General features: G+C 39.7%; 4 protein-coding genes across 4 annotated transcripts; all 4 read left to right on the forward strand.

Annotated features, from left to right (window-relative positions):
* The first annotated feature begins 9,416 nt into the window (after positions 1 to 9,416).
* LOC115012506 (homeobox protein MSH-C-like) lies at positions 9,417 to 10,882 on the forward strand. Its single transcript, XM_029438157.1, has 2 exons — positions 9,417 to 9,837; positions 10,470 to 10,882. The coding sequence occupies exons 1-2, from the start codon at positions 9,417 to 9,419 to the stop codon at positions 10,880 to 10,882; spliced, it is 834 nt and encodes a 277-aa protein (XP_029294017.1).
* A 1,934-nt stretch (positions 10,883 to 12,816) lies between these two features.
* Positions 12,817 to 17,429, forward strand: atp5pd (ATP synthase peripheral stalk subunit d). The gene is made up of 6 exons (XM_029443036.1): positions 12,817 to 12,921; positions 14,257 to 14,387; positions 16,126 to 16,222; positions 16,709 to 16,780; positions 17,065 to 17,127; positions 17,247 to 17,429. Exons 2-6 carry the CDS (start codon positions 14,266 to 14,268, stop codon positions 17,376 to 17,378), a joined length of 486 nt encoding a protein of 161 aa, XP_029298896.1. The 5' UTR covers positions 12,817 to 12,921; positions 14,257 to 14,265; the 3' UTR covers positions 17,379 to 17,429.
* A 725-nt stretch (positions 17,430 to 18,154) lies between these two features.
* Positions 18,155 to 49,812, forward strand: pnpla6 (patatin-like phospholipase domain containing 6). Its single transcript, XM_029431241.1, is given in 37 exon segments — positions 18,155 to 18,208; positions 21,855 to 21,943; positions 24,767 to 24,820; positions 25,038 to 25,125; positions 25,225 to 25,307; positions 25,408 to 25,499; positions 25,627 to 25,767; positions 26,589 to 26,748; positions 27,042 to 27,122; positions 27,555 to 27,650; positions 27,652 to 27,684; positions 27,771 to 27,851; positions 28,074 to 28,209; positions 28,389 to 28,463; positions 29,327 to 29,427; positions 29,864 to 30,043; positions 31,208 to 31,285; positions 31,880 to 32,085; positions 32,373 to 32,504; positions 32,650 to 32,773; positions 33,417 to 33,530; positions 33,606 to 33,681; positions 33,797 to 33,946; positions 34,128 to 34,191; positions 34,764 to 34,932; positions 35,070 to 35,252; positions 35,441 to 35,559; positions 36,599 to 36,755; positions 36,897 to 37,013; positions 37,167 to 37,236; positions 43,095 to 43,211; positions 45,106 to 45,254; positions 45,419 to 45,571; positions 46,062 to 46,178; positions 46,321 to 46,408; positions 46,703 to 46,866; positions 47,913 to 49,812. Coding segments are annotated over 36 exon segments (4,071 nt in total). The 5' UTR covers positions 18,155 to 18,208; positions 21,855 to 21,895; the 3' UTR covers positions 47,988 to 49,812.
* Positions 49,813 to 55,424: 5,612 nt separating this feature from the next.
* Positions 55,425 to 60,551, forward strand: LOC115014495 (ependymin-like). Its single transcript, XM_029441400.1, has 6 exons — positions 55,425 to 55,527; positions 57,043 to 57,077; positions 57,195 to 57,329; positions 58,288 to 58,471; positions 59,380 to 59,467; positions 60,123 to 60,551. The coding sequence occupies exons 1-6, from the start codon at positions 55,452 to 55,454 to the stop codon at positions 60,271 to 60,273; spliced, it is 669 nt and encodes a 222-aa protein (XP_029297260.1). The 5' UTR covers positions 55,425 to 55,451; the 3' UTR covers positions 60,274 to 60,551.
* The last annotated feature ends 11,538 nt before the right edge of the window (positions 60,552 to 72,089 follow it).

The following is a 72,089-nucleotide window of genomic DNA, read 5'->3' on the forward strand; positions in this document are numbered from 1 at the left end:
GAATTCTTGTCCTGTTTTAAACTTTGTCTTATATAAGCGTAGCTGGGACTGGGGTGATATCTGATAAAATAGATCAAAATTACATTATTGGCTTTTATAGCCCACTGAAAACATAGCCCAAAGGTATGCTATTTGGCAGAAAGCAGCTCGTAATATGTCTAAGAATTGTTACCATCTGGCTTGACTGCAGGGAATGCTTCTCTCTTAAAAACCTCAAAGTCAAAATGATACAAGTAAAACGCAGCATTCATAACCAGGTTTGCTTTTTATGGACGCCTGTCCACATCAATTTGGCTCCACAGTGTCTTGAAGATAACTCGTGCTCTATAGAAGCAATCATTTTGTTCCTTCTAAAAGTGGGTTCACCTTTTCTCTCTGACGGTACGACATCTGAACACAGTATTACATTTAAATCCTGATGTTTCCTGTCTTTGTCCTAAAAAGCAATGTTTTTTACTTACAGCATGACGTAGAGATAAGGACGAAAAGACGTATCAGTTTTAAGTTTGGTTCCATCAATACAACACAAAAACACAAACATACAATATGCAACCCCTCTGTCTGGACAAGAAAATGGTATCCCCTGACAATTTAACCCCTTTTTTTTCTGAGTTACACCCTTCTAATCGCACTCCTGTACACAGTTTCAGCCCCCATTATGTTATTATGAGATTACAATGTCAATGTGCTCAGAATTGTGACAATTACAGTAAGTGGTGGAGTAATTTTCAGCATTAAATGGGTTCTTTGTGTGCTATGTTGCTCTATATTTCCGCGGCCTTCATAGGTTGAAAGAGGGCATTCTGGCGTCGAGTCACATACATTCTCATATGTTCGATAAGGTGAGCAGGTATGAAGATGCGTTTTAATGTGGGAGCATTATGGCCGTATAAATGCAGAGTTACATATTCATATTAGCAAACACACTCAGAGTCCCACTGACAAGCTGCCATTGAGCAGGAATGTGTGTGTGTGTGTGTGTGTGTGTGTGTGTGTGTGTGTGTGTGTGTGCGTGTGCGCGCGCGTGCGTGTGTGTGTGTGTGTGTGTGTGTGTGTGAGCGCTGAGGCCTGTGGCATATGAAACATGAGTCCCTGTTTAGCAGTGTGAACCGTGGGGGAGAGGGAAGGGGGGAGGCTGTTTTCTCAATGCCTCCTTGACCTGTCACTATTGATGATGTGTGTATGTGCGTGGATCTGTGTGTGTGTATGGGTGTGCACGGGAGTGTGTGAGAATCCAGCAGACATCTACAGGGGGACAGCCACCCCCTCGCCCTCCACCCCCGCTGTCGATATCCTCTCATGCCACCACCCCACCCCCCTCTTCCCTCCCTCCCCACCTCTCTGCCTCCTCTCCTCCCCTCTCCTGGCGCCCCGGTATGAGAGAGAAAGCTGTTGTTAATAAAAAGTTTTCAAAGAATGGGATGAAAAGGGAGGTGAAATTGAGCGGCCCTGGCCGTATTATTTCTTCTCCGTATGGGAGCTGGCCTCTCGCGGTCTCTCCGACGCTCTCGGACCGGGAGGGGGTCGCTGGCTCGGTGACCATTACTGCCCCGGGGCCAAAGCAAATGATTTGCCTCTCTGAGGCTTCAAAGAGGAGCAATTACACTTAAGTAACCAAATGAAAAGATAGCCCAGCTTGGCAGCAGTTTGGGGGAAACAGTGGAGGCCTTTGAGGGAAGAGGCACCACACCTCAGGAGTAATATGTAACAGCTCGCATCACAGAGAGAGAAAAAAAGAGAAGAAGAAAATAAACAACAGAATATTCTGCCACTGAATTCAGAAGAAAAAGGGTGCTGAAACATGCCCAAACCAAAACAACAACATAATTTAGAGCGGTTTACCAATCCAGCCGATAGCTTTTAAAGTAATTGTGGCCATATAGATACACAGACCCGACCGCTGGCCACTTTGACACAGCATATCACATAAATACACGCTGTATGCAACATAACATCGTGGCAAATTTGAAAGGAATTAAATATGAAATTGTTTTGTTTTTAATTGTTCTGCACTACATTTTCACTGCTGTGTTTGTGTTTGTTGATCACTTGAGATAAAAGAAAAGGAAAAAGTCCAATCTCTCTGCCACAAACAGAAACACAGTTTGTTCCTGTGATGCTGTGTTTGTTTCTTTGTGGATAGTGTAACGAATGTATACACAAACTCCAAAAAGATATGTGAACGTCTTGCATCCCATTGAGTTTGAGAAGACGATGCTAAAACAAGATATAAATCATCCCCGTGCTGATTTAAACTGCATGCGTAACACAATGAATAACATTAATTGCAATCTTGAGAGCCATGAGCTGCGGTTCTGTGAGTGGCACACATAAAGTCAACCTCTCCCCACTGATAAAAGACTTGAAAAAAAGGCCCTATTGAGTGAAGTGGAGACTGGAAGTTTGGTAGGGGAGCTCACCTGTGGAGAGGAGTCTATAGCTGCATAGAAGGCCCAACAGCTGCCAGGGTTGTAAGTCTAGGCACCTAGCAGAGCTGCAGAATGGGAAATGCAAGGCACTCTTTCAATGCAGTGCCACTTAGTAACAGAAGGCATGTGCCAAACTTGCAGAATGAGAATAAAAAACTCCCCCTTCGGAGTTCACTAAATATCAGCAGCGACTCTCTTTTTACCCCCCCCCCCCCCCTCCTCTCCCCCTCAGCTCTTTCTCTTTTCTCCCTTTCCTTTAGTCTATTATAATTCCTCCATAAAAGAACAATGGTTGACTGAAAGACCCCCAAACCACAGAGATATACCAACAATCGGCAGGGAGAAGAAAAAAGGGGGGACTCAGCTGAAGTGTGGAAGCCATCAATTACTGAAGGCCTAAAGTTAACATCCCAGCAGGACATGTGCATTAGAATGCAGATATGGGCAGGCTATGGGCAGCAGATGCCTAGCGGAGCGGTCAAAAGAGCACCCTGAGCTCATGAGGACATATGCAATGTGGGAGACTCTCGCCTCTCGCCTCTCGCCTTGGAATCTACAGAAGAATAGAAAATTAAATTGAATGATGATTGTAGTAGCGGCTCAAAAGAGCCCATTGTGTGGAACAAACTGGAATTATGGGTTTTAAATGGGAGAAACAACGGACATCGCACATAATGAATGCCAATACACATGGCTGTGGCGCAGCCTCAATAAATCTCACACATCAGCAGTGAGATTGCCATGGATCTGGGGTTATTTTCTTCAACAAGTGGCCCTATCGTCTCCAGGCGGGTCTAAAACGCACCGTGATTCCTCCACATGCACTGCCCTAACAGGATTTTCTCCTCTCACCACATCTCTCTATTTTGGCCGCACAGCAAGACTCAGCCTCTGGGCTTCCTCTCGCTGCTAATTTACACTAGCCTGCAGGCTACCTTCACAGTCAGAACAGTGCAATTGTATTTTCAGGCTCATTAAGCAATAGCACAAAAAAAGGGGAGCTCTTACCCCCCATGTACTTTCCCGTCCACGCTCTGTTCAGTGGGAGAGAAAGGGGGAGTACAGAAGAGAAAAAAAAAGTGGGATAAAGAAATGGAGCAAAGTGCTAAGTTATAGTTGTGAGGCTCTATCAGGTTGTTTGTGTTTACTACATCAGTTGGTTTAGGAGCCGGGGAGGAGGAGGAGGAGGAGGAGGAAGAGGAGGAGGAAGAGAGCCTGCACAGTCGCTGCTCTCGATCTTCTGAGAACCAATCCGGCTGCTCGGTAGTAGCCCTATTCAGGATCAACCCATGCTTGTTTATTTGAAAGAGACCCCGCTTTTTAAACTTCCCACCCTCTCCATTGTTCGACTTCTCATGGGGAGGACTTTGAAATTGTAATCTCAGGATATTCAAACACACACATTTGTTCTGACCTTTGGTGACTGCAATAACATTATTACTATCAGACAGGCATTGCCAATTTGGATCTACGCTGCATTCAACCACTTCACTTCAATGCTTTTGACGACTTGTAAAAGGTTTATATGGCGAGTTAGATTAAGAAATGAAGGCTGAAACAAGTGATTTCTTTTGTCATTAAAACTCAATTAAAGGGAGTTATGGTCTGAGCAAATGTTAATGTACCTGTGTGTTCTCAAAATGTAGGAGACCAAAGCAACATGTGGAGAAACATCAATTTAACCCAAAAAATATCAGAAACTGCTCGTTGAGATTTCAATGTAACCAATTATTTAAGAGTTTTTCAGTATTAAATTTAATGAAGCACTGATATAAAATGCCTGGTAACTGGAACCACTTGTCAAAAGAAAGACTTTTAACAATTACAAATTTTACTTTACATTTACAAACATTTTACCTCAAGGAAAAACAAATCTCTCACTTGAACTGTTTTGACATCCCCTTGTGACAAGTGCTTCTGGCAGCTTCTGCCTTTATTGGTGTGAGGATTATTTATTTATTTAATCTAGAAATAAAATTATACATCTGCAAATGATCAATGTAATCTGTCTTTTTTTAGTGGAATTTGACTGTGTGAGTCTGCTTTCAACTGCAAAGAGAAACATTATCAGTTATTACATTTAATAAACAAAAAGAAAATTGGTTGCAACAAATTTCCCATGTTCAGTCTAAATACCAGGTAACACCTTTTTATGACGTGCAAAAGAAACTATTTCATGTAATATATATCAAATTGTTGACCTTTATACAATAGTTGCTGTTTTTGACCTCGCTGGGATTTTCTCTCTTTTAAAAGAGAAAATTGATGCTGCTGTCTTGAGATTTTTTCTTTTCAAATCGACTGCATCACAGCTTTGGCTGCTACGAGCGTATGAGATTGTGGCGAAATTCTTCGGTTTGTGAATGAGACCACAGAGCAGCCACACAAAGTTCCTCGTCCCCAGTGCTCAACCTAACTCGCCCACTCGCATTGTCTCTAGACTTTCCTCAAGAATGTGGATTTCTATGGCCGACGGCAAGCCAGACAAAATTCCCAATTGCATTGTCACCTCTTGTGGTTTTTCTCCTCAACAATCTCTATTGGCAGTGGAGTTCAGGGAGGAATCCTCTCAACGAAAAAAAAAAACATCTGTTTTTCAAGATGCTCGAGTTGGAAACAGTGTTCAAGATGTTACTTAAATATGTGGCCATCAGTATATGAGCAAACATTAATTTCAGCTTGAGTTGAAAATTCCATTTCCACCACCAGAGTGGAAATAAATAAACTCTGTTGTGTTTAGCTTTGAGTTAAAAACAGCAGCTATAACACCGCAGGATACTCCATCCCCTGATTGCTTTTTTACAGTCCAAAAAACGAAGTCATGATGAAGGCAGCTCGCTTCCTTCACTTTAGCACGGCAAGACTATTTTCCTTATTACCCTGCACTCAAACACAGGGCGCTCTGATGCCACAAGAGGAAGTGGCTTTGGCAGAAAATGTCAAACCAGCGTTTAACTGCAGGAATGAAGCTGGTCTGATGTGGATTGGATCAACTTGTTAAGTCAAATGAAAGGTCAAGACATTTTTCCACCGCTGAGCAACCCTAAGAACAGCTATTTAAGCTGCTGTTAAATGGAGAGCACCATGTAGGTCACCTTATGTGAGGAAGGCACATGTGTTGACAGAGGCAGGACATTTAAACAATACATGGAAAGATAAATAGTTACCTCTCGCTTTCACGCAGAAATGAAGACTAAACTTCCCGACAGAAGTGTTCCTTTTCTTACAGACAAGGGAGAGCAATGAGCAAAGTGACGTGTCGGGATGACGCTGAGAGCAGCACGCTCACTTGCCCTTGTCTACTCCGCGCAGTCATGTCAGCAAAGTGTCCATCTCGTCAAGGCCTGTAGCTACAGCTCTTTGTGCCACTGTCGACGCATCTCACAGGGATAGGGTTCCACAGCTCGCTCACTCCTCTAAATGATCTGTTTGTTTGTCAGAGGGCCTCGCTACAGCAGGGAATTCACACATTGTTGATGGAGGACAGACACCAGCTCACCTGTGGACTCCCACAAAGTCTGAGTTCATCAGCTGGTGAACCTGAAGTCTTGACTGCATCATCATCTTTTCAAGGAAAACTCATTTAGGATACGAGGATCACGTTATAAGCATATCAAATTGTTTCCTCACATAGGTTATCGTGCCGCCACTTGGCCCCTTGCTCTTTACGAACTGGCTAAGTGTTTTTAGCATCGAGTATGGAGCCCCCGCGCATCCAGCAAAAAAAGTTTAAATTTCTGGTGCCAGCCGAAGGGAAAGTGCTTTCCATCGAGCTTGCACCGACCTTGAAGGACAGATCTGCTTTCAAACTCACTAACACCTTTTGACACAGTTCACTCGCCTGCATGCTGTTACAGAAATGTATTTTGAGGTAGGGGAGAGGGGGCCCGAAGCTAAACACACTGGACCAAACACCAGGGGAGGAGAGGTAAGTGTACTGCTTGTGTAGATTTATCTCCGGGTGAACCTGTATCGGATGAATCTCTGTATGAGTCCGTGTGCTCCGCGGGCCGACTCTCATCCCCTTCTTGCACAACTCTACGGAGATGAGATAGAGGGAAGGGTACACGGTCACTGGGATTTAAACCCAAACCAGCTGGGTGACGAGAGGCCCCGGTGTGTGAGGAGACAGAGGGCCGGCTTTGTCAGACAAAAATGAAGAAGTAAACTCAACATCAGGATTTACTCAAGCCGAATCATCAACCAGAGTCGTGCCTCTTACCTGATGTGGGCTCAACTGTTCTTTGCACCTGAGGGCTTTCACGAGGCCGACCATTAGTGATCTCAATAAAGAATTTTGTCGATCAAACAAAAATGTTTTGTTGTTTTTTTGAGAAACAGCAGCAACTTTCAACAATTCAAGTTGCATGACAGTCATGTGCTGATATGGCAAAACCAGCCGAGTCTCCTAAAAATGACCTTCCCATACAACGAAACTGCATTGAACTATGTTCCTTTGTTTTTTACTTCACAAATACGTTTCCAATCAAAGTCCCTGTACGGGTGAGGGCGGAGTGGATGGGTCAAATAAACACAAGACTTTCGCCCAGGAGCCTGCTTTGTGACTTGTTTAAACTTGCGTACCTGGCGTAAGTTACCTAACAAACGTACTAAATGTAAACCATGATCTGTTACTAAACCTACCCAAGTAGTTTTGTTGCCTTTTGGTTTTGTTTCAATTAACAACGTTAACCACGTGTCTAAGACTGAAACCGTAATCAAGGAGAAAATATGTTTCCCTCGAAACGTAATTGAGGACGCAGGTTAGTATTATGGGAACGTTAATTTAGGAGACAGGTTGGAAAAACACAACTGGTTGTGGTTTCTATACATGGAGAATGTAATTACTTAATTATTAATTGTTTCATCCAATTAAGCAATTAAGCGTAAAGAGGACTAATTAATTAATTTGGTGGAGTGAAAGAGGGCCAAAAAGAGAAGTTCTCGGATTAACCACTGGCACAGATCAACACATCTTCTCAGTTAACCACTTCCTAATCGTATATTTGATAGTGTTGATGATTGTGGAGCTCTCGGTGGGGTCTCGTGTTGGGTTAGACTGATGATGTCTAGGAGGCCGCAGTGTGCCGCTGACACATTTAATGTCATATCAGCTTGGACATGTTGAAAGGGAAATAATTGAAATAATAGACATCACAAAGTATAAGGGAGTCTCATTTTGCAAAACAAGGAGCTTGTTGAGGGGAAACAATGATGATGTGATAAGAAAGAACTAAATAGAACAACTTTATGCATCTACTTCACTGACAGATATTGTACTTTTTAGTCAACTACATGCATCTTAGTTGCTTTGAAGATTAAATCTTTATTTCCAAAAGATATGATCAGCCTCTCAAATACATGATTCAACTGTCAAAGAGTAGATGAAGTAGCTAGAATAAGCTAATTACAACAGTTAGAAATACAGCAAACGTGCCAATCAATCAATCATCAATTGTATTTGTCGCATGAAATTGTACAAGGTACAACTACTTGTTCATGCAACTGTGTTATTATCCAATAATGTCATAATAATGACACATTTAGAGTGGGACTATTCAGCTTGTTATACTTTAAGTACACTTGGCTGACCAACTTTGGTACTTTCAAGTTACATTTTGAATGCAGGACTTTTACTTGTAATGTTTACACTGTTGTTTTGATACTTAAACTTCAGCAGAGTATCTGAGTAATGCCTTCATGAACTTATCATCACCAGTAAAGTGACATGTAGCCATTACAGAAGATCTTATTCTGCAAATACTGATTGATGAGCACAATAATGGAACTTCTGAAAAAAAAAAAAACAACACGATTCTTTGGAATAAATTCACATTAAAATTCACTCGGTTCAATTAATTTAGAGACTAAACAAAACATATTTTTCACCTGTTCTGAAGTCCATGATGATGTAGTGACGATTTTGACAACGTTGATGATTTTGCATTAGTGCTGTGAACATCTTTATAAAACACGTCAAAATGAATTAAATCCCACCCTCTTCAGTTTCAGACTAGACGTGAAACAGTTAACTGTCAGCGCCTGCTTCCTCACAGCAGCTCCATGCAGTGGACTATGAAATATTTGGAGGACAATTGGTTAAGTGGAGTTAACCGTTGCCTTTTCTCCCCGAGGTATCTTCCTTTTTGATCCTGCCGAGCCTGGCGCCTTGCAAAACACAACTTGTCTGGCTTATTAAATAGTATGACCTGCAGAAAGAAAACGCCTGTTGCTTCTCAACTGAGGCCATTGTGCCGCGAGAAGAGCTCATGACAGGCCTTAAATTGCTGTAATGCTGTGTGACCGATAGTCATACCTAATCAATTTCGATCGTGGTTGTGCACCTTTTCTTACTTCATTTGATTCTCCTATTAATTGTTTTACTCGGGGTTTTTTCTCCAGTTATTTGATTGCTTTATTCAGCCTATTTGATTATGTACAAATGTAATTCTGTGTGATTATATTTTAGTCTGTTGATTTAAGATAATTTACAGATGTTTCTTCTTCTTCTTTGATAAAAGTATGACTTTGATGAACATTGTAACTCTTTAGATCCTGCTCAGATTTACAGTAGGAGAATAATTCAACGAATAGTACCGATGGAGTGCCCGGCTAATGGATGTAAATGGTCAAGAGAGTCCTCCCCACTGGTTAATTGCGCTAAAATTGGTCTAAGCTACTTTGTGAGGGCCATCAATAGCCCCGCGCCGCATGGGGTCTGTATGATTAACTTCTCCTTCCTTTCAAAGGCCTCTTGATGTTCCCTTGGAAGGCAGCGGACCAATCAAACCCGCACTTGTAGACGTCACGACTCCACCGTGACATGCTGATTGGTGGGAGCGGGCAGGGGGAACAGCCCCTGTCCTTTTATAGAGGACCCCGTACAGCGCGTAAAAGCTACTGGGCACCGCTGACAGCGCGGAGACGCATATTGGACACTGTACACCTCGGCGACTCCATTCCTCAGAACGGGCCACACGGAGGTGCATGGCCCCATCCCCTTGTGTCACGATGAATCCTGTGCAGGGGTCGCCGTCCCAGGACGCCAAACAGCTTCATCAGAAAGAGGAGACGGATACTGAGGGCGAGGAGCTCCAGCCTAAAGACATGACCACCGAGAAAGGATACAAACTCCAGCGGAGCAGCCTCCCGTTTAGCGTCGAGTCGTTGATTTCCAAGAAGACCACCTGTCGGACTTCTTATTCCCCCTCAGATTTAGCTCGGGCCCTGCCGAAGCCCTTGGTCGGGCAAGGCGTGCAGTTCTCTCCAAGGAATCTTTACGCAGAGAGCAAGGTTTCCGCAGAGAGCTCGCAGGGTGTTTCCACTAGTTCCAGCGAGGACAGCCCGCAGTTCTGTGAGAAAGATCAGAGCACTTGGTTCCAGACGTCCTCCTTTTCTACTCCGCCTCGTAAGTCCGTCCCGCTGCTGCAATGAGAGTTTTGCAAACTCGAGGATACTTTTTCCACATGTATCCATCTTCCACTGTCGATATTTAAGGCTGCAAAGAAAAAAAGAATTATTAGACAACAGATACACAAAAGTGAAACGTCCTTATTGTGTGACAGTCATATTAATATTAGCACTATAGCTCCAGAGACTCTGCGTAAATGTATTTCTTTCATTGTACCTTTTGTCCTACAAACTGCAAAAAAAAAAAATATATATGGTAAAGTGTACCACTGAGCATGTGAAGGCCACATTTGGTTCTTTGTCAGATTCTTCTCTCTTATATCTTTACATCATTCTTAATATATTTTATATTTACCTCCAGGTGCAGGTTATATATCCAATCACATATTAAAATGTCGAGGGTGATTTAGCCTGAATGTGATCAGTTTGTGATGCATATTGAGATTGAGGCTTAATTTATCATAAAAAATATAGTTACACGTATTTATTTATGTGTGTTTACTTCCTGTATCATGTGTTTGAACTTAATATTGAAGGCTCGCCTGTTCACCTGCTGTGTTGATCAACAACTCAGCTACAATTTAATCTAACCTCTGCTATTTCTCTTTGTCATTTTTTTCTCTCTAACAGGGAGCTCAAGTCCACCTCAGTGTCCTTTAAGGAAACACAAAAACAACAGAAAACCTCGCACTCCCTTCACTACCTCCCAGCTGCTGGCGCTGGAGCGCAAGTTTCGCCAGAAGCAGTACCTCTCCATAGCCGAGAGAGCCGAGTTCTCCAACTCCCTCAACCTGACGGAGACCCAGGTCAAAATTTGGTTTCAGAACAGGAGGGCCAAAGCCAAGAGACTGCAAGAGGCTGAGCTGGAAAAGTTTAAACTGGCCTCCAAGCCCATCCTGCCCGCCTTCGCGCTGCCGCTCCCCCTCGGAGCGCACATGGGCTCTCCAACTTGGGGCCCGTCAAACGTCTTCCAGAGGCCGAGCATGCCTGTCCCCGGACTGTTTAGCGGACCCGTCACTTATGGGATGTACTATTTGTCTTAGTAGTACTGTGTGTGCATGTGTGGTTTTAACAGGAACAAAATGTTTTCTGTCATGGTTCCATTACACTTATGAACGAGGATGATTTTTTTTACATCTCGGACTCATTTTTTAGGAGTTTAGAGAAATGTTCTAACTTCCAGAATAAAACAAAACCGTTGGGACATATTTTGATATATAATTGTGTTCGTAATTGGACTGAAGGAGTTCAGTTGCACTCCTTATTTTAAGACAGTTCTGTGGATTGTGGATTCACAGGCCTAAATTAGTGAGGCAATACTCCAAAGCAAATGTCAGGTTTTTAAACGACATGCCTTAAATATCTCATTCTGGTCCATCCACCGTGCTCCGCAGTAGTTTGTGAAAGTGTGTCCACACATTAAGGTGACGATAGGCTACTGAAGCGGAGGTTTAAAAGCAACAGAAAAGTACTTAAACGGTGTCAGTGCCTTAAGTGTATCACTTGAAGTATTTCTAATCATTCAGCATTGACTGTTTCTGGTAAAACTGCGGTTTCCCAGAGTTGCTGTTTGAATGTTTGTATTTCCTTACAGCAGTCACAATTTCTACATTTTTTAAAACATGGAGCAAAATTATATTTTAGAAAACACGTGTATTAGATATTGTTTTACTCTCACAACGTGGCCTTTATGGGAGTGATAATAGATTTTCTTGGAGGAATTTTGCTGTAAATGTAAATAAATTGTGTAGTGTTCATAAAGCCCTGCAGCCTCACTTGAAGAGCAGCAGGAAATGTGGTATTTATTGATTATCTTTGTATCTGTACTGTGTACATACATCACTCTATCTAAATGTTCAGTTACTTGTAAAACTGATTTTAGTAAATAAACATTATACAAGACCTGAAAGTGGCTCAATCATTTTCCAACCTGTGTCACTGTTTTGATGAATTAGTGGAGCAGGAGTTGTGTATCTTCAAGAAATATAAATTTATCAATAGACTTCGATGAGATAATTGTTTTTTGTTTATTAATGTAATTCTGATGAAAGCAATGTCAAACCTCAACCATTTTTGCCCAAAAAATAACAAATTGCCAGCCTTCTTATGCCCAATTGTTGTTATCATCTGACTTGAAAATATCCCAATAATTACGTGATTTTTAACAATATCGCGCCATTCACTTGCACCGCACAACTTAAAGTCAAAGTCACGCTATATTCTATTCATAGCATAACACTTTGGAAATACATTTTCAGGGAGATAAAAAAAAATGAGCTGATTAATCCCTATTCTGTTAAAGTACAAAGGATTTGTAATAATGTAACACAACTTTATGTCTTCTTTGGTACTTTTATTAAAACATATGCAAACGTGAATACATTTTAATTTAACATATCTTGTCATTTCATTATCATATCCTAAAGAAGATAAATGCGTTTAACGGGAACTTGGAAGACCTTTCACACAAAAATCCTGGCCAGTAAAAAAATTATAACCAATAAGACACCTTTAGTGCAATTGTAAAAATGTGGTAGGCCGACCTGTCGTTGCTGCGCACCTCAAGAGGCCGATATTCACATGTTGTTACCATACCGATACTTATCTCAGAAATATTGCAAAATGAGCACAAAGGATCAGCTCGATACAATTGGGGAAATACATATACTTTTAAATGGCCCGGCTGATGTTAAACGTGGTGCATTTATTGATGTTCTATTTGTTTGTTGTATGGTTCACTTGTTACAACACATAGGGTTAGTATGTAGCTAGTTACACTGTAACTCTGTAGCGTATCATGTCAAATGTCTGTTCTTAGACCTTTATAAACCAATGTTTAACACAGGCTACAATAAAAAAGAAAAAAAATACTTGCTCTTGTGTATCGCATTTATATAGGCTAAATAGGATCACAGGAACAAGATTTGCAGTTTATACCCCCCCCCCCCCCCCCCAGTTCAACTCTCTGCAGGTGCTCTGTCCGTCCAGCAGAGGGCGGTGGCGGCCTCGCTGCTGCTGCCGGTGGTGATGAAGAACAATCACTTCCGCTGCCCCATTCCGTCACTACACTTTGTACAGCGAGGTGAGTACATCAGCGGAGCGCTTTGCTGAAACGAAAGAACATCTAATGATAATCTGTTTAAATGATTGTTTGTGCAGCTCATACATGTGTCGTTGTTCACGAGATTCAACAGTAAACGCAACATTCATTCGGTGTTTTGTGTAAAACTGGGCGTTATAGAGAGAATTCTCTGACCTTCACTAGCAAGCTAACGGAGCTAGCTGTGGTAAGCTAGCCTTGCAGGAGTCTTAAACGAAATGTCAAGGGCCCGGTGTCATTGATTACCTCTTGTCAAAAATGTGTTTTCACCATCTTATCGTCTCCATAAGTTATTAAGAACATGATTTAGCGTTTTTATTCGTAACATTTTTTAACTGACGTTGCGTCTTTATTCGAAACGTCATCTAAAACGTAAGGCTTTAATGTCTCCCATTAACGCTAACACTAATCGTCTTAAACACAAACTTCATAGTGTTTATTCGCACATCGCATCGTATAACATCGCAGTGCGCATTACATTGCAGGGAAACATGTTTTTGTCTGTCCAGGCTGCAACTCTGCTTCACTAATTAATCAGCGTTTTCTTTAGGTTATATATTTCTATATAACTTTTGAGTCAGCAGCATGTAAATGTCTTTCCATGTCTATCACCACATTATATAAATGACCTTGTAGAAATGCAAAGGCCCACTGCTATTATTAAACCTGCCAAACAAACATTACACATCATTGTAATACTGATCACTCAGTTTCCAGTACATTAGGTCCACCTAGCTAAAACTGATGTCAAATACACAGCGCTGCAACAACTCCTACCTTCATGAAGGTTCAAATGTTCAGCTTTTGTTGAAACTGATTTTAAGTGTTAAAGTGCTTTTTTGGTAATGTACTGCATTGAGCTCATATGTGTTTATAATATTTAGTCACTGATATAAGTGGGGTACAATTCTCATTAGCAACTACAGCATTTAAAATCATTATAATCTTTATCAACACCTCCTTAAAACACAAATAGGAAATGTCATGTTTGACCTTGTTAGCAGCAGGATGAAAACAAAACCTAAATCTAAAAGCTAGTAGGGGGACTTTGAGTTATTTCTTGTTGGTCAAACTGTAACAGCTTCAAGACACATTGGATATTAACATTAATGCAGTTAGGATTTATTGCACAAGTATTGTACTTGACTATTAGTATTAGATAGGTGCACCTCATAAACTGGCAACTGAGTGTGTATATAACCAGAAAATATTTGTATATACACACACTTTTTTCCCCGAGCCAGATGTAGCCTGGGTTATTTAGATGTTTTTGTTGTGATATGTTTGAACTGAACAAGATTTCCTTTTACCTTTCAGACAGTCAGAATGGCAGGCCGTCGTGTAGCCCTGAAAGCAATTGACTGGGTGGCGTTTGCTGAGCGGGTTCCACCCAACCAGAGGGGCATGTTCAACGCACTGAAGACTCGCAGTGATGCCATCACTGCCAAGTTAGTTTTACACCAAAAACAGGATTTAGAAAGTCATGCTAAATCATCTTAAGTGAACTTCGGTCTTATAATGCTGAACTGTATTTGTTTGCTAATAGACTGTGAGAGAAGACAAAAAACAGTGCAATTGAATATTCATAGTTTATTGAAAGAGGGCAGTACAGTGGGACATATTTTGCACGCGCTATGAAAAATCGGTCTGTTCAATGAATGAAATAAACTAGTAGCACCGGTGTGATGCAGTATTATTAGCCTCGCTATTCGACTTGGTAGTTGTAGTCGATCGAGTGATAAAAATGCATGTCCCCGACTGCATATTAAATTACATCTTTGCCGCCACACCATTGCAGCAAAAAAGGAAAACCACAAAAGAAAAATAGTAGTTACTCAATGTAACTTTAGCTACATAAGTACGAGAACTGCCAGGAGGTGAAGAGGGAGCAAGACGGCGCCTGGACGCGGGCGAGAGATGTGACCCATGAACATAGTTTATTAAAATGCAGCGCAGTGACGATAGACATTTCTTACACAGGGCCTAATATAATGCGGATACTAACACTCTGCCAAACCTACAAATTTAAGAGCAAGTTGCCAGAGCTATTTTATAATCGAGTGCTATAACCGTTGACACATTCTAGTGTACAAATCCCCCAAAGTCTCAGTGTACTGCGGCAGTAATAAGTTACCTTACATATTCTATAGCTGTCCGTTGCTTGGATTCAGTGGGACACTTGAAAAACGTCCTCTAAAACACCTCGATGTTTTTGTGCACGATAGATAGTCTGTGCACAGGAACTCTAATAATGTCATATATATAAAACAAATAAAAAAACATTGCAAATCCTCTTTCATAACACAAATCCTTGTGAACTACACATATAGCCTGTATCCGAGTAAGAACGGAGAACACGATAAAGATTTAAAACTAGGTTTAATTAATTATTTATTTTTAATCAATATATAGTTTTTATAATACCTGGTTTTAGGAGGTGCTGCACTCCCCTCAGTACCTTCCCATGCTATGTGCATAAATAATAAGTAACTCTTACTTAATGCAACAGTTTTGTGACCTGTGGTACAAACTCTGTAGCAACAGTGCACAACTAGTTGGCGTGCAGCCCTGAAAAGTCACCTACTCGGTGGTGGATGTTTTTTCTTGCTGATAAGCAGGAAGGAGACGTTTCAAAGAGCTCTGCTGAATTTTGTATTTAGTTCTTGGCAGTTGGCTTGAAAACTTGGAGAAAATAGTTTGGTCGAACTGATCAAGTGCTCAACCTGCAGAGGTGCCTATACCTCGCCTGGGTCCAGACCTCTGAATCCGCCCTCCAGGGAGTTGACTGATTCGTCTGGCATTGTGACATGAAATGGTGGTTTCTCGGTTAAAAAGCAATCCAGCCATTCGGTGGTACGGGGAGGAACTAATGCTGTTGTTAGACGGCATTATCGGCCAACATGACTGGATGTTATTACTTAGCACTGCTCCACTCTTTGCCTGATATCTGACAGAACTGTCAACTCGTTACACCCCCCCCCCCCCCCCCCCCCCTCATGGAAGAATCTTCACAGTATTTATCTTGCTCACTCAATCTTACGTATCAAGTTGTTCACCTTTTTAGCAACTTATGAACACATTAGCTTATTCTTGTTAACGTTTTATACTGATTGGATTCTTTTGATGTCCTTTTTTAGTTTGCTCACTGCACCTTCATTGTCACTCCATCTTCTCTTTTTATACCAGACTGAACTCCCTGCCACAGACTGCTGCAGTCATCGACTGGAATCTCTACAGGACCACAGTGGCCAAAGCCGGGATGGTTGATGAGTTTGAGAAGAAGGTGAGCTTTATTCGACTCGGCTTAGTCATCGGGTCATGGGCATTATGCAGTCTCTCAATGAAAAGTGGGTTAAAGTAATATCCCACTTCGGACACTACATAGCAAACTTTCATTTTAGTTGTTAGTTGTAGTATATAGGTATGTAGGCATATATTTTATGGCAGCGTCCAGCTGCACTGAGACCTTTCCAGATAATGTAAGAGCACATTCCAGGATCCAAATTAATGGTGAATTAAAAGGAGTCTGGAGAGGCCATATAATCTAATTGACACATCTTAGCTTGTCACTTTAAGGATGTCTTGAAATGCAAATGAACAGCTTGAATGGGTTACAATGCTATTGAATAATTGTAGGAGGCAAACTACACCTTAAATTCCTTTTTGGGTCTTATGCAAACAATATCAGTTTAGATGGTGGTCATAATTTAATTGGATAGTTTAAGCCTGTGTTGCATTACTAAATGCTAAATGTTCTTATTACACACAGTTCAAAGCCCTGCAGATTCCTGAGCCTGTTGACACACAGACCAGTGTCGTCAATGCACAGGAGGCCGAAACTGTAAGTGATTACATCAAACAATTGCCTGAAATTCAGCTTAACTGTACTGTTGTAAAAATTGTTGAGTTTTAATTACAAGACTGGTACAGCTGAATCAAAAGTGGTTGTAATGACTTGGAGAATTTTAATATGCACAAATGGTTCAACAATCATGACATCCTCCCAACACTAAAACAGACGTTGTAAATGAAAGCAAAAAGAGACCACAACTGGAATTATTTTAAATTAGTATCAGTGTTATGTGTTGCTTTGTCTAATGTAAATATTTCACATATTTCTTACAGAGTAAAGATGCGTTAACCTACGTTGAAGCATCTATGGCCCGCATCGCTCAGTATGAGAAAGAGGTGAGATATTAGTTGCATTAGTTGCTATAACAACTCATGGACTTCTTAGGAAACCTGCATTTATAACTTTACTCTTTGTTTTCTGCATCTCTTTCCCTTCTTTTGTGTTTTGGTCTCAGCTGGATAAGCTTAACAACATGCTCCCCTTCGACCAGATGACCACCGAGGACCTCAACGAAGTCTTTCCCAATACCAAGTTGGACATGGCTAAATACCCCTACTGGCCCCACCAGCCCATTGCCAACCTGTAGTCCTATTATTGGCCACTCACCTCAAAATAAAGTTAATGTATTTTAAAGAGACCTGTTTGGTGTCATTATTTGAGACACATTTTCTTTTCAAATGTTTGTCTTGTCTTTTTGAAATATGGACCAAATGGAGTTAAAGCAACTTGTGATCTTGTAGGTAGAGCCCACAAGGGGGCGATGTAGGCTTGTCTGTTGAAAACGCAATTTACTAACATTATGACATGCACGTTATGTTATCGTTCATCTACTCTCCTCTTGCATTTATATCTGTAACCACTGTATGATAAAATATGTGTCACCAAGGCTAATGCGCTGCTGTGGGCATTACATTATTTACGTCGGAGTTGTTTCATGATTCTATTAGCAGCAGTGTTGAAATACAGTAAAGCACAAATCTGATAAACCATAGAATTGAATTGAATTCACTGTAATCTATGATAAATACATGCATGTTAAATTAAATATTAACATGCAGTTTATTGTCAAGTATTTCCTCGTGTGTCCCATGCCGAAATCCGATTGAAACGCTCTAAAGTTAATCTGAATGTATAGGTTAAAGTAATATGTCAATCATCCTGATTTTACCCAATCATGAATCGACTGGCTGCGTCCCTCAAATATCATTGGACACCAACTATTTATTTAGATATATGTGGGTGGGATATGTACCATTCGCCCAAGCTTTGCATTTTGATTGGTCCTGTCTTTACAGTGTCTCAGTTGTTGATTGGTCAAAATTCTGGTAGAAGTAAAACAGGAGGGGCTTCATCAGAGATGATTTCCGTTGTATGTTATTTGAGTCAGTGCCGATTGACGGGAGTCTATCAGCTCAGGTAAATGGCTTCTTTAATCACCTATGTGTAATTTGATGACATGTTTTCAGTATGACAGATTTCAGTACATGCTCGTGCGCTTTACTGAGTTTTCTTTTCGCGTTTGTGAGTAGCCCGCAGTGGAAACAGTGGCCACCCATTCAAATGTGTCAATAACAGTCTGAATGCTTCTGCGGAGGTCAAAATGACGAGATAAAGACGCACAATAAACAATGTGCGTTTCAACATTAATGATTGCTTGCAGTTGTTTCACTTACACATCCGCGATGGTGACCACAGTAAACCGACATCAGTAGTGTGGAAAGCTAGCTAGCGGTCCTGTTATCCAGTGACAGCGTTAGCCGCAGGGATTACGTTATGGATGGGATAGTCAGCCAGGTGCCCTCTGCTCTGGGTGGTGGAAAGATATTGTGATTGCTATTTTCAACCACACGAATCTAACAAGAGACTAACAATAACACTACAATAAACGCTTAATGTTTTACCAAGTGGAATTCATTCATTTTACACTCGTACCAATATAAACAGTACGGCCTAACTATATCTATTTAGCCACAATCCCCTGTGGGCTTCCTTTGACTGTTAGCTAGCTTAGCTAACGTTACACCACTGCGTCAAACACCAAACTTCCAAAACACCTCCGTACAGACACCAACTACTGGTGTGAATGAGCTGCATATCATACTAGCTTGAGGTTTATTGGTAGAAAAGTCCACTTCTTTAGTTTTCTGTTGAGCGGTTCCCCGCCCTCTCGACGTGTTTACAACTGAACAATCCTGCCAAAGGGATTTACGAGGGGTCAGTAAGGCAACACCTCTGTGGGGGCAAATTATGCAAAAACTATTTTGGCTGGAAGGAAATATGAGATGATGCCGACCTCTGAGTTCACCTTGGTCAGTACATTGCTGTCGCTTGTATTTTGACATATGTTGTATCTGTTTTCTTATAACTTTAAGACATTTTTCCATAAAGGTATAGTGTGACGTGAACAGTTTGGCTAGACTTCCAAATTCAATGGTGACAGACCAGCACAGTGTAAGTTTGTGTTGACAGTAGCACATTTAACCAAAGGCATGTTCCTCTGTGGTTGTCTTCTTCCAGTGTAAAATCATTAAAATGTGGATGTAGTGCAGAGTCTCAGGAATGTTTTAACCTTGTCTCAGACATTTTCCAGCCACACATCTTCTAAATGTGGGTTCAAATGCATCATCCTACAGGAGCGTTATTGTGAACCTCATGGCCTAGAGGGTGTATTGTGTTAGTTGAAAACAGACATGGTTGTGTCAGTAGTCGGCCCAGGTCTGCCCCTGGACAGTGGAGTCAACACTAGCTTCATTGTTCATAGAGGACAATGGGAATAGGCTTGCATGGACGGAGGCTCTTCTAAGAGGCTAGAGGTTGCTTACTGTCTCATCGCAGGCCTGTGCTTCTCTTACAGTCTTATTACCACACAATACTGTGTAGAGACAAAGAAAGAACAATCTGAAGCAAAGTGTAATGTGAAGCAACAGGTTTTGGGTAACTTTCTTCATCCGGAATTACAAAAGTTTTGTTACAGAAACTGCTGCACAAGAAGCAGATTAAGAAATGTTTTACAACAGCACTAGGGATAACCGTAATATCCCAAAATCCACAGTTTTTGAGCAGGCAAATTATGGCTGGCTACACAAAACATTTACCACAGACAAAATTTGCCGACATTTGGCTGGTGTTGATTTCCCACTTTGAAGGATTGACAGGCATTGTGACAGTTGAAGGGGTCAAACATACATTTCCATTTAATTCTCAGCATTATTAGATCACTTCACAAAGTGATTCACAAATTCAAAATGTCTCTTTAAGAATGAACACCCTCTTATGCCCTTTGAATAAATACAAATGTTGGAGGATTAAGTCACATGATGTAATTTTAATACACGTATATTTGTATGTTATAAATAGAACGCACAATAGTCAACATCAATGCTGAAGATTTTCATTCAAGAGATAATGGCCTTGTAGTTGTGTCTCTCTCGCAGCAGCATCCTGTTCTGTTTGTGTGCGACTCACAGGGGTACTTCATGTAACGCGACACTGCATCTTCACCCTTTCACTGATTGAATTTCATCCATGCGGCATTTCAGCCACCCTCTCCCAGCCACTGATGTTATAGATGTAAGCAGGAAACGCATCAGACAAAAGATGCAGCTGATGCCAGCCTGTGTTATCTCATATGTAGGCCAGACAATATTGGGACATTGCTGGCATCATTGGCAGAAGAACTTAGTTAATTAATGGCTTACTCGGATCGACGGAAAAAATACTGTTTTTTTTATACTCAATCAATCCTTTAAGTAACTTTTAAAGCAGAAACAGGGAAACAGTCCTAAACATTAGGCTAACATCTGGTTTCATCTTCTCAAATTAGATGATTTGCTGATTTTTCCTGTTTATGTGTTTGTATTATCTTTTAAACACTAAACAAGTTATCAGTTTTAGTGCTGCAACTAATGATTAATGATTAGAGCCAGACAATCTTTTGATATTTTTGCTTTAAAAATGATCAAAATATCTGATTCAATTGAAGTCGATTATTTTACTGTCGATTGACTTATCAATTAAACGACTTAACAGCAATTCTAAATCAATTGCATCGCAATTTATTGTCAGACTAAATGGCAATCAATTATGTTTTCTCTTCATCTACCAATATTAACATGCATTCAAACACCGTACAGATGAATACTTAAGACACAGAACAAGAGGCCTGTTTGTAGTCTATTCTATGGCTATGGTAATGTTTTTCTCTAATGGTCTTAAAGTTTTGGCTTTTAGCCATGAGACGCTTGTTTGTAGGCTTCTTTATGCTAGTGCTGTATCCTACTTTGTATGCCCTCAGCAAACCTAGTGTGTTGTTAGGCAGCTTGTTTTCCCTCCAGCCTCACTTTCTACTGGAGTCATCAGAGTAGGAGTGGGAAATTGGAGGACCTCGGCAAGCTAAGCTAGCATAGCTGTTTATTTGTCCGTAGACGGTGAATGAAGCTTGTTGTCCCAGCTCCAGCGCATACGCCTGTGTCAGCTGAATCACTCTACTGGCCGATGTGAGCAGGGAGGTGGTATGTAGCCGGCCCGGATAAACGTTGGAAATTATTGCTTCAGTGCAGTAGATCAGTGATCAGAGGCAAAGACATCCGGTTGTCTGCTGGTGAAAACCTCTCCATCACTACTGCATTTACTTGCACGTAGTAATATGTAAACTGACATGCTCACAAATTAAACAAAACACAAAAGAAAATAAGAAATTGTATAGAAAAGAATAGGCCCACAAATGTTTAATTTTTCATTATGCTGCCTTAAATGTTCTCTAAATCCCCAATAGAAGCACCAATTAATTGGGACAGTAAGAACATCATCCCGTAGGGAGGTGAATGGTGAGGGACAGATGGGGGGGGGAAAAAAATAAAAAAAGTGCTAACAGCTTCATATTCTCTTTCTTGTTGAACCACATTTTCTTTCTTCACAGTAGCTTGAAGCATTTCAGTGTTTGTTTGTGCCTGATTGAACACAGGCATGTATCAAACATTCAACCATTCACCTACTTCTCCTACTGTGAAATGTCTTCCATGAAAAAGGCCAGTTTAATATTCATGTCTGTCTTTGTTTCCAGTGGCCGTTGATGGACCATCCCTATGAAGAAACAGGGTTACAATGGGACAGAGTACCTCAGAACAAGAGGTCCAAGGAGACACTCAAGAGGTTGGTTTTCTCACTGGATTTATTTGCAGAATCCTAAAACACATGGAGTAAAGCAATACAACCTCGGTACAAGCGAGTAAATGCACTGCGTTCCATTAGAAGTTGGTAAGGGGGCTAACAGAAATGGGTGTTGCCGAAATCTGTACTGCCAAATTTCATCCTTTTAAAGGGAAAGAGAAAGGACTTCTTTAGACACACAGAACATTGTTAACACATAATAAATAAATGATGTGAACAGCCAAAGTGGTCTTACACAAAATAGGGCAGAGCAGCCCATCAGTACAAAACTCTGCACAAGTACCTTCTATATTAGCTAATGAGAAAATGTGCTTAGGTTACATGTTAAGTGCCAATTACGCTGCACGAATTGCAGCCAACTAGCACCACGGCACACAATAGAAGCTCATTACAGATAACCGTTGGACTGGCATCAAACTCAATATGACTCTTTCCCAACATTGGCCCGATGAATGCGGCTGGAAAACTCAGAACTTCTTTCCCAGCTGAATTTGAGAGTTCAAACGGCCACAATCACAGGTCACAATATTCCCACAAAGAAGCAGCCTTCATTGATTTTGAGCTTCCCCCTTTGAAATCAAGTTTTAGCATATTCTTTTTCTTTTTTTGCTGACTGTTAGCTTGCCAGTCTAATACAGTGCAAAGACTATGTCATTTGTCTTTGTACTCCCCCGCCCGTCGTACATTGATCCTCCTACTTTGAAAATAACGTAACCAAATCCAGACCTGAGCCCAAAGCTGTACACGACAAAACGTTTTGAACTCGACCCAAAACCCATTACTGGATCGACAATCCGTGAACTTTACATTGGAAAGAGTTTCTCTCAATAAGGATTCTAAGGAAACGCTTTAATAAATATCACTTAAGGCGAGAGACAAATCATATTCTGATTTATGTAAACCTGTCATTTCCTGTTATGTGAGGACATGTTATAATCTCATAATACTCAAAGCAGCATGGAAGAGAATTCTGCTAGTTTCAAGTTACAGACTTTTAGTTTGTCTCCAGCTTATCAATTTATTGCAGCCATCACCTTTAGACTGTAAATTGCCCACCCGTACTCTTTTCCACACTTTGATTTTCAAACTCCATTGTGCCTACTTAAAGCCTCCCGCTAAAGTCTATTTCTTTGTGCACATCCTGCGTATGCACTCAATCAATATCCACTAGTGTCCAGTTGAGGCCCTTTTACTGCCAAATAACCCTTAGCTCCACACACACTAATCAATAACCACTGATAACAGACATGCAGTCTCATTGGCTGTCAACCAGAACACTAAAAACATATTACTCTTGCACATACTCGGTAAAACAAACACGCTTATCTTGGCCATGAATCTCCACTCCCTGCCCTCACACTCTTGTTTTGATGTGTAAAGAAGTTCTTAGTTCAATGTTTGCTGAACTTATAAAAGTCTCATTAATCGAGCTAAAAGGAAAATCTACTCTGCGAGTATTCTGCCTCTGTTTAGCTGCTTGTTTAGGAGAGGCCATGCACATGATTAGAAATGAGACATTTCATGATTTCCACTCATCCTTTCTTTCTTGGTTTCTTTCATGCTTTGCTGCTTTCTGTCTCCCTCTGACTCGCCGAAAGTGCAACTCTATCGGTTTTCATTATGTCTTGTCGTCAGCCCATGGCGCCTTGTTTGTACGTAGCAAAGCTGCTCCCCCTCATGGCAGCAGAAGTCCATATTACGTGTGACTGACATGAACACAGCCATACACAAGGGGGGAACTCAGCTACGACTAGGTCAAACAACGTTAAACATTTTTAATGTCTATTCAAAGCAACACTGGACTGCCACAACCAACCAGGTACGCCTTCCAAACAAAACACTAGAAGGTCGGGAGTTCAATACCAGGCTGCCACCATCGTACCCCTGAGCAAGGTACTTAACCCTGAGTTGCTCCAGGGAGACTGTCCCTGTAGTTAGTTCACTGTAAGTCGCTCTGGATAAGAGCGTCTGCTAAATGACCTGTAATAAAAAATAAATTAAATAAAAACCACTGGAGTAAGTTACGAATGAAGGGAACTCTGGGTCTGCAGCACCAGCTATCTTATAGAGTGATGTGCAGACTGTGTCGGAGACTCTCTCTTTATTATCAGGGTCTGTCCCCCCTAACATAGGCGATGTTGCAGGCGGAGCAGCTGCCCTCTCCCTATTAGACTCGGGGCAATTTTTGCATCCCCTCTTTTTGATCTTACAGTTTTCTATTTTTAGTTTGGATCAATAAAAGTTATATCTGGCCGTGTCACATGTAGTAGGCTATATGAAATAAAAAATAACATTTAAGCCATTTTCTCATATCAACTCCAAAGCTTCATTCACCTGAGCTACACTGTGTCGTCCAGCCCTTGTTTGCTCTTCACTGTGTGCCAGTCTGTATCCTGTGAACCCAACAGCTTCACATCTGGAATCCTCTGTGTGTACATGGGGAGCCGAGCGAGGAAGCTGTGAGTGGTGCTCACTGTTTTACAACGGAGTGAAAGTAAAGGGTTGGAAAACGTATTTGGAAGACGCACGTAAGGGCACAAGCGTGGCGAAGGTTGGATACGACCCTCTCGTTTCCCCAGGCAAAGATAGTCGGGCATTCCTGCCTCCAGGGCAAATCCCATATTCCCACATTCCATTACGCTTCAGTGGAATTGAAACCTTCAGGCCCACGCTGTGTTTCAGTCTCAATATACTGTAGGAGGCTGCAGCCGTTGGGTATGCTACAGAGCAACTAGCACGCTGCCTGTGAACGTTTTTGTTGTTTGTTTGGATGAGTAATTTCTCTGTGTTTCTCTGTTACACTAGGACGGGTTTAATAACATCAAGACATTTGTGGAGGAGGAACTACAGACGAGCATGGTGAGTGCAGGAAATTGTATTACTGCCATCTGTGTTTCACCTTGAGAAGAGAGTCGGAAGATATTTAGAAAGTACAAACGTGTAGATGATATAATCCAGTGATATTTTTATTACAATATTACATCCAACTAAATATAATTTTAGTGCTGCAGCTATTACATTGTGTCAGCCTTTGACCTTGTGTCAACTCTCCTCTTTTTTTTTCTTTTCTCTTCAGATGGTGGGGATGGTGATAGGTGCGGGCATCGCCATAGTCCTCATCGCCATCCTCATCTTCTTCATCTTGCGGAGGATCCAGCTTCGAAGTCAGCAATAACCTTGTCTCACTGAGAACACGAAATGATGGTCACGAAAAATGCAAATGTATGTATTTCAATGTTAATTTGTCATGTCTTTTATTTCAGACATCGAAGCTCAGGAGGCACCGAAATACCGCTTTCGCAAGAGGGACAAAGTCATGTTCTACGGACGAAAGATCATGCGTAAAGTGAGTATGTGAAACCTGTGTTGTAGTTATCATGGGCTGGCTTTGACATGTCATGGCAATATAACTGGAATACTTTTCAAATCAACATGTTTCTCAACAGGTCTCGCAGTCTACCTCTTCCCTGGTGGGTACTTCCTCCTCGTCTCGGCCGCGCCTAAAGAAGAAGCAGAAGATGCTCAACATTGCCAAAAAGTACACTTCCAAAGCTTGCTGTCACCAACAATAAAACTTCTACTACTGTCATGACCCAGTTCACTGTTAGGCGCTTCATACACTTTCCAATCTCTTCATCTCGTCCCGCTGTCTTTCTGCTGTGCAGGATTCTGCGCTTCAAGAAGGAGGTGCCCATCCTGCAGGCAAAGGAGCCCCCTCCCTCAGTGCTGGAGGCAGACCTCACTGAGTTTGATGTGGCTAACTCCCACCTCCCCTCCGAGGTGCTGTACATGCTCAAAAATGTCCGGTAGGTTTGTCTTCTTTGTCATGACTGTGTAATTGTTTTATCATTAGAGGAGTGAATCTTTCGAATCTGTGTGCAAATAAAGGCAATGTATAAGATTATGGAGTTTCTATATTTGATCATGTTTTATCATCTGATTGCAATAATATCAAAGCTAAGACACAAGGTGACATTTACTCATGCTAAACGTGCACAAATAAACACTTTTTTACTAAAAGGTTTTTTGTATTTCATATCTCAGTGACTTCCAGAATAACAAGTTAAAGTTGTACAAAAAAACTCAAATGATGCCTTTTTAAAATAAATACAATTGGTAGGCTTGTCGAATACATTGTTTTTGTTAACTCAAAATAACACTTTAAAACTGGTATTTTGTGTGAATTAATTTTTACAAATCGCACAATAATGCTCGACACAACTTTGGCTCGGCGTGTAGGATTACTGTCCATCAGTAGCAATATCCAGGCTTTTGTTGAAAAAACGTTTTATTAAATAGATTTCTGGAAGTTCAGACTCGATTCAGAAACTTAAAAGATAAGAATCTCGATTCTTACATGAAGAGATTTTTCCCCCAGCTTTAGTCTTCTAAAAGCCCAAACATTGTAGTTGATTTACATGGTTGATAAGCAACATGCAGACATTCCTTTGTGGTTCTGTTGAGAAGCGGCTGCCAAGCAAACGGCTCATAAACCATTCCTGGCAATTTACACAGATTTTTAAAAAGCCCCGCATTTTTGAATATACAAAGTGTGTGTGTGTCTGTGTGTGTGTGTCTGTGCGTCTGCCTGCCTGCCTCCTAACCTCTCTCTTGTCCTTCACTGCAGTGTGCTGGGTCACTTTGAGAAGCCCCTCTTCCTGGAGCTGTGTAAACACATGGTGTTTGTGCAGTTCCAACAAGGGGAGTACGTCTTCAGGCCGGGCCAGCCTGACAGCAGCATCTACGTGGTTCAGGATGGAAAAATAGAGTTGTGCCTTACTGGAGCGGTATGCAAGATTGTTTATGCACGCATGACCTAATGTGTAAAAACTTAAAACGCATGGTAGCAAATCTACTAAGGAACTTAAACATGAGAGTTTTGACTTTAACAACACATTAGCATCTATTAATGGTTGACTCAGATAATCTCATTAGGGAACTAGGGGGATATTGCCGTTAGCAAAGCTTGCTCTCTTAATAACAAATGAGTTTCCTCCAGCCAGTTTCAATAGCATTTAACAAGTTTGTAGCAAAACTTATGGACACAAATGGTTTGATTTGTCTTCTTTCTGTCTTCCAGGATGGCATAGAAAGTGTGGTGAAGGAGGTTTACCCGGGAGACAGTGTCCACAGCCTCCTCAGCATCCTGGACGTCATCACAGTATGTCACACCCACTTCTTGCTACACACACAAATCTGCAGAGACAAGTGTGCTGCGTCAAACCTGTACACACAGGCTTCTTCTACACGATAGTCACACAGTGTATAGTGTGTCAGTGTGTTGGACCCCACCCACTTCCATGATTCACATTCACCAGCTTGACTAACCCCACCTTCTCCACTGGCATACGCGTGACTCGTACAGCGATCTGTAGTTGTAATTCTGAGAGAATCCTGTAATAAACTGGATGGAATCAGTATGTTGTCAATAACCCTCCTTGTGTGTTTGTATACTGATGTGTTTCTTTTGCTATTATGATTGAAACCTAATAAAACATTACTACAAGACCTGTCTAGAAAAGGCAACCTCTCACATAGAGCTTGTTAAAATGTGAACATTTTCAGAAGTATTCTGTGGCATCTTTGTGTCCAGGGCCACCAGAAGCCTTACAGAACTATGTCGGCACGGGCTGCAGAGGTTTCCACTGTTCTCCGTTTACCTGTAGAGGCCTTCCTCGCTATATTTGAGAAAGTACCCTGAGAGCCTGGTGCGGGTAGTACAGGTGAGTTGTGTGTGTAATTCTGTTGATTCTTAATTCTCTGCATGTGTGGCAAAAAAACCAACTCTCTTCCTGTTTTATCGGTTTAGATTATCATGGTTCGTCTCCAAAGAGTAACAGTCCTAGCCCTGCACAACTATCTGGGGCTCACCAATGAGCTCTTCAGCCATGTGAGTTTATCACACACACACACACACACACACCACAGTACACAAGACATTCCCATGCAAACATCTGTTGGTGGTGTGGTTTGGCATTCTGCATCATTAGCCCAGTACACATGCTGTTTTTATTATCATTTTAGTCACTAAATTCTAACCTTTTGTCTATTCATCTCTCACCCACACACACACACACACACACACACATCATACCACATATCATTCCTATAGGAAATGCAACCCTCACGTCTTCCACCTCCATCTCCCCATCCAACTCGCACCAGTCCCATCAGGCATGGTAAGCGCTTTGGTAGCCTGACCGTGACCGAGGAGCATCGGGAAGCTGCCGTTAAGGGTGAAGCTACAGGTAGGGAGAAAGAAAACTGTGAAGTAACATTAAAGTTACTCTGCGAGGTTCAACAATGAATCTTAAAATGTATATTCATTGGTTGAATATATAAATATCTTGACTCTCAATATCTTCCACAGTTTTGTGTTTGGTGCTTAATAAATGCTTCACCTGTGGTTTCCTGTATGTACCTACAGGAGGGGAACAAGGGAAGGACGGAGCAACGGTGCCAACTCTAAGCAGGACCATCTCCATGCCTGTGGACATCGCTGGTGAGGGACTTCTCCCCTGTCCACAGAGAGATAGTGTTTTCTTAATGTTCTTCAGTTTCAACTGTACGATGTGTATTTTGAGAAAGTACTTGCGTAGAAACATTTCTGAGATGCCTGAGGGAAGGGGTCAGAGTGGAAAGAAGATTTGTTGACCACGGCACCACAAAAGGGTTCTGCTCATGTGTCCTACAACCAGCCCACTCGGATCTACAATACGCTACATGTACTTTGTCTGTGGGCATGTTCACGCCTATCCTATGGAAAGCATTTTATTCAAGCTATTCTCCCCTTTAGTTAGCTTCTTTTTATAACCTCGCTGTCGCTGCTTGACGAGACAGGTTGTCTGTTCTCTTTCAAATGAAGCTCAGTGCTGTTAGAAAGGTGAAGAGAATTTATCTTAACCGTCTGCAGGTAACGGCACGTTAACACAGAGACATTTATGGCATGAAGACACAGATGTTGAAACATAGCCAGCGGTGACGTTATACTGAGGGCAAACTGCAGTCTCTCTGCCAACCTGCCAACAAAGGCAGACAAGTCTATCACGCTACATTTGCTTGAATTGCAGAGATATAGTTGTTTTGAGCCCTTTAAACTTCTTGCCCCGCTGCGTCCTCAATGTTTCTATAAAGAAAAAAGGTTTTTGAGTTATCTTTACAAACTTTGGGTGCTCCAAATATTTAAAAAAATGCTTTAGCTTTCCTACTTTTGTTTATACTTATAACAAGTGGACACAGGTTTAATCACATATTTCAAATCATCTGATGGTTCTCCAAACTGTTCTAAGGATTCTGTTCATTCTGTTCACCGGACAAAACACAGAATGATGATTAAAGACTGAATACCTCATTTTGTCTGTGCAGGTTTACAGAAAGGTCTGAGATCGGACTTTGACATGGCTTACGAAAGGGGGCGGATCTCTGTCTCTGCAGAGGATGGCAACACTCCTCCTACGTTTACTCGGGTCAGTACACTGCAGACTGTTGAGACACAAATTAGATACTGTTAATTGATCTCCTGGCATAGAATTGTGTAATAGCACCAGCCGCTACAGTGGTGTGTTAGAAAGTCTCCTGCAGGGCATGCATAACAAACAAAGTAATCCAGTATATTATTTAGTACCTGGAATATTTCAAGCGAAGTGTCTCCGCTGTGCAGTCATTAAACGTTTTGTATTTTTTCAGATTTGAACACGTAAACGTAAAATGTTCAGTACATCAAGCACACAGCTACATATATGATATTATCCGACACTAATCGGATCTTAAGATAAAGTCTTAGTTCATGATAATTCATACATAATTCATTGTGTTTTGCAGGGGCAGATATCCTCTTTTAAACAGAAGGAAGTCCTAGTTTAGAGACTCTTCAAACATTTTCTTGTATGTGTATCATTGCAGTCTGTGTCCCAGGACCAGCGGGAGAGGAAAGTGACAGTCGATGAGGTTCCCTCTGGGATCTATCTGTATCCAGAGGAAGAGCCGGGAGTGGACAATATCTTTACACCTGTATCCAGTCGATCCAATGCTGCTTTGTTTGAGGAAGCTCAGAAAGAGATCCTCAAACTCATGAACATTGAGGTTTGTTTAATTCTTTATCTTAATTAAAGTGTGTCTTTATGTCATATGGTGGTGTCACATGACGCTTAAGTACTATGCCACCGACACTATTGAAAAGAGAAGAACGGTAAAGCATAACTTCTTGTCAAATATCCTTCTTGTGCTGTTTTACACAACCTGAAAGTTTACAAATCAAACCCATAGGGACTGTAAACAAAAGCAAATCATCAACCAGCATGACTCCATCGAGACACTTTCCAACATCAAACGCTTAAAACCATTTCCAAGATTGTTTACATCAAGAAAAGAATTATCACACTCGTAACACTGGCTGCAAAATTGTAGTATAAGAATTAAAATACCAAAATGACTGCAAGATCATTTAAGGCATAAAGTACCTCAGTGCTAGTATGTTTAAAAAAAAAATAATATTTAAAATGGTGTTATCAAATGTGTTTCCATATGAAGTTTTTTGTGTGCGTTATAAGCTGAAACAGTCTAAACTAAACATGCAGTGAGAGCAGTACGCTCCCACTCATTCTCTGGGATTAGGAAATAATACTAGGCTCATTACATTGTTCTTTTTTTTTTTTTTTTTTTTTGGATGAATGAGCACATTGTCACAAATCACCCAGGAGCATCTGCTGACAGATTATGATGTAGAAAGGGGGTCAGTCAGCAGGCCCGCTCTAGAGGAGCTGGGCCTGGTGTAGAGCTGAGCGGAGGACGGACTGCTGAGTCATGCCACAGTGCTGAGACGTGAGCTGTTCCTGTGTGTTTGATAATAAATATAGAAAACAGTGGTAACACTTAAAGACCAGAAAACATGATGACAAACCAGAGTTCAGCTGAACAAGATGCTCAACGCCTTTTTAGTTTTCAGCCCAAGACTTAATCTGGTAGGAAGTTGTATACACACACGTTTGATGCAATATGTGGTAAACCCTCTCTGTGGGCCCTTGAGTAGGTATTGCTACTTCTTATATTTCAAAACATCATGTCAGTGTAACTAGATCAGAGCACGTTACACAATCTAAATGTTGCAGAATCGTCTGCAGCTTGAATTTCATCCAAAGTAAAATGAAGTTATTTCGTCCACAGTGTTTCTCCACTTTCACTCACTCTTTTATTACTGCTTGACTTGACCTTTGGACTTTTCTTTTCTGTCTTTCTTCCTAAATCCAGGACCCAACCTTGTTAAATGGGAAAGTGACTCTGCACCAAGCAAAAGCTGGAGCTGTCTTGGCCAGACAGGGAGACCAGGTACTTTTGAAAGCTCATAATGGACTGATCTGTCTGACTTTGTAAGGCAGTATAAAGCTAAAAGTGCAGCAACTACAGAAGCAGTGAAGTTGAGGAAATGAAGGGTCTAACGTTTTGTAATCTGTGTAACTTCTTTTTAGACTGATTACTGAACACCTACAAATCATTTCCTTAAAACATGCATAATATGTAAAAATGAAGATAATGCACCTTTGGATTATCTTTATGAACTGAGTGGAAAACGCAGTTCCTACAAATAAGATGTGTTCTTTCAGCTTTCTTCTCTATTACAACTCGTTTAAGAAAAATAATAAATAATAATTTCAAGTTTGATATCTTATAGGCATTAAATGTATTACTCTGTTTGCTACCTGTATGTCCATGTTTATGTATTTATTTTATATTATAAAACAGATGTCTAAATGTCAGATTCAGGTCTTACCTCTATTTTTGACCAAATATGTAGTTACTTTGTAGGGCAGTATAATGTAGCAGCAAACCCAGTAATCAAATGTAGTAACTCAATCAATTTGAATGTTTCACTAAATACAGCAACCTTATTTTTATGTTCCCGTTTCTCTTTCACTCTTTTAGGACGTGAGTTTGCACTTTGTCCTGTCAGGTTGTTTGCACGTCTACCAGCGGATGATTGACAAGCAGGAAGCAGTCTGCCTGTTTGTGACCCACCCGGGGGAGATGGTGGGCCAGCTCGCTGTGCTCACAGGAGAGCCCCTCATCTTTACCATCAAGGCCGTCCGAGACTGTACTTATGTCAAGGTCTCAAAGTCAGATTTCTATGAGTGAGTCGATCGCCTTGAATGTGGACAAACGAGAATGAAGTTTCAATTTCTGGATGAAGCTTTTTGTACTGAATGATTTGATGCAAAAATTAATCAAAAATATTTTCCGAAACATTTGTCTTGCGTCCCAAGACATATGCTGTTCCACATAAATAAAGAAATTCAAAACACAACATTTAACCAAACCTCTTAATTTTTGCTATAAATCATCTATTCATAAACAGTATTAATCCTGTATAGCCAGTATTGCTCATGTGTGTACCTGTGCTGTGTGCTTCCCCCTGCAGGATCATGAGGGAGCAGCCCAGTGTGGTGCTGAGTGCTGCTCACACGGTGGCCATCCGCATGTCCCCTTTTGTCAGGCAGATGGACTTTGCTATTGACTGGATGGCTGTGGAGGCTGGCAGAGCCCTCTACCGGTATAACAAATATTTAACTTCCTTGTGCAAACTTTACTTGGTCATTGCCCTGTTTTAACATTACATCTTTGTTCATTTGCTCAATTTCTTTCTTTCTTTGTATTGGCTACTGTAATATCTGTGCTCTTTCTCTTCACATCTACAGACAGGACGACCAGTCCGACTGCACCTACATCGTTCTGAATGGCCGTCTGCGTTCAGTCATCCGGAAGACCAATGGCAAGAAAGAACTTGTTGGGGAATACGGCAGAGGAGACCTCATCGGAGTGGTGAGAAAAAGTATTTTCCCCTCAGTCGCAGTTTCATTCTGTCTGCATGTAAAATAAAACTCCGCTATCAAAATGAAATACATCGCTAGCAACTAATTTTGTTAAAGGGGCAATTATTTGAATGTCTTGATAAGCTGCTATTGTGAGAAGTGCAGTGTTTTTGTTGCAAGTTGCTTGTAATGCAGTATGAGTGGACAATTTTAATAAAATGTATTTTCTGCACAAGGTTATCGGTTGAAACAGACACGGATTGTATCCTGAATACTTTCAAACATGTTGCACTATTTTTTACTGAAATGACAAACCCAATAATGTTGCTTGAAATGTTGATCAACAGGGACCCTGCGGATCCTTACAAAGTATTTTAAAGGCATTGAATTCATTAATCTAAAATGATGGCCCTGATTGGTATTAATGTATTAAGGCAATTAAAGTCTTGAAAATGATACGACGCAGGAAGTAGGATTTAACGATCATGCTTTCTGATATTGCATTGTTAAATCTTAAATTAATTGGTTTTGTGATTCCGAGTGGCATTAAAACAGTCTTAAATTGAACTTTCCTTAAGCTATAGGAAGCCTGTACTATAATTATGTTTTACTAGTTCTGAAACATCTCATGGTTGACTTGCCTCACGCTTCAGGTGGAGGCCTTGACCCGACAGCCGAGAGCCACCACCGTCCACGCTGTGAGAGACACAGAGCTGGTTAAACTGCCCGAGGGAACGCTCAACAACATCAAAAGACGATATCCGCAGGTCACTGACTTGGTCTTGATCTGGTTGTGGTTGTGTGTGTGGCTGAAATGGTACTGATGCTTGACGTGTGTTTAGGTGGTGACGAGGTTGATCCACTTGTTAGGCCAGAAGATTCTGGGGAACTTGCAGCATGGTCGTGGGCCCTTCTCAGGTAAGATGATGATGATGATGAGGAGCATTTTATGTGCACACAAACATACATATATACTTATACTTTAATGTACAGTATACTCCATTTACACACTGTCTGTCTGTCTGTCTTCCAGGCTCAGCCCTGAGTCTGCCCAGCATGACGGCCAGTGCTGATGTCACCAATCCTGCCAGCAACCTCTCCACTGTGGCGGTCCTGCCTGTGTGTGATGATGTGCCGATCAATGCATTCAACCTGGAGCTCAGTCATGCCCTCAGTGCCATTGGTAGGCCCACACATCTGGGATTTCTGTTTAGTTCCTGGTTATAGCAGAAGTATACATTACTTACTAGTATGATAAAGTTTAACAGATTAGAATACACAAGTTTTACGTTCTTTACTGTTTCTTCTATTCATACATTTTGCACTGCTTCTGTTGTCTGTCTGTCTCTCTTTGACACTTGCAGGACCCACTCTGCTGTTAACCAGCGAGATAATCAGAGAGCGACTGGGCGGCTCTGCTTTGGACAGGTCAGTGTAACGATCAGAAAAACATCTCAGTTCTTATGGCCAAAATACATGGGACACGGCGCAACATGTCGGCCGCAGCAGAGCGCCTCAGTTATATTCAACCGAAGCTGCTACACTGACCACAGAAGCTGTGCACCTGCGCGGGCATCTCTCTGCTCATCTTTATTTTTACGTGTCTGGTCTATTTCTCTCTCTACGCACAGTTTTGCATCTCTCGAACACGTAAAATCTTCATTTAAAAATGATTTAAAATAAATGCCTCATTGTACCAGGGCCAATGCGTCGCAGCAGAGCAACTTTGTGAGTGTTTTTACATTTCACATTGAAATAAATCAAACGTGTCGCTATGTCCCCCATTTTAAGTTTGTCCATATTAATCACTATCGCTTCCACTCACTATATCTTCCTATTTGTTCTTCCTGTGATTATAGACTTTTTTTCTATTGCATATGTGTCGGTCTTCTGTTACAGTAACCCCTGTCCCTTTCCATTCCTCACTGTCAGTGTCTGTTTTTGGTGAATTGAATCGGTTTTCCATCACCTCATCCCTGCTTTTCTCCTGTATCCATCAGTGTCCATGAGTACCGTCTCTCCGGCTGGCTGGCCCAGCAGGAGGACATCAATCGAATTGTCCTGTACCAGACTGACAACAGCATGACCCCGTGGACTCAGCGCTGCATTCGCCAGGCTGACTGCATCCTGATCGTCGGCCTGGGGGACCAGGAACCTGCCCTGGGACAGGTATGTGTGTTTCTAGGAAAGAAAAGGAGAAAGGGGCAACAGTCTGGTAACGAACAAACCTTTCAAACACAAATAAGTACATTTATATTTGCCTATTTTCTAACTATTGTCTCCGTCCTCATGTCTGCCCCCTCCAGTTGGAGCAGATGCTGGAGAACACAGCGGTTCGTGCTCTGAAGCAGCTGGTCCTCCTGCACAGAGAGGATGGGCCGGGGCCCTCCAGGACAGTCGAGTGGCTCAACATGCGTAGCTGGTGCTCCGGGCATCTGCATCTCAAGTGTCCCCGCAGGGTCTTCTCCAGACGCAGCCCCAGCAAAATAGTACGAATCAAACTTGTTATTTCTAGCTGTGTTTAATCAAATTGTTGTTCTTTAGTTATGGTATGCTATACTAGCTAGAATCAGATCTTTTCTAAACTTCATGTCATGAAATGATGGTCTGGTAAATCAATGATGCTTCAACATGAAAAATGGAAGGTTGCTGTTCTTACTGTATTTTCTATGTTCAGAGGGAGGTATATGAGAAAGTGTTTGAGAAAACGGCAGACAGGCACAGTGACTTCTCTCGGCTGGCCCGAGTCCTGACTGGAAACAGCATCGCTGTGGTGCTGGGAGGAGGTGGAGCCAGGTGAGCAAGGCTGATCCACATCTGTACACACGTTGAGAGTCTTGGAATCTTTGTAATAATAACTGTGCAGTCTTACCATTATGTAGGGTAATGCAGGGAAGGATTTTGTAATGTCAAAATGCACCTGCCTTATCACCCATCTTATCAAACTAAATTCTGAAGATGTCTCTTTTATAAGAAAGGAACCTCTCGTCATTTTTACCACCAAGCACCATGTGCAGCTTACAACATATGAAGTCATCTAGTGCAGTGGTCTCCAACCTTTTTTGCGACACGAACCGGTTTCATGTAAGAAAATATCTTCACGGACCGGCCTTCAAAGTGTGGGGGGGAGGGGGAATAAATATGACGGAATAAAATAATACGACTGGCATTAAAACAAATATAAAGTGCATAAAAAACTCATCATTACGCTGAATTAGTGTGAGCCCTGAGCTTGTGTCTCTGCAACGAGCCGGTCCAATATAGGGGGATCAGTTCTTCACCAATAGTGAAAGGTTTCTTCTCTTAGCGACACGGTTAGTCACTAAGTATGACGCTCTCAGTGCACTCGCATGTGTTTATGTGGTGACCATCAGTAATTGTTTATGTCCTTCTTGTTCATGTTTTTTTCTTTCTTGTCTTTTAACGGCGGGTGCCGGTGAAGCTGTTTTGAAGGCTTCGTTGCCTCATTTGCGAGCCTGTGTATTATGCAGAGCGGCGCATGAGAATCACCTGTAGCGATAAACTCGTATTTTAAGTGACTCCTGATGTTGTCTTTTAAATGTCTCCTCATTGGGTCTTTTCCCTTTTCTCTTTAAAGATGTTTGTTTTCCTCTCATTGTTGCTTGTGGGCTTAATTTTTTGAAGTAAAGTATCACTTGACTGAGACGAGCGTCTTGACATGTGTCAAGAGACACAGATGCACAGACGGATGTAAACCTCTTTCAAATTAAAATATTTTTTTATTCAATCTTTCTGTGCGGCCCAGTACCGGTCCGCGGACTGGTGGTTGGGGACCCCTGATATAGTGAACCTGTCATTGTTTTCCCTCATGCAGAGGCTGTTCTCATGTGGGTGTGATCAAAGCTATGGAGGAAGCAGGGATTCCTATTGACATAGTGGGCGGGACCTCAATCGGCTCGTTCATTGGTGCCCTGTACGCCGAGGAGAGGAGCGCCGTAAGAACCAAACAGAGGGCCAGAGAGTGGTCCAAGGTGCAGCACACATATCCCTTATTCAGTCATTTGTGTTTGCCCCTATGTCTAACATGTTGCTCTTCAAATTAAACAATTTACAAGAATAGATGATTTACAGTAGACTTGCGTCCTGTTTCTCTGTATTTTGTTTTTCAACAGGCAATGAACTCAGTATTCAAAACAGTCCTGGACCTGACGTATCCCATCACCTCCATGTTCTCTGGTTCTGCCTTCAACACCAGCATCTATAAAGTGTTCCAGGACAAGCAGGCTGAGGTGAGGGATTGCGTTAGAATATCAAGTTCAGAGAGAATTAATTTTTTTAATTTCGCTGCAGTAAGGCAGAAAGAACACAAGAGGTTCATGTTTTCAAAGCAGTCACTGGGACAATAACAATAAGGTTCATGAAAAAACTTTCTGTGCCCCCAGGACTTGTGGCTGCCGTACTTCAACGTCACCACTGACATCACGGCCTCAGCCATGCGTGTTCACCAGGATGGTAAGTGACAGCTGAGCTGACTGCAGTGGCCCCACCCCTCTTTATTATATCACTACTGTGATTGGCTGAATGTTTTTGTTAAGCTGTAGATAAGCTCAAGACTGTACTTTTGTACATTACAGTACTTTTACAGTCTTTGTTAGTGCAATGCATTATTTGATTGCTTTAGATGAGCACACATAAATGCAAACACACATATACATGCACATTAAAGGGCTTAAGTAATTGCATTTAACAAAGCTCAATCAATAATATTGCTCTGAATGACCGAGAACTAATGTGGGAAATTGGCATTGTCATCAATTCATGTTTGAAAAGTAATTAAGCAGCGAGTAATGCTCGCAGCAGTCAGTCAGGAGTAAAATGTCAACGTAACTAAAGTTAATACGTAATATAAGTAAATATATTGCCATGCTGTTGCTCTCAAATTATTTCAGAAGTGACTTTAGGCACCTTTGGGCAATACACAAAAATGGAACTGGTTTGTGCATCATTGAGTGACAGGACTGCATGAACTCAGATTGAAGGTTTGAGGCGGGTGTACTCCAAACTAAGTTGAAGTTGGTGTCTTTAAATGCTGACACTGAGTAAATGCCACTAGTCACTACAACACTAGATGTGTTGATACTCTTGTCCACACACCAGCTGGAGGACCTTCCGAGTCTCACTGGGAGTACACTATTTGGTAACTATAATACCGTCATTAATAAATTATAAAATGGTAGTTAAATAAACAGTTAATAGTATTTTTATGGTCAACAAATAATTAAGTAAATAATAATGTTTAATAATTATTAGTAATGCTATAATTTGTTTAGTTTTTTTCACTAGTTTGTTTAATATGAAATAATAAGTTTATAAATGATGTATTGTATCAAAGCTGATAGGAGACCAACAACGACTTTGTGATTACATACGAACACATTTTATTACGTTTTTTGTTGCACACATTATAACATTTTATATGCTATATTAAGTATGTGGTAATGATTACTAAATTGATTTGTAAACCTTTAGGAAATTGTTTCAAAAACATCTACAAATATTGAATAGATTGATGGACTAGAAACCAATTATTAACCATTGACAAAGTATTAACTATCTATCTAAATATTGTTTTTGGATGTTTTACTCAATAACATTTAATTGTTTGTTAACAGGTAATTAACCTTATGTTATTTTTTACTATCAATTTAGCATTTATTAATATTATTCTGAAGTGTAACCGGAAGTTTAGGTTCCTTACAACAAGCACAACATTTAATGACTATAATTTTAAAACTCAAGGCTCAGAAAACATTTTGTAAAAAACATCATATTATGGATTAATTGCATGAAAGATAGAGAGCTGGGAAATGACCCAAATAAGTTTGAGTTGCCAGTGTGTATACATTGCTGCCATCAAAGCCAAATGCATCGTTTCATTCTGGTCACAAACCCACTATGTTGCCTCCATAAACATGGCGGTTTAAGTCTCGTTTGAAGTACGCCACGGCCAAGGACTCTGGTTGATTTCACTAAATATGTAGAAAAGAAAACACAGTGTAGATGTTTCTATGCTTGTGTCTGTATTTAATGAAATAATGGCAAATATGTTCTGTTTGACTTGTGTAAATGCACCATCACTAACATTAGCTAAAGCCTGAAAGGACCCCCCAACAACCCTGCAAATCCAGTGTGCCGTTTCCTCAGACATGTAACCTTCCAGCAGAATCATTGTAATGCTACCTTGTAATTTACAGTGGTTTGCATCAAATTAAGACATGTGTAGTTTCACTGTAAAGGCAATGTTTTGAATGATTATAATTTAGGCTGTTTACTGGATTTGAGGGGTTTGCTTAATGTTAGCATCCTGGCATGTGTGTGAAGTAACTGCTGGAACAAAGCCTTCTCCTCTCTCTGAGTCATTGTTCCCACCATCTGCCTCTTCAATTTTACTGGACTAGTTTCTTCCCTTTTCATTTCTTTGGTTCCGTTTTTCTTTCTTTCTTTTTTCCTATATTTTACCATGTTCCTGACTGTCTCTATATTTAGATTTTCCTTTTCTGTCTCTATTAAACTTCTGTTTCTTCTTCCTTCTTTACTTCTTGCCTTTTCGTACACTAAACTGTTAAAGCTGTAGATTTTTCATTGTTTTTTTGTCATCACATTTGTGTCTAAAACTTCCAGATTATGCCTTTTTTTTTTATATATATATATTTATTTATTTATTTATATATATTATTATATATATATATATATATATATATATATATATATATATATATATATATATATATATATATATATATATATATATATATATATATATATATATATATATATATATATATATATAAAAAAAAAAAGGCATAATCTGGAAGGGGTATCTATATCCCTTGCATCAGGTCTTTCTGCACATAGAGATATCACCAAGCTGCCTATCCATTGGTTACGCCTCAGATGAAATAACTAGTGTAGTCGCTGACTCCTCTCCCATGTCCGTGTCAACATGTAGGATCCAGAACACTCCTCTCTGCTTCTCCCTCATTGCTCCTTACTGACATCCCACGTTGCTTCTCTCACTCATCACCTTTCTGTAGTTTTTCTGGTGTGCTTTTGTCAAACAACGCTAGCTTGGTGCTATTCTGAATATGTCACTTTGGCTCCAGTCATTGAAAAAAAAGAGTGATTGTGCGCCGTGTTGATGGGTGTAAGGTACACACAGTGTCAGGAGTTTATCCAGTGAGAAAAACTTTAAAACCCTTCAGTCTACATTCAGGGGAATTTAGTTTAACGCCAAACAGCACTTGAAATGACGGACTCTGGGTACATTCCAAGTCTCTTATTTGATATTTCCCCGTTTCCTCTCTGCTCGCATGGAAAAGACTCAAGTGAGGGAAACGTGGATGCAATTTAAGAGACTTGGGATGTGTCCCATCTCTCTCTCTTTCGCTCCTTCTTTCTCTTTGGCCCTCCTTCTGCCTCTCTGCCTGTCCTCCTCCCACCTTGCTTGTCGAACCAGACTTCTAACAACGCTAATATAATTATTTTAATATGCCTACTGAACGCATCAAGCGAACCTTGCACCACTGCTTTTGGGTATTTACATTTAATTTACATACATCTGGTCATTCATCCGACATATTTGTTGTCATTTATATCACAGACTGTTTTTTTTGTACTTGGCCTAAAATGTGTTGTTTGTAGCAAATGTTATTGTGTTAATATTTCGGTATCTTGTCATCATTCTGAACAAAGTCTGTCATACTTCCTTATCAGCCATATCAACCGAATAGTTTATTTATTTGGCCATAGAGTATGCGTGTAGTTGAAATTGGCCTCGTACTAGAATTTACTGCATTTGGTTAGAAACCGTAGGCATAAGTAAATATTTTTTTGTTGACATTGTATTCCCCTTCCTCTCTGTCTTGCTCCTGGCAGCCTTCTGCATTATTCTTCTCTAGCAGGCATTTCTCGCCTCCTTCTTTACTCTCTTTTCCAGCCTCCTTCTTCTCTCTCTCTCTCTCTCTCTCTCTCGCTCTCTCTCTCTCTCTCTCTCTCTACTCTCTCTCTCTCTACTCTCTGTATTTCTCTCTCTCTCTTTTTCCATCTGTGACGTTGAGTCCGGCCCATATTTGATGTGTTCCTCCTTCTCCATCTCCATTTCCCGACAGGTTGCGTCTGGCGATATGTTAGAGCCAGCGCCTCCTACACCCCCTATTTACCTCCCCTGTGCGACCCCAAGGATGGCCACTTGCTTGTGGATGGTTGCTATGTTAACAATGTCCCAGGTCAGATTTTAAACACCCGCTCACCAAAACCTCATCCCTGAGTCGACAATCGACCACTCGGCTACCCTCCTCCTCTTTCTTGTCCTCTCCCTCCCAAGTTCTCACTCGTAACTAACCCCACCCTGACCAGGTGGACACTGGGAGCCCATGGTTTGGAAGGAAAGACTAAATCCACTATATGTCGTAGGATTGATCCAACCAGTGCCTCGTCTTTTACAGGCCAATAGTATACATCATTAACTCCAATTGGCTTATTGATTCACACACACAGCACACTTTCTCCAGTTGGCTTGGCGCCACCTCTGAATATAACCGCTGACTTTCACTTTCTTAGTAGGTGTGAGGTTTTGCCCAAGCATGTCTGGACATCTGTGGGTCATAGAGGGATGCATGATAGTCTGGCTTCTTCCGGCCCCCTATGTACATTTGCTAAAGTTGTTTACCTGCTCCCTTATTAATATAAAGTTCTGGATGAGGCTTGTAAACACTGATGTCCTTATACACCACTGAAATTACCATTTCTACAGTCTCTTGCTTACGCAGGCGCACAACTGGTCCGTGCATGTGTTTGGGAAGTAGTGAGCATAAAACTGCGTAAGAGTACGAGACTTAAATTATACTGCACAAGTTGTTAGAGAGTTTGTAAATGGACGTTTTAGCTTTGCTGTTGTTAAACGCGGCCTCCATTTACTTCAATTCCTCATCCTCCGTTCACGCTTGTGGCATGCCAGAAAAGCTTTTTCTTCAAGCTTTTCTTCAAGAGTTCAAGGTAACACAGCGTGAGTAATTCATATACAAATGGTCATTTTGTGAGTCAAGTATTTATTTTTAAGTGGTTTGGATTAAGCTGTTTTTTCAGTGTGAGAGCAGGTATAGAGACCAGGCAGCATTGTGTGCCTTAATTTAAAAAAAAGCTGATATCGTTGACGGTGACACTTACCGGAGATAGTGAATGGCTGCACCATGTCAACATCGCATCTGTCTGTTGTGGATCATTGTGCGTTTCAGTGGGTCTGTCCTTTGGACTGAACTGCAGCTTGTTCCCCTTGTTTCCCATGAGGAGGTCCTTGTTAAATTGCTACCGTTTCATTTCAATCACCTCCACCTACAGGAACATGCCCAGCCTCTCCTACATGTACACAGCATCTGTCCTCTCCCCTAGCTTTGCTTGCTTCTATGTGCATGCCAGTGTTAAACACTGTGAGCCAATCGATATATTTCTCATATATTGATGGCATGTTTTACCTTTTTTTGTTTTTCTATATATATTTTTTATCATTCAAGAATATGTGTTCTGGATCCTGCTGCTGCCCATAGTAGCTCCTGTACAAATGGAATACATCCCTTTTTTAATTTACAAGCAAACAATTGGAAAGCTGTAGGTTTTAGTAATTCCCCTAAAGTCATATTTCAGTCAAATGATTCTTCCTCAGCATTCACATATACTCCATGCACAGTTGCACCCCTCGCTTTTCTCTGTGGTGCTCCTTATCCTTCCAATCCATGCAGCACCCGTCCTGCTCCTGCCCCCTGCTGGCACTGAGCTGGACTGCAGGACTGGGCAGGCTGGGTGCTTCCCTGCCATGTTCACGGTGAAGGATCTCCAAACAATGTCACAACATCTGCCGCGGCTCCTTCTTTGACATGTAAAAAAATTAAAGTAGGTCCTTTACAATATTTTCTATTTCCTCTCCTCGAATTATCTTGATTGGTTTCAACTTAAATGTACAGTTTATGTTCATATGATCCCATGCCATAAAGCGCTGTTGTTGTTGTTGGGACACTGTTTGGAGATTCAACCAGCCTTGGTGCTCTGTGATGGTTGCCATTTACTTTTTTACCTTACGCACAAGTCACACAGGGTCTCTGTGCAAGGTAATGAGGTTTGCAGTGGTGTACAACAGAGTGTAAAGGTAGGCAGAACCACAGTCCTAGCCTTTGCAGGGATCGGCTACCTTCTTTGTCCGACCTCCCTCTGATGTTGGGATTGCGTTCTGTGTCGTCACTAACCTGAAAAGTATAGCAAACATTGAGATGTTATCCAACCCCCCCCCCTCCTCCCTCCTCCCCTTCCTGGTGTGTCAGGCTCTCTGTGGCGCTATGTGCGGGCGAGCATGACCCTCTCGGGGTACCTGCCGCCTCTCTGCGACCCCAAAGATGGCAACTTGCTAATGGACGGTGGCTACATCAACAACCTGCCAGGCAAGTAGAGGTGGTACCCCCCTCACCCTCCAACACGCAATCTTCAATGTCCACCAAACTCCTGTCCCCCAGAGGAGGGGGGAGGTGGAGTGAGGGACGGGGATGATTATTATAAGGCGTTTTAATCAAGTTGTTAATAGGCTGGGTAAGTATGTAGACGTGGTCTTCATGCTAACGGAGGGTCGTCAGGCGGTAGTGGAGGAGCGTGCTGACTTTTCCCGGTCTAAATATTAGGCCAGTTCAAACCATCAATTAAGACAAATTTCAACCACATTTTTGTGCTCAGTAAGGAAACAATTTCTATCAGACCCTGAAATATTCTCTGTATTATTAGATGGGGAAAAAGTCAGCATTTAGACACGGTTACACTTCAACTAAGAAATACCACAATGAAAAGGGGAATGTGGTTTTTTGTCTGTCAAACAGCCCGGTGTAAGATAAGTGTTTAAAAATGGGGGGAGAATTTACCGATAGTATTCAATTTAAAAGAAAAAGAAATACAAATTTCAAGTTCCTGACATTAAAACCATAGCCGCCTGATTTTGCTATTTTGTATGCTGTAAAACACCGGTCTGCTTTGAGATTAAAGTCTTGTTCCTCTCATGCTGAAATGAGCTCTTTTCTGTAGAGCTGGGCAATATTATTGTTTATTGACTTTCAGCAGAATCATACTGTGATGATATGATTATATCATGTTATCATGTTATCATTATGTTGTCCAAATGAATGACTCCAAAATTAATTTAAATCCAACAGAATTTGTTATTGACGTTTTAGTTTTACTCTTCGGCCTCATCTAAGAGACCGTTCTGCCTGAACTTGATTGTTTTCTGAGATTGTGCGTACATTTGTCATATTGTGAAATTATCGATATCTTAAAATATTGTGATATTCATTTCAACAATATCGCCCAGCCCTACAATGTTTGTTAATATATATACTGAAGCTTAATTTAAAAATCTGTATTTTCTTCTATTTTCCAAATAAATTGTCTTTTTTGAAAGAGGGGAGGGGCTGTTTTTTTGTCTGCGGACCATAAAAATCATTACCTGAAAATAAAAATGCACCAGACCAAATTTACACTTACCTGTAAAGTTTACAGAAGTAAAACATGAACTGTGTTTAGCTTTCATTATGGTGCGCAGATAAAAAAAAAACTCCCCCGACTCTGTCTGTGCAGTTACGATGACATGTTTCACAAAGCTCTGGACTGAGCTATTGTAATTCTCTACTTGGAATTACTTGGTTTGAGAGTCATGTCTTATCATCAAGCGATACTCATTCTTGAGGTTTGTGAAATATGGGGCTTTGCTTTATGGACCCAAAGATTGATCCAACTAAAGGGGGCCTCATAAAATAAACATGGTTTATTTCTGACTCTTGTTTCTCTGCCTTCTCCCTGAAGAGTTTGTGCTCGATCAGCTGCATTTATAGTTGTTCTTGGCACTCTGGATCAGTGCGTTGGGATTGTGGGGCGTCTTCCTGTTTTTCTGTCTTTGAATAGGCTCAACACCACAAAAATGCTCACTGTCCCAACACTAGCAAGTCAATGAGAAAGGTCATGACCTCCGACCCTGTGCTCGTTGGCCAGGAAAGTATAGATTTTCCTTTTTTAAATTGCAGTGTTTCCTGTCTCTAATTGGCCAAAGATCCTCTGGAGTGTATCTGACCACTTAAACATTTTTGTGGTGTAAGTCTATTTGAACATTGTGCTTCTAAAATGAAGGTTTAAAGAAACATATTATCGTGAAACAATCTTAATAACACAGGATCCATTGTCTTACCATCCCTGCTGCTGGATTTTCCCGTGCTGTGTTTGTACGTGTGTGTGTGTGTGTGTGTGTGTGTGTGTGTGTGTGTGTGAATGCTGGTGTTTGCGCTACACGTCCAACAGCGGACATTGCCAGGAACATGGGTGCCAGAACAGTCATTGCCATCGACGTGGGTAGCCAAGATGAGACCGACCTCTGTAACTATGGCGACTGCCTGTCTGGCTGGTGGTTGCTGTGGAAACGGATCAATCCCTGGGCAGAGAAAGTAAAGGTACAGTACGGGTTGGCAACACAAAGCGCTGGTAGCTTTGACTGACTCAGCATTTTAAAGTATAGAATAGTACAGCAGTGCGGATCTGCTGAGTCTGCAGATTGAGAAATATATTTGTTGGTGTTGAAGGTGAATTCGGGTTCTTACACCAACCTGTTCCCCAGGTCCCTGACATGGCAGAGATCCAGTCTCGGTTGGCCTACGTCTCTTGTGTGCGGCAGTTGGAGGTGGTGAAGAAGAGTGCCTACTGTGAGTACATCAGACCGCCCATCGACCGCTTCAAGACCATGGACTTCGGCAAGTTCGACGAGATCCATGTGAGTTCCTTCATAAATATTGCCTGTTTTTAATATGCCTCTGCAACAGCCATGGCCGGAGGCATTATGTTTTCGGGTTGTCAGTTAATTAACAAAGTTAATTGTGATGCCTCGATGTAATTACAGCAATCAAATGATGGCACAGTCTATTGTCTCTGTTTCATATTTGGTGTGAATGCAGCCCAAGAGTCACCAGCAGGGAATATGCTTGAACTCTTTCCACCTAAAACCTTAGCCCCAAATTCTAGCTGTGCTTCATTTGCACTTCTGATATTAAGAAGATCCACCCCAGCAGCACATCTGAAATACAATTTTGAAGATGTCTATACTCTTGAGGTTTAGATTATGTCTTCTGTAAATGTTAAAATGCCACAAGCTGCACATTTTAACACCAAATAAATGCATCGTAATCTGTTTAGAGTTACAATACATTTCCTTAAAAACTTGCTTTATTAAAAGTAACTTTTATTTTTGTTTTAAATTACTTTAGGATGTGGGCTACCAGCACGGCAAGTTGCTGTTTACTGGCTGGGCCCGAGGCGACATTATCGAGAATATGCTGAAGGACCACCGCTCAGCCGACTACAACGACAGCAAAAGAACTGACGTGAGAACAACACACAGGCACACGCACACGCACACACACACACACATACACCACAAATGATGTACTATGGTTGCTATATAACTACATAAATGTTCACCATCAACGCTATTACGTCAGTATATAATGGTTTCTTGTGTTGTAGTCCTGCACATGTCCAGGAGCTGACTTCACTGACCTTGCAGAGATTGTATCCAGGATAGAGCCAGTCCAAAGCTACGTAGCTGCAGAAGGTAAACAAATCATTTTCCAATTAATAATGATCCGGATAGGATTCCTTTTATAGTGGTTAAAATATTTTTTGTACACAGCTAGCACACATACTTTTAAAAGTCATTGTTGCAGTATCTTGTAGATGAACAGTTCCCCTTCAAGATCATGTTGGATTCAATCAGTGTAATAAATCAGTGGTCATATCTTTCACCTGGCCTGTTTTACACTGTGGGAGATGTCTCTGATATCTAAACCTGGTGGGTCAGTCACACAATACATTCTCTGTAATATCTCCTCTAAATCTTTCCATTCAGCAGAGGAGTCAGACTGTCTGACAGAGTACGAGGAAGACGGGATGGACACGGTGAGAGAGGAGGAGGGTGAGGAGGAGGAGGAGGAGGAGGAAGAAGAGGAGGAGGCAGAGGACCCTGACGATCAGTCCCCTGGAGAGTGGGGCCAGAATGGCGTCTTTCAGACTGTAAGCACACACAACAACACAAAGTGTGTGTGTGTGTGTGTGTGTGTGTGTGTGTGTGTGTTACTCTCCACAGCCCTCCACTGAGTGGGGCTGTGTGGGTGGGTGTGCGTGAATGTGTGGGGGGTGCACAACACTGGAAATGCTCCAAGATATCACTACAGCATTATTGCCACTTACATAACTGAGCCTTTCTCTTTCTTATTTCCTCTCGATTTTTCTCACAAAATCGGATCTTTTTTTGGTCTTTCTTCTCTCGCGCCGACAGCAGGTTTATCTCCAGCACGTGTTGACTTCATTTTTCACTGTCACACCAACATGCAACAAAAGCCAAGGCAGCAAGAGCTCTAACAGTTACTCTGTGGTTTTGAAAAATTGCATTAGCCCACAAAGGCTTAGGGAGCGCAGCTATGAAGAGGCCGCCTCGCAGCGAGCGCACTGCCGAAATCAACCACATCCTTTGTCAATGTTGCAAAAAAAGGTGAAATAAGGAAAGCATGTCTACCGATGCAAATGGCAAACTCACATGGCGGCCTCAAATGCAAACCGTGCTGGGCTATCGTTTGAATTTGAATGGCCTTTGCAACATAATACTGTTCCACACCTGAACACAATACGATACAGACTTATATTTTAAGTAATAGTTTAATATTAAAAGCCATATTTAATATACCAGAGGAAAAAACTATTGAGTATATTACCAGACACAGCGCTGTCGAACTTACACGCATTTTAATTCCTTCTCTATGTAGATTACTCGATGTGAAAGGAGACAAGGGCAAACAGGAAGCAAAATAAACCGTCTACTTAGAAACCTTTAGTACCCAACAGATTGCATTAAGGTGTGTGTGTGTGTGTGTGTGTGTGTGTGTGTGTGTGTGTGTGTGTGTGTGTGTGTGTGTGTGTGTGTGTGTGTGTGTGTGTGTGTGTGTGTGTGTGTGTGTGTGTGTGTGTGTGTGTGTGTGTGTGTGTGTGTGTGTGTGTGTGTGTGTGTGTCCGTCCTATTGAAAAATGTTAAAAAATCAACAACACTCTCTTCTACTCTGCAGGATGAGGAGAAATCTGTGAGACAACGCAGGAAACTCGCCAGTGACTCCAACACCTCTGAAGTCTCTGACTGCTGACAGAGGGCCATGGAGGAGTAGAGGGAGTTCATACAAGACCAAGGGACAAGTTACGGGTCTATAAACTTTAAAATCTAAAGACTTAGACCCTACGCGCAGCTCCTGGAACTCTGAAATACTGTTTTGGTTTTTCTGCAGGAAATAGCTGTGCATGCTCTAAATTGTTGAACCTTCTTTGAGTCGCTTCCTCCTCACACTCACACTTGATTCATCTGTTCACATTTTCATCCCACCGTCAAAAAAGATTATATATGGTCTCAATTAACAACGGTCTTTTTATGGTCTTCCCCACCTAGCGGTTTCTCTTATCACTTTTACAGCAAATTGACTCATTGCCAGAATCCTTGCCTGCCAACTCCCAAGCCTGCCAAAACCGGAAAACCACACGCAACCAACACGACAAGACAAAACAGGGACACCTAAAACTTCCTGTTTCTCAGTTTCAAATGGCCAGAAGGACCCTGTCTGTGTCTTTTGAGTCTTTACGTGTGTGTGTCTAATGTCGGTACATACAATTAATGACGATTCAACGTATTACCCAGTCCTTTAATTTAATGTGTGCGCTTGTTCGAGTGAGCGTGTGTATGTGGCCTGTGTGTTAGGATGACTGTTTGCTGGGATTTGTTGAAATAGTAACAATACACTGAAAAGAGAAGTAAGAAATACATACAATAGAGCTGTAGTTAGTTGGAGTCATGCAAGTTTAGTGTTGGATGTCAAGTAGGGAGTCAGGCGGGGAAGCTGTAGGAGGAAGAGACGTTCATGTAAACACCAAAGCAGACTTTATGTTGAATGAACAGAGCAAGGATGGATTCAAAGTAGAAGACATTTGAAGAGAAATGCATGTGAATGAATGTAGAACAATTTTTGAAATAAATGTGGGAGTAAAAAGTGTGGAGAAAAGAGATGGCCCAGTGGGTAAAGTGTCATTTTAATTTAATTTATTAACTAAATCACCCAGAATAAAGGGGAGGGAGCTTGATGCGCTGTAGGTGGACTAAACTGAACAGAGGATGGAGGAAATGTGTAATGAAAATTAAGGATGATTGAGATGAGTTCAGTGAGTGGATGACATTGTGTCTGCGTGTTTGTAATTTAGTGTTTCAGCTGTTATGTTTGAGATGATGCCAGATAAAGACGATGCCTTTTCCGCTAGTGTTCGATCCACTCAGTGACTCTAGAGAAGAGAGCGATCTTTTGACTGACACTTCAAAACAAACACGAGTTTGCCCGCCTCTTCTTGCACAAGGTCACACATACAGCACTCAAGGTTCCTACGTACAGCGGATAACAAGGTGTAACTGACAACGTATCTGAGAAAATCTAATTATCGTCGAATAACATGCAGAAACCCTGGAAACTCCTTAACTTTAAATAGGCAGAAATTCAACTCTTGTAACTATTAACACTTGATTAACATGGACCTCTTGTAGATTGTAACACGATTATATTATAATATACACAATGTTGATATTCATATATATGTATATGAGGTGGACATTTGTAAATTGATGCTTTGCTGCAAAACAAGGGAACCTACACCTAAACAAAAGGTTTATTCTCTTAAAATGATTTCTGTTTTATTTATACGTGTTAACTACTGGCTTTTAAAAAATGATTTTCTTTCTTTTTTGGGAGGGGTGGAGGGGAGTTATTTTAATTAACTTGGCTTTAGCCATTTTGCACTGAAACATTTGAAGTATTCCTTGCTCAGAATATGTTTGGTTTAATAATATCCAATCTTGAGATGCCGAGGGAATCTAAAAATTTAAAACAGAAATAATGATTTAATATGCATATTGCAAAATAAATATAATATGCAGTATTTCATGTGGCATTTGAGTTGGTTTGTTTTTTCCTTTCTTAAATCTTTTAATTAAGTTATGTCACAAGCTGACAGCTGGAAACCTGCACACAATCCTAAAAATATGTTTGACAATGAGCAGATCACTATATTTTAAACAGATGTTATAATATATACATACATTATCACAATACATACATACAGATGTTAATATATATATATATATATATATATATATATATAGATCTATATATATAATATATATATATATATAATATATATATATATACTTATATAATATACACATATATATATATATATACACATATCTATATATATAATATAATATATATCCACATATTATATATATGTATATATATCACACTATATATATATATATTATTATATATATATATTTACATATATATATCACATATATACTATATACACATATATATACACATAATATATCTACTATATCTATTACACATATATTATATAATACACCTATATATATATACACATATTATATATATATATAATACACATATATACACTATATAATACACATATAACAGATATATACATAGTAATTACACATAATATATATATATATCTTAACAAGTATATATACACATATATATATATATATATATATAATACACACATATAGGCGATTAATATATGTGTATATATATGATGTATATAATAGTGGTATATAGTGATATATATATTAAGTAGAATAGGAGGCGAGGGGGGGATATATGTTGATAATATATATATGTGTATAGAGTATGCGAGTTTATATATATGTATATATAGTATATGTGTATATAGTATTATATGTGATATAGTGTGTTATATATAGATATATGGGTATCTGTGTAATATATATAGTATTAAGTATAGAGGTGTGTATATGTTATATAGTATATAATATGTGTGTATTATATATAATATATATATAGTGTGGTAGATAGATATTAGATTATATGTGTGGATATGTATATAATAATATAGTGTGTATAATATAGTATATATATATATACACAATATATATATAGATATACAAATATATATATACAGATATATCTATACACAAGTTATAGCTACATATAGTATATATTATATATGTGTATATATGTGGTATATATATATATGTATATATATGGTGTGTATATATATATTATATATAGTGTGTTATCTATATATATGTGTGTGTAGTATATATATATAGATAATATTAATATATATATATGTGTAGATATATTAGTGTGTATGTGTGTTAAAATGTGTGTATAAGATATATATATATATATGTGTATGTGTATATGGATATATAGTATACATATAATACAGATTGAAACATAGATATACATAATATATATATGTGTATCTAATGAAGTAGTATATAGGTAATATATATATATGTATATATATATATAGTATATTGTATATATTATACATATATAGACATTATTATATATGTATATATAGTATATATATATGTTATATATATTATATAGTATTATATAGATGTGATGTGTGTGTATATATGTATAGATATATGGTGTGTGTGTGTGTAATATGTATATATATTATATGGGTGTTGTGGTAATATGTGTATATAATATAGATATACAATATATACACGACCACACATATATATGATATATATATATAATCTATATATATGTATAATATAATAGGAGAGAAGAGAGGGGGAAGAGCGGGGGAGGAGGGAGGACGAGGGCGAAGAGGAGAGAGAGGAGAGGGAGAGAGGAGAGATGAGAGGTGGAGGAGGGGGAGAGAGGGGAGAGAGAGGAGGGGAGGAGGGAGCGGAGTAATATATATATGGGTATATAATATATATATCTGGGTGGTTTGTATGATATATGGTAGTATATATGTGTGTGTGTGTGATATATGTATATATATATATAAATGATATACACACACGCCATAATATAATATATATATATAATATAGCTATATATATGTATAGTATATAATATATATATTATTATATATATATATGGTAGTGTGTATCTATGTCGTATAGGCATATTGTATTACAGCAACACAAATATATATAGTACACATATAGTATATATATATCTAGTATAGCTATATGAGTATATATGGTGAATAGGTATCTATGTAGAGTAGTATAGTATTAGAAAGATATAGTATATACGAGATGAGGTATATATATAGTGTAGTATAAGTAATATATATATATACAACATTGATATATTAGCACCTAGATATATATTACACATGATAATATATATACACCATATATAGTATATAGGATATATCTACACATATATATATACAATATATATATATATATATATTATAAGAATATAATATACACATATAATATAATAATATATATACCATATATATATATACACATATATATATATATATATACACATATATATATATATATATAATAATATATATTAATATACTACATATATATATATAGATACATACAATATGATATATTACATATCATATACATATATATATATACATATACTAATATATATATACATATACTATCTCTATTATATTATATATATAGATATATATATGTTAGTATTATAATTATATATATATATATAGATATATATGTGTATATAGTATATATGTATATATATATGGTTGTGTGTATATATGTATATATAGGGTGTGTGTATATATGGTATATATCATTATAGATAACAAATATACTATACATATATATAATATATACATATATATATAGTTATATGTGTTATATATATGATATATAATGTATATATGTATATCTATATTATATATATATACACATATATTATACTATTTAGTATATATTAGTATATTATATATATTATTTAATATATATTATATATATTATATATATATCTGTATATATATATTATATATATTATACTATATATATATTAGTTAGTTATATATGTTATATATATTATATATTATATATATATGATATATATATATATATATACTTTAATTCGCATTTGAACAATTCAATGTTCAAGAACGGCATGGCTCCCCCTCCGCAGGGTCACCAGACATAAGATACAACTTTAAAAATAAAGGAAAAATGCACAGCTAAAATTAAAACTGGATAATCTCAATTAGTCTGCATTTCATGTTAAAGTGACAGATTCTGACAACAGTGGAGAACTGGATTTTGAGAAATTCTTTAAAAGTCAATGGCTTCATAGAGCTATATGAAGTTAGTATGTGTGTTATGTAATGTAATTAATACAATTTATATTGTCACTTTAAGTATTGTTCTTGTTGTCATTGCTATGACCTTGACTGAGGTGGAGGTCAATTGTATCTGAGTGACTTTCTGAACCTTCAGATAAGGATGGTGCACCTGACTATGACTCTGTTTTTATTTTACTACATCTTAATAACTTTCACATGATCAGGACTAAACGCCACACACCCTGCACACATTGATGGCTTTAATCAGTAGTCAAAACATCTAAATTAGAGGAGATTTAATGTTATATAAATATAATAGAAACGCATACTGTAGGTCTATTGCTATATAAATACTGTTCAACAAATCCACTTTTTGAATACTTCATGAGTTTTATGATTGATGTTTTTTTGCAGTTAACAATGACACGTTGTGATACAGCACTCACTCACAAATAAAACCAGACAATGGGGGAGGAAGGGTCTTCACACCTTGGGAGATATTTACAGTGACAGTGGTCTCTACTCTTTTCAGGATCTTCAAGGCTGTTATGGCCTTCCAGACACCTCTTTCTTCTTTTATCTACAGCTTAGTGCAGCTCTTAAGGCTTATGGGCTTCTGTGGGATCAACATTTAGCACGGCATCCATTCCACAAACTCATCACTGATAGAAGAACTTCCAGGGGCTTTGTCTCTATTTTTTATACTTACCTACTTGAGTCCTCTTACGGTGACCTTCCCTTAGATGGACTTTGGAGGAAGGATCTCCCAGAATTGAGACCTGATTTTAATTGGGATTCAGTTTGGGCTAACATTCTTCAGGCGTCTCGCAATCCCGACCACCAACAAATCCACCTGAACCATGCGCATAGAACTTACCTGACACCCAGACGGCTGCATATGATGGGTCTTCTGGCAGATGCTCGGTGTACCCTGTGCTCCATGGGGGCTCCTGGTACATTTCTCCATATGTTCTGGGAATGCCCGCCTGTTGCCCGCTTTTGGAACGGGGTCTCCTCTAAGTTGTCCAACATATTTGCTTTGACTGTACCGATATCTGTGACTTTTTTTTTTCTTTTGAATGACTTATCTTAGCTGCCGGCTACTGGGTACCAGAAAAGACCTTTCTATGCTGGCTTTACGGTTGTCAAGAAATTGGTTGCTATGAGGTGGAAACAACCCGACAAGCTCTCAGTGACCTGCTGGTTACTAACGTTTCTTGATGTAGTGTACATGGAGCTGTCCACTGCATGTGTGATTGGAGTTAAGGAGTCCAATATTGAATTTATGGGTGTCGACAGCTGAAAAATTGAAGGAGCGGATCTAACCATCTTAACTGACATATTTGTTCGCAGTCATTGGTCCTGAGAGCTCGTGGGATGGGGGGGTGGGAGGGTTTATTTAATTTATTTTTATTTTTATTTTATTCCTTAGTTTTGTCCTCTTGTCTGATTGTTCTTATTGTTTGTTATTTCTGTATTTTTTGTAATTTGTGTTGTATCGGTTGTGATTGTACATTGTATTTTTCTAAATGTGTATGAATAAAAAAAATGTATCCAAAAAAATAAATAAAACCAGACAAGATTAAAAGGTTTATCTTATAACAAGATGAAGTAACACAAAAGTAAGGAGCCATGCACTATAACATTCTCCGTTACCTAAAATAAGCCCAGCCATGAAGGCTGAGAAAAAAATCATCTTGAGTTAATCTGGCCAACATGTAAACATGCCGTTCAAACACTGGAGCTGTTTGTGGACTGGACGGTTTAAATCCATGAACTCTTGATCTGCAGCCAAAGATGCTTATGAACAAGGTACTGAATCTCCCAGTGTGAATCACACAGACCTTGAGGAAGTGAAACGGGACATTGTTCCGTGCTAAAAAAAAAAGGACTCAATCAACATTAAAAAATATTTTGGTATACGCATGTATAAAGTGAAACCCTTTTTTTTTAACATCATACATATTAAAGAAATTTGTTAATCAGGAGATTGCATTTTATACAAAATTGCCTAAATGCTTTCTAACATCAATTACCATTTTCAGAACATGTACTGTATTTTTGTAAAAACTATACATTATATGGAATATTTGATAGCGTTTGACCAAAAGTATTAAGGCCAACATATAGAGTCATTCTTCTTTAATGTGGAAAATATACAGGTAGTAAAAAGGCACTCAGTCTAAAGGGCAAGTATAATATCTGATGTGCTGGTGCTTGGACATAAAAACAGCCATGTGATACATTGCCTAATCTTATCAATGTTCAAATACCACACCAACAAGTTCGTAATATTTTCCCTCATTGGAGCAGTCAGAAAGAGTAAAGTTCAGGGTTGAACCTGGTGTATATATAGAGGTGTGTGTCGTCCCCTGAGACCAGAGTGTTCGCGGGTTCATCTCGTCTGACTCCTAAAGCTTCGCAACATGAACTTCATCATTGCCCTGTCCTGCCTCTGCCTGGTGCTGGCCGCTGTTTCTGCCCAGGCACCAAAACCCTGTGGTAAGTATGGGCACCCCTAATGTATTTATTTAATTTTCATGTATAGTGTGTAAAGCTATACTTCAAACATTCAAGCAAAATGAAGAAAGTTTTGAACGTTGCTGCATAGAAGAGAAAAGATACAGTGTGTACATGACAGAGAAATACAATCAAAGTGGCTGTAAGAGCATCAAAAGATAAAAAAAGATGTGAAGAATTCATACGTGGGTCGTTTCACTTTCAGGGAGACTTTTGTTACAATATGAAATACACTGCCCGTCCAAACAAAAGGTCACTGCCTGGATTTAACTAAGCACATCGGTGAGAGTCTTCCATTGGATAATTACTTCAGGGATTAATATGGTTCTGCTGGCAACAAGTTATTTAACCCGAGCTAATGCGGTGAATAGCTTCTCATTTCTTAAATAACCATGTCGGAAGACATATCCTGTGCTCGTGGAAAGGATGTAAATCAGTTTCAGAAGGGTCAAATTATTGGCCTGCATCAAGCAAAGAAAACAACTATGGAGATTGATGAAACCACTAAAATTGGGTTAAGAATTGTCCAACGCATTATTAAAACCTGGAAGGATAGTGGTGAACCATCATCTTCGAGGAAGAAATGTAGTCGGAAAAAACTTGAATGATGGTGATCTGAGATCACTTAAACGTTTGGTGAAATCATATCGTAAAAAATCAACAGTAGAACTCACGGCTTTGTTTAATCTAAACAGCTGTGTAGCCATAAGAAAACCACTGATCAGTGACGCTAATCAGAAAAAAAGCTTCGATTTGCTCGGGAGCATAAAGATCGGACTCTGGAGCAAGAAGAAGGTCATGTGGTATGATGATTACAGATTTACCCTGTTCCAGAGTGGTGGGCGCATCAGGGTAAGAAGAGAGGCGGATGAAGTGCTGCATCACGCCTAGTGCCTCTCTCTCATCATCAATACAAGATCTTGGTGGAAAATGAATGCAACTCTGGAAGGAAATAAATGTTGTGACATTGCAGAAGCTTATCGAAACAATGCCACGGCGAATGCGTGCCGTACTCAAAGCTAAACAACAAAATATTAGAGTGCAACTTTGTTTTTGGACGGGCAGTGTATATGAGCATGAGTTGACGTTTTGTATTGTTTTTCAATTGTTATATTTGTTTTGGATTAATTCATTTATATTTGTTCCAGTTTAGTTAAGTTCTTCATTTATATTTCACATTAATTCATTCTTTAGTCAGTCAGAAATGTAAATGAGTTTATTTAGTTAGACAACACATTGTAATACTGCTGTCTGTAACTGTTGATATAATTACTCTTTATGTGTCTTAAACTTGAATTTGGGGTAACCAAAATGTATCAGATCTTTGTATTTATTACCAAAATACAAATTACAATAATGAAACAGACAAGCCAAATCTCTAATTATAGACAAACTTGTAAAAGTATTACTTTGTCAACATAGGGTTTATCTACCCAGTATGCTATATATACATATCTTATTTCACAACTTTTCTTAAACATTTGTATTTTTCCACAGCTGCTCCACCGCTGTTGAGTGGAGGCTTCTCTATGGTGACTCTGCTCATATGCTGCACACATAAACATGCCCTACATATAATCTTTCCTGGATTGATCCACGTTAAGTGAAGCCTGTCGCTCCCTTCACTTTCTACTGTGTCTCTTTTTCAGATGGATAACAGCGGACTCTTCATGTCTACAGGAACAATAAACTATGACGCTTTTGGTCAGAGGATGCGTGTTAGAAATTTTGCGAATGTGGGCAATCAGACCTTTTATGTGGACCAGCTGATGCTTTTCAATCAGGTATGTAACCCTGGATAAATTGTTTCTGCAAATAGGATTCTATAGATATGTTTTTATACCAGCATATCTAATCACTGTACTCTGTTCAGAATTTACTCCACCACAATGAAAAGTAATAGCTGAGATGAATAAATTCAGTATTTTCTCTCAAGCAACAACCTTTTCATAATTACAACTCTACAGGTTTACACAAACTACACACAACAACACACCAACACATTTAATACTCTTGTGCAAAGAAGGACAATTATATCTGAGGTTCATAGTACCGTTCTTGTTTTCTGGTTAATTAAAAGAAAAACACCATGATAGAGCTGCAATATTCTTTACTATCTTTGCATCTGTAAAATATGCATCCAATTACATCAGCAATCACTTGTTTAGCCTAAAATTCCACCAAGTTACCAAGAGTAACATTCTCTCAATTTCTACTATGCCTCAATACACACATGCTTTGGTGAATGTGTCACCATACATCTTTTCCCGCACATTAGATTACATTTTTAACACGATTCACAGTGTCTTTCATCGTACTACTACTACACCTCTTAAGTGTGAGCCCTGAGCTATCTGGCTGACATGACATATTTACAAAATTCACATTTACACAGCAACACAGTTATACAACAATGCAACCAACATACAGAAATGTGTTTAATATATATTCCATATATCTTCACCTGCAAAGTATGAAAATAAGACTTAAATCTTGAAAACAATGGGTACTTGTTAGTTTCTGCATTGTCGCACGTTTCCCTTCGTGCGTGTGTGCAGTGATGTGCCCCCTGCTGGTGATGTTTCACTTACTACTAATTGACAATGACAACGATGAATAAAAACAGCCCTTTGAAATGTACAATAATTGATAACACTCAATGAAACACACAGTACAGTCCCCAAATCAGGATTTTCAGAGTCGGCTCAGGAAACCATTTATTGTCTTTATTTGTCCTTTCAGAAAGTCTACTATGAGATTGACTGGAGAAAATTATCGTGCAAGAAGAAAGCACTGGATACCACCTTTATTCCCATGCACGTTCCCTATGATGCTAAACTGATGGGCCAGGTTTTCATGGGCTCCTCTTCCTCCTGGGGAATGGGTGCACTGGTCAACAACTGGTATGGAGAACTGCCAAACAACGGTAAGAGGAGACATTGTATTAAAAAAACAAAGAATTCTGGATTTATTTTGACAAGACCTAAAGGGATGATGGCTCTCGATACAGTGTACCACGTCACTGATTGGCCTGATACTGGTGCTGTGATGAAAGACTGTGACTGTTGCCATCCACTGACACCACTGGCCTGATGAGGGCACTACAACTGAAGATCAAAGCTTTAAATCCAAACATGATCTGAGATATCCCACAGAATGTTTCACTTCACCTAATTGTGTTTCACTTGTCCTCTGTGGTATCTAGCCATGCAAATGGGTTTGGATTTATTTGGGTATTTTTCAGAGTTTTGAAAGGAATTTCAATTTGAAATTCAGTGACTGTACTACGGATCCCAGTAACTCTGCTACATTTTGAGGGGAGGGCTTGTTTGCTGTCTTGCCAGCATCAAATTGGAGCATATTAATTTCATATCTGTGTGTTCAGGAGAGAGACCGGTGTTACACATGTTCTCTTACTTGATTAGCATTTCCCTCCTTATCCTACCCTGAACCAGCTTCACACACCTCCTGAACACAACCCAGGTGACTTCTGGTTGCTAGCTAACCAGCTAAAAATACGCCAGACTTGACGGTGCTGCGTGTGGTCACGGGGATAGCTGACCATTGAACTGTAATTTCCCTTTCTTTCATTTTCAACATTTGTTTGACAATGAGACATGGGTCCAGTGGCCGCATAAAATAAATACAAAACTATTTACATGGTAAAATACCAGGTAAGTTAAACAAATGTTTTTTTGTAATTTCTGTGACACAACTGTTTAAATGCTGCGATGAGATATTTTCTTTATGTAAAGCATGTTGTGCAAGTGAAGAAGATGAAGCACTCTGTTCATTGTTCGACCCTCACATGTGACTTGTGCTTGATGTCAACAGGCTACTATTCGACTGTCTTCACTGAGATTGGCTGCATCCCTCTGACCATGTCTGTCTACACTCCAGCATCCGGATGGGCCATGATCAGGTGAGAACATGAGCTGAAATAACCAACACTGCCATTCAAAACAATGCTATTAATCATATTAATATATCAAGTATCTGTCAAGACTCAATTAAACCTTCACATTTCTCATTTAGAGCTGTAAATGTATCTTGTTAGTTCAACTGTCACTCAGTATCATGTATTATTATTATAATCATACAATACCAAATGAGATGTTGCACAGGTCAATTTATTTATAGAGCACATTTCAAAGCTGTTGCCCTATGAGCTTTACAGAGAGATTGCAGAGAGAGAGATTACAATCACATAAAGGTGTGAGCCTAAACAATAAAACACTAAAAACAAAACAGCTCCCATGACTCATAAATAATGAAAACTATATATTATTATTATTATTATTATTATTATTATTATTATTATTATTATTATTATTATTATTATTATTATTATTATTATTATTATTATTATTATTATTATTTAAATAATATATTCTGTAAAGGCATGGTCCAGCTCTTCACCAAAGATGTTATGAATCTTCAAAAAAACAACATGTTTTTAACACCCAAAGCCATACAGTAACAATCAACTGTCATCCACAATTCTGAAGAATCAACACTTTTCAAAGCAGGAGTCAAACAGTTAGTGATGATTCTCAAAAAGTATATTTTTGTTTTAGCACCTTCAACTGGGTAATTGGCAACACAGACCCCATGGACTACAACCCTCCTTTCTTATGTGCCAAGTCCAAACTGGAGGAGACGGAGACGCCAGAAACCTTCTTCACTGCCTTGCGGTCTATGACCATGAAGAATAAGAAAGAGGAGTAATCGTCTGGAGCATATCAGCAAGATAATCAACACTGTTCCTGTCAAGTTAAATTTGGAACCCAAATGATTCAGTAATCATCAAAGTATGTAATGCTATTAACATGATTTTTAAGGATGCTTTAACCTGCTAAGTCACCGGACAACACAGACAAGTACAGGGATGTATGTGAAAATCACTTAATACACTCTTGACACTGGTCCCTGTTTGCATTGTCACAGTGGGTTGAAACCCAAATGACTCCTTCCTTGATATTGCAGGTTAAAGGAAATCGTAAGATAGTGAATTAGAGGTACAAAGTGAAAACTAAGTAAAAGAGACCTTTCAATAAAAACTGCAGCCCTGCTATGTTTTCTATCACTGTCATCTTCTTCAATAAAGTCAATTGAAAGCATTGAATAATACTGTACATATTTGGAGTCGGGTGCCTGAGTGACTAAAACAGAAGAAATTACAGGAAAAAAAGATACGTTGAGAACAGTACAAAGAAAATAACGTTAAGAGTGAAATGTAAATGTTTAATCCATACCAAACATGTTTTTAATACTGAGACAATAATCTATATCCGTCAGCCCAAGTAGATTTTTTCAAACAGTGAATAGCTCTTCATTTTGAAGTGAAAGTGTTTAATGAATATAAATAAAAATGTTGCTGTCCCTGAAAGGAAATTTCAGTTGATTTAAGTCAAGACAAAAAGATTATGTATCACTTTAAATATTTTCTATGAAAGCCTCTTTCCACCGGCAAAAGATCAGGAAAAATGATAAAAGCCTGAGACTGATAAATATAAAAGGTACTGGTGTGCCAACATTTGTACTTTTTCAGAAACAATTTTGACTTATGAGTATTTATTGTTATTCCTATTCGATTTGTTCTCTTCCTGATGGAAATGGACTTACATTATTTCAGTGGAAAAATATTTAGTAATGCCAAAATATTATTTTTAATATTACACAGCCTGACTAATTTCACTAAAGCTAGTCACTTTAAAGATACATACAGTACATATGTGTCACACCAACGTTTCTCTGACACTTTCTACAAAGGAGGGCTGTTAAGTATTTGGTCATGTTTGCCCTCTTGAGGGTTCCTGGGGGTTCAGGCTCATCTGGCTCTTAAAGCCTCTCAACATGAACTGAGCTGTCGTACCTCAGCCTGCTGCTGGCTGCTGCTGTTGGCCAGGAACCAAAACCCAGTAAATGTTGACATTTTGTGAATTATGCTTATTCACTTTCTGGCAAAGCGTTAGATATGAAGATCAATAACACTTTCAATATCTGAGTATTTCAGCCGGTTAGCTTAGCTTAGCTCAAAGACTGGAAAAGGCTTTTCTGATTCTGTCCAATGGGGACAACATTTGCCCACCAGCACCTCTAAAGCTAAATAATTAACACACACAACTGAGGTGTAAAAGTGAGTCACCAGTTTACAGGGAAGTTATGCTCTGAACTTGTTTTGGCTTGGACCAATAACTCCCTGGAGTCTCGGCTGGTTGCCTGGGAACGGCTCAGAGCCAAGAAATAGTGGCTCGTTACCCCTGGTAAAACTGCGGTCTGCCATTTTTACAGATTAAACAAACAAGATACAACAAGATTGATTAGTAAGCTTTAGAGGTGGGGATTTTGGGACCATTGGACAGAGCCAGGCTTCCAGTATTTGTGCTAAGCTAACTAGCGGCTGGTTGTCTCTTTTAGGGGGCTGAAGACAGATCCCTCATGTCCAAAGGAGAATTAAACTACGATGCTCTTGGTCAGAGGATGCACACTTGGAATTTGGGGCAGATCAGCAGTAAGAGCTTTGTTGTAGAGCAGAGAGGAGGTGAAGATACTGCACAGCTGGTGTCAGGAAAACAACCTCTCTCTCAACGTCAGCAAGACTAAAGAAATGATCGTGAACTGCAGGAGACAGAAGGGGGGTGATCACATCCCTATCCATATCGGTGATGCTGAGGTTGAAAGCGTCAGCAGCTTTAAGTTCCTCGGTGTGCACATCACTGAGGACCTCTCCTGGACACTTCACACATACACAGTGACCAAGAAAGCTCGCCAGCGGCTCTATTTCCTGAGAAGACTGAGGAAGTTTGGCATGAAACCAGCATCCTCACAAACTTCTACATAGGAACCATCGAGAGCTTGTTGACGGGCTGTATCACGGTCTGGTACAGGAACTGTTCTGCTCACAGACGCAAATTGTTTAAGAGAGTGATGGAGGCGGCACAGCACACCATTGAGAACAGTCTCCCGGAAGGCACACGGAATCATAAAGGACCACAGCCACCCAGCAGACTGTTCTCCTTGTTACCGTCAGGCAGATGATACAAGAGCCTGGCTGCCCCTCCAGACTCAAGGACGGTTTCTACCACCAAGCCATCAGGCTTCTCAACCTCCAGACCCACAGACACACCCACTGCTGTCTGCACTAAATAAATATAAATAGTAATTATTATTTATTGTACTGCACAACTCCCCTTTTTTTTCATATATGTACATACGCTATATTGTTTTTTATTTATTATTTATTTAACTTAATTGTATATAGTACACTTTTTAAAAATATTTTATACTTTATATATATATATATATATTATAATTTTTTTTGACTGCTGAGCTGACATGCTGTCTCTCTCAAACACATTTCATTGTACCGTTGACCATGTGTTAACCTATGTTTGACAAATAAAACTTAAAATTTGAAATGGGTAACAAACCTGGGTCAGATTTATTTAAAAAAAAGATTAATTTCAATATACATACATATTGCAGCAGCCAGATGAGTGGGTTTGTTGAATGGGTAAAACCGAGACTGTCCTCCCAAGAAGTCAGTAATGATTATCAAAAAGTAAATCTGTGCTTCTTCTTCATAACTTTTAATTGTGAATTGGGCACTGAAAACCCATAAGCTTCATTCCTCAAGAGCAACCAGAGCTCGACGACCAAGAGTAAACATCTGGCAAACCCTCCAGGACAATCTATAGTCCTGCTCTCTTCAGTGAGCAGATCTACATTTTGACCCAACCAATCATGGAATATTGTGCCTTTAAAAACAGAAATAATTTCCAAAGTTTTTAACCTACTTTTTACTGTGACCAACACTCAATTTGCATTGTCCTAATGAAAAGAAGCACCCAACTTAGACTTAAAAGAAGGTTAAAGGTTAAAAGAGTGAATCTAGACATTACAACTTAGAGGCACACAGTGCAAAGTAAAGAAGTAAAGAAGACCTTTCAAAAACAACTTATGTAGCTGGATCCCTGCTTTGTATTCCATCTCTGGACATCTTATTTTGTTCTCTAGTGGCTCTCGTTAAGTTTAGCTGTCACTTTGTCTGTCAGTTTAAATCCCCCTTTAGAAAACTGCTGTACTTACTGCCCTAAAGCAGATGGAGGCAGCATTGCTCTTATCTCAGCCGCCCCTGCTTTGATTTATGGATTTGCTTCATGTGAGTAAGTTGACTTAAAATACTTAATGAATCTACATCAGTTACTCAAATACACTAGGTTATTCATAATAATACTAATACTTTATTTCAACCCTCCTTTTTAGAATTTCGACGCACTATAATATGGTTGTAAACTGAAATAAGCACATTTTTAAGTGTATTAATGTCGCTGTGAACGAGTTGTCCTTATGTCTGTTTACTGCTACATTACAGTTAGACATTAACAATTTATTAATTATATATTGGTTAGAAATGCTAAATTGGGGGGTTGAAGTAAAGTGTTAATCAGAAAGCTGTGTGACTTGTACTCAAAGGGAAGTGATTAAACTGATACTAACATGATAACCGGCTGCTGAACCGGGTGAAACATCAGTTTGCCCCCAGTTAGAGTTGCTACCATACAGTAAGAAACTTTACACATAAAGAAAATAGCAATCCATTTAAAAGTGCATCATTTGTTCCACCTTTGAATCTATTTGAAAACGAGTGTTTTCACTCTGCTCTGTCTTCTTACAATAATAGCTGACTGACCCACTGTACATCAATAGTAAGAGCATCACCTTTTACCATTACAGATTCTTCACACTTCAAGCATTTGTAAATCATCTTCTAATAATAAATGTCAAGGTGTTTAGAGTTATGTGTCATGTGTGATTAAAGATATGTGAGACTGCTCACAGTGTTAGAAGCTATAATAGCCTTGCTAGTCTGTCCAATTATCAGTCTAATAATCATCTAAGCATGCTGGGACTTTGGTGTAGGCCCTCGCAGAAAGAGTGATCCCTGTTGTGATAAGCAAGTTACATTGTTAAAGTCAGTTCTACCTTTTCATTTTACCAGATTTCACTGAGCCTAAGAGTTCAAGTTGGAGATGCTGTATACGGATTTGTTAATTTTGTGCCTGATTGCAAGTCAATCACAAAGTCTGTGGAAAATCGAGGCAATTTCAAACCCTGTCGCCTTAAAATTGTCAGCAGGGTCACATGATCAGGCCTAAAATAAAGCTCAATCAACAACTGAAACAGCAACGACCTGAAACACACAGGTAAACATGGCAGGTTGAATATAACCGTTTCCTGTACAGAATTGATATTATTGACAGTGAATCAGTGCTAAGCTGCACTTTACATGGCGGTGCTGCCAACCACAGAATTGAAGATTCAAACCACACTTATCAACCCGACCAATTACCAGCTTTTAGTCAATTGAACTGACTGTCCAACAATTTGGCCAAAGAAATAGTGAAAATGTTCTGACCGGATTCGTGAAATTTGCTATGAGTATTTATTGTACCAGAGCAATAAACCTGTTTTTAGTGATCCTTCACACCTTCCCTCGAGCACAACCAATGAGCATACATGTCCTATTGTACTAAATAAATTACTATATGATGTTTCCTCTAGCCTGGCACCTAGTGTCATATTATATATAGCCAGTGGTGGGCCGTGCATTTCACACCTAGGCCTTCAGTGATGTCCTACACAGTCCTACCTGAATTATTCCACCTCTTAATCCCATCATTATGACGCCATGGCTCTAGAAACTATACATTTAGACAGAAACACAGTATAATCGGGTGTTGCATCACCTTAACAACATTTAGTTGTAGATAGCAGGCATTCCCAGCAATACAATGTGCAGTGCCTCTCGGAGGCTGTGAGCCGGGGGTACCGCTCGTAGTTTGTGATTTCAAAGTGGCGGACAAACTCTTTTCCTGGCTGTGATAGGCTCGCTAGCGTCGGGGTTGGCCGTTCTCTTCTCACGATGTCTATCTTTTCTTGAAAAGTTCGTCTTGAAAATGGCGTTGTAATTATATCTGCGACCAAATCGATCTCTTCTCCTCCTTCAGCCATTGTGGGTTGAAAAAAAAACAGCTTGTAGAAATCTACACAAATTAGCTCGTTCAAAGTTTGCTAGCTCTGCATAGCTCTGCCTCTCAATAGTGCGTATCCAATCAAAAGACGTGCACGTGCTGACGTGCACGTGCTGACGTTATCGTACGCCTGCTAGCTGGCCCCGGTGTCCCCAACTCGGTTTTGTTTCCGTTCACTTTAAGCGACAGGCGCCCGCACTGTTGATTCTGAAGGCCTAAGGGCAGATTTCGTGGACCCTGGCAACACATGATGGCTGAAATATGATTGGATAAAAGACCTCCAAATCTCGATCTGAGGCTGGAAGCAGTGCAACCAAGAGGAAAGCTATGAAAAGAAGAGAATAGACTATGGGGTATAATTTAATAGATATTTGTGGAAAAAATATATAAAAATTAAATGTATATTCTGATGATGTTTAGGCCAGCAGAGAAGGCCTTGCTGGCCCTGACGGCCCGTCAATGTATATAACATTTACCACATTTAGCCGCACTGGTAAGGCTCTATAAACAATAAGTTCCTGTCCAACACTTTTGTTCTGTGATGTAAACACAACAAATTAAGCATATTTTCTTTCAAAGTTTCAATTTATGTTTCGCTTTTGTTTGACTAAGACTCTACAGCCCAGCTAGCAGCTCTGTGAGGCTGTACTTTGGCACAGTGGTGCTTTTTAGCTAAATGCTCAAAAACCTGTGATCTTTTGGCTATTGTATGATGGATGATTGTTCCATATTGGTGCAGAGTGGTTAGTACAGTGAAGCTCTTGCTGTTTGATGCCAACACCCAATGTGTACATGCAAGAAAATATTCCCTGATGTAATATGTCCTTGTTTGACCAGTTATCAGGGGAAAGGCCCAGAAAATGCACTTTGCATTGCGATGGCTGTTTTCAGTGTCTTTTATATTGAACTTAAATCAAAATCAAAAAGTAAAAACTCTGGTATCTCTGGCTGTCGCAGGACTGTAATAAATCCGTTCAATCTGCCGGTCAAACTACCTTCCTGCCTACCTGAACGCACTCTGCCTGTGCACTCATCACGCGTCACCGGAGTCTTCCACAAGCTGCTAGCTAGACAGCTGTGAGTGCTAACAACAGCCATGTTTGTTGTTTACGTTCATAATGATCATTTTGGGGGAGTCGCTTTGGATGGAGGCATGAAGGGACAGCTGTCAGTGTTGCAAACTCGGCAACTTTCCGAGCTAGAGCTGCTAGCTACTTTCATTGATAAAGAGTGGGCAACACCGTGCTGGGTTTTTCGGTTGGATAATTTTTTTAATCTAGTTTACTCTTGCCGGTTTCTCCAGTGTTACTCCCCCAAGCTTTAAATGTTTCACATTGTCCTTTTAAGCAGCTCACTGCAGCACTACATATTTAAGTGTTTCATCCCCAAACACAGCAGTATTTGGTCATGATGTGAGATTTTTAAATTACGAAACACTGCCACATGAACGAGTCACTGTTTATTAACCTTGATTGTAGAGAAACTCATTATTCTATTCTATTGTTCTGACAGGTGAACTTTCTGCTCTGAGCAGCATGAACCAGGAAATAAATAATAAATCAGTAAAGGCATGGACCCACTCATTCACCCACTACACACACAACAAACACATCGAACATCTCTTTTGTAACTACTTAGTGTACCTATTGAGTGCTCATCCAGCCTAATCAAAGAGCCCTAATTACATGCATTAGTGAGTGACTACTCCACTGAGTGGGTACTACACATACAAATAAGTGTCTATGCAAGTTTACAGGTTTTAATGTGTGTGTGTAAGATAATTTGTGTGGGTGTGTGTACATTGGAGTTTAGATGGACACGTAATGCACCGGAACAGTGTTACTCACTGTCACCCCGCTATTCAGCAGGGGATGACGGACGTCGGAGGGTCAGCCACCAATTATCCTCTTCACACTGTGGAGAAGCTGGCCCTCATCTCCATGCACCTCGATCTCTTTGCCCATTTCTTTCTCTTTCAACTGATCTCTGTCTCACACATTATGTTTATCTGTTAGGAATAAAAGAAGCATACAAACTGTCGTTATTTGTGGAGCAAAGATTAGACCCATATTAATATATTTGGCGTAAATTCATATGAGCTTAACTCGACTGATGTGTGTACAAGGTCATGCAAGGGTCATTTACGGAAAACATGTCTAACATTATTTTTATAACATAAGAATAATAAATGTATAATGTATAATAAATACATTACTGCCAAAAGGTTTGTCTTGAATTAATCTTGTCATCTAATTCTGCAAAAAAACAATATTATATAGCATATTTCCCCAAATGTGAAAGACAGTTGTTACCAACCATCTTTTGCATGTGATCCCTCAAAATAAAGCAATGTCTACTTCCCTTCTGTTTATGACCGGGTAAACCAAAGAGTGATTTATTTCCCCTTGTTTTACTTTAATCATTTTAGAAGTACAATTATCTTTTAATTGATTGAAAAAAGAAACGTTTAGTATGAAAACATGTGGGAAATGTTTTATTTAATATCTGTTCAGAGCTTTTTGCTTGTTTACAGGGGGAAAAGGATAAATCACCGTTAAAAACGATGACATTTATAAAATCTTTGGGGGTTCTAGTGGCTTTGAGAATTTTAACATAATTCCACAATTTAGTTTTTTGTTCATTTGCGTGGTCGTACCCAGACACACCTGGCGGAGATCTGCACTTTACTGAGTCCACTTTTCTAGTTTTAAAATATTGTCTACTGGGATTAGCAGGATTGGATAGTTTGTTCTTAAAGGTCAAATTATAGCTACATTTTCTTCATCATACTCATCATCTTCTTCTTCATTTCACGCTTGGATGTACTTTCTGTTCTTTCATTGCACTTGTTGTTTTTGTCAAACAAGTAGGATGGAGGGAGGAGGAGGGCGAGCCAAGTCTCTGTGATTGACATTTTATATAAACTATTACGATACTGTGAGTAACGGCTTTTTACTGTTGTCCCACCTAATGTTGTGAAATTTACATTGTTATTCAAGGGCTGAAAAAAAGCAGAAGTTAATGAGCAATAACACACTTAAAGACTTTGCTGAGTGGTGTGTTCTGTGCTACACGCTTGTTTAAACAGAGTCGAACATACTGGCACAGCATATGGCCATGAATATGTTTATTTACACACACAGGCAGAATCCCAGGCTCACACACAAACATGACTTATGCATTGCAGTGCAATGTGCATCTGTAATAAGAAAAAAAGGATGTCATTATTCAATTTGCGTCACATTTGCGTCTTACATAAGGGGCCAATGAAACGGGTACATGATGTTTTAGTCATGCACAGCTCTGGTGACCGGATGTGGAAATGAGGCGTGAAAGCCATAGGTGAGGATTGGAGGGCACAAATAGAGGAAACCATGCCATTAGTCTTTTTTCCTATCTGTCACACTTAATTAGCATTACTTATACTGGCTGACAGGGTACAGAATGTCCAGACAGTCCCCTGGAGGAAACATATTGTTCCCTTTTCAACAATTATCCTACAAAATCTCCCCACATCTGAGCCGGTTACCTTCTAATAGAGGGGGACTTTCAGCAAAAAGTTCAACAGGATTAAAAACAGCTTTTCCCAAAGTGCCATAGGCAAAACGTGTCGACACAGAGGGATTTAATCTAATTACATGTCTATTTTGAGGTCTGTCACCCAGTGTGAATTAGTAAACTGTGAGTAGGTATTTGGTCTCAAGTATCTATGCCTGCTCTTCCTGTAGATATGAGTAATATAGATGAAGTCACTGCAGCGGCATACTTTACAGGCTTTCCAAATGCCTGCTTCACTTTTGTTGCACGATCAACTGAATGTTAAATTAGCTTTGCTTTTTTAGCCTGGTATGTAAGGAATGTTCTGCTAGCTGAGTTTTGTACTTTCACTAATCGGTTGTAATGTATAAGGCTCAACAAAAAAAGCATTAAAAGTGTTAAGTGTTATATTGCTATTCACACAATAGATCCATATTATAAATAAAAATATGGAACATGTTTTGTCATTGTGTTACCTTTCAGTCACCTGAGGGCTGACCTACAAAGCAAAATAGACAGAGCCAGGGTTTCTTTGCCTTAGCTGGCTCAACAAAGCCTAAAACACTAATGAGAGATAACGAGTACCACAAAGGTGGTTATCAACCCAGGCTTCAAGCTCTGTGCACATCTCGTGTGGGGGGTGTTTGGTGCGTCATTTGACTTCTCCCACACAAAATGAACTGATCGCTGCCTATAACCAAAGGTGAGCACAATTGTAATGTCAATTTGTTGGCGCACAGGAAATCATTTGTGCACAAGTGAGGTAGGTCTGTGAACTGGTAAGGGTGTTTACAATGGGCAGTTTGGGTAATGACTTTACCCTTTGCTTACTAATTAATCTGGGATGGTATTTAGTCATAAACCAACATTTGACCTGATAATGCGAGAGGAAGAGTCAGTTAATCACTAAATTAATACAATTCATCCAGAGGGGGACTTAAATGTCAGTACCACATTTCATACATACATCCAGCAGTTGTTGAGATATTTACTTCCAAACTACAAATGTCAACCTCATGGTGGCGCTAGAGGAAAAGTCATTAGGATACTCTTGGCACCATAAACAACTGTACAGAATTTTATGGCAAGTTAATAGTTATAGTTGATATTTCACTCTGGACGTGTTGGACCGACCGACCAACATTGCAGAACCACGCTGCTAGGTCGGTTAAACATTTTTGTTCAGTCAGTATTTCCAGATGATTCTCTCCCCGTTTACCAACGTTTCAGTATGAGCCTTAAAAGGCTTTATTTCCTCCAACAAGGAGGTTATCTTTTTGGTTTATTTTGTTGGTTTGTTTGTCAGCAGGATTACAGACAAGCTACTATCCTGATTTTCCTGAAACTTTGTGGAAGGGTGGGCCAAAGAATGAACTCATACAAATTTGGAGCGGAACTGAATGACTGAGCAGATCCACGCATTACTTTTTCACTTATGGAAACGGCCTTGGCAGAGGTCTGCGCTCTCTGAGTGCCATACTAGTTAATGATAAAACTCTTCAGAGACAGTAACTCCACATAAAGAATTTCTCACAAGCATTTGAGATTCACAGTGAGGGAATGGGTCAGGATGAAACTGCAAGGCTAACCCTCATTTACAGCGCAAGTCTTATTACATCGCTTTATGGGCCCCTGACCTGTCCTCTTTAACAGATAGGCATGCCAGCGCCATCAGCAGATACACACAAGGCCCCGAAATATATATTCTAATAGATTTGTGTGGTAGTGTCTGAGCAGACTATCATCGTCACCTAGGCACAAGAAGAGAGGCAAATGTGTAATTATTGAGGCACACTGCAGGTGTCACGGAATACATATGTGCATAAGTGTGTGTATGTGCAAGTGCCACGGAAATTAAAAACACTCCCTTCACTGCTGACTAATACAAAACCCTACATGACATATAATGCTCCAAAGCCTTTCATCTCCAAAGACCTAAACATTAGGAATTAAACAGATTGTACACTTTGCTGCCATTTTAAAAGGTCACTCAGCTGCAGCAATATACCCAAAGTCATTGATAAGCCATTAGAAAGGTTACAGCAAAAAATTTAGGAAGGTTGACAATCAGGCAAGAAGGTAACAATTTGTCAAATGGTAATGAGAGACTGCAATTTGTAAAGTGCAGGTTACGTTTAAAAGAATTAGAGGGAAAAAACACATTATCCACTCCTCTCAAATTGTTTCTCCACCTGTTTCAGATTCTCCGCGCACAAAACAAAGACAGGAGAGACTCAGCTCAGTGTTTAATGTGGCACTCACTGTTGACTGTCCAGTTAAACAAATGAACGCACTGTGCAGACGTTGTGCTCCAGATACTTTGCTTGGTGGCTCACCATTAACCTGTGTGGTCGCTGGTTCACACGGTGCAGAGTTTCTGTTGATTTATGCTTCTTTACTCAGCGGACAGCGCTATCACACAGTGGTGGCGAGAGATCCGGCTCAACATCCGTCATCCAGGGCCCATCACTTATGATGTCAATGCTCCATAACAAATTACAACCTTCAGTGGGACTCCTGTTTGCATGTGTGTGCAGGTGTCTGCGGCACTGGGTTTCTGTTTATATTTGCATTAAGAGAGTGTATTTGAGCATGATTGTTCTTGTTTGTTCATGTGTGAGGATTTTGTTGTAATACCAGCAGGGATTAGAAAGATACTTGTGATAGTTTTGTCTACATTGTTCACGCCATTTATGCACTCCAGTCAGCCAGTAAAAATTTGATATGAAATATCTTGTTAAATGTTTTGACATTTTAATAATGTAAACTGTCTCTCTGCTTGCTCTGGCTGAGAAGATTGTTTAAATGTCATGAAAATCCAAGTAAAGTTTCAACAGCGGTCTAAAACCGTTTCATATATGTAAATATGTATTCTGACCGAGGCAGATGATGAAAGTGTTCATCTTCACTGTCTATGTGCCTACGAAAACAAGAAAGACAACACCACAGTTCCTAAACTTTAGTTCTTGG

This window comes from Cottoperca gobio, chromosome 1, assembly GCF_900634415.1.
Source record: "Cottoperca gobio chromosome 1, fCotGob3.1, whole genome shotgun sequence".
Classification (NCBI taxonomy): Eukaryota; Metazoa; Chordata; class Actinopteri; order Perciformes; family Bovichtidae; genus Cottoperca; species Cottoperca gobio.

Coding starts and splice junctions, on each gene's coding strand:
- LOC115012506 (XM_029438157.1), top strand. CDS start 9,417: ATGGCCCCATCCCCTTGTGTCACGATGAATCCTGTGCAGGGGTCGCCG. Junction 9,838..10,469: donor CTCCTTTTCTACTCCGCCTC/GTAAGTCCGTCC, acceptor TCTCTCTAACAG/GGAGCTCAAGTCCACCTCAG.
- atp5pd (XM_029443036.1), top strand. CDS start 14,266: ATGGCAGGCCGTCGTGTAGCCCTGAAAGCAATTGACTGGGTGGCGTTT. Junction 16,781..17,064: donor ATGCACAGGAGGCCGAAACT/GTAAGTGATTAC, acceptor TATTTCTTACAG/AGTAAAGATGCGTTAACCTA. Junction 17,128..17,246: donor TCGCTCAGTATGAGAAAGAG/GTGAGATATTAG, acceptor TTTTGGTCTCAG/CTGGATAAGCTTAACAACAT.
- LOC115014495 (XM_029441400.1), top strand. CDS start 55,452: ATGAACTTCATCATTGCCCTGTCCTGCCTCTGCCTGGTGCTGGCCGCT. Junction 57,330..58,287: donor AGCTGATGCTTTTCAATCAG/GTATGTAACCCT, acceptor TTGTCCTTTCAG/AAAGTCTACTATGAGATTGA. Junction 58,472..59,379: donor TGGAGAACTGCCAAACAACG/GTAAGAGGAGAC, acceptor TGATGTCAACAG/GCTACTATTCGACTGTCTTC.